At 40.4% G+C, this 72,089-nt stretch overlaps 3 protein-coding genes across 10 annotated transcripts in view; 2 read left to right on the top strand and 1 right to left on the bottom strand.

The window, feature by feature from the left end:
- The window catches only part of LOC122972712, an 8,234-nt gene extending 3,581 nt beyond the window's left edge, over positions 1–4,653 (top strand). For 2 of the 3 annotated variants that reach the window (XM_044340361.1, XM_044341747.1), the window contains 3 exons: positions 1–3,571; positions 3,660–3,894; positions 3,962–4,653. The exon at positions 1–3,571 is cut by the window's left edge. In XM_044340361.1, coding sequence (XP_044196296.1) covers positions 1–3,571; positions 3,660–3,894; positions 3,962–4,030 — 3,875 coding nt within the window. In that variant the 3' untranslated portion in view covers positions 4,031–4,653. Of the gene's footprint in view, positions 3,572–3,659 lie in introns of all 3 variants that reach the window. The other variant, XM_044340995.1, reaches the window with a different exon arrangement.
- A 20,209-nt stretch (positions 4,654–24,862) lies between these two features.
- On the bottom strand, positions 24,863–40,708 carry asb7 (ankyrin repeat and SOCS box containing 7). Of its 4 annotated transcripts, none has more exons than XM_044338500.1 (5): positions 40,229–40,708; positions 39,341–39,470; positions 37,700–37,952; positions 33,385–33,990; positions 24,863–28,352 (listed from the first exon to the last, which is right to left on the bottom strand). In XM_044338500.1, the coding sequence occupies exons 3-5, from the start codon at positions 37,908–37,910 to the stop codon at positions 28,213–28,215; spliced, it is 957 nt and encodes a 318-aa protein (XP_044194435.1). In that variant the 5' UTR covers positions 37,911–37,952; positions 39,341–39,470; positions 40,229–40,708; the 3' UTR covers positions 24,863–28,212. The 4 variants fall into 4 exon arrangements, with proteins under 4 accessions (XP_044194435.1, XP_044195147.1, XP_044193704.1 ...); XM_044339212.1 differs by having other exon boundaries at positions 39,341–39,391; XM_044337769.1 differs by having other exon boundaries at positions 37,700–37,911; positions 39,341–39,391; positions 40,229–40,707.
- A 5,099-nt stretch (positions 40,709–45,807) lies between these two features.
- Positions 45,808–69,449, top strand: lins1 (lines homolog 1). 3 transcript variants are annotated; one of them, XM_044334492.1, is made up of 7 exons: positions 45,808–46,219; positions 46,291–46,380; positions 50,913–51,045; positions 52,464–53,072; positions 64,963–65,043; positions 65,202–65,388; positions 68,586–69,449. In XM_044334492.1, exons 1-7 carry the CDS (start codon positions 45,881–45,883, stop codon positions 69,430–69,432), a joined length of 2,286 nt encoding a protein of 761 aa, XP_044190427.1. In that variant the 5' UTR covers positions 45,808–45,880; the 3' UTR covers positions 69,433–69,449. The 3 variants fall into 3 exon arrangements, with proteins under 3 accessions (XP_044190427.1, XP_044191918.1, XP_044191111.1); XM_044335983.1 differs by lacking the exon at positions 64,963–65,043 and having other exon boundaries at positions 45,809–46,219; positions 65,205–65,388; XM_044335176.1 differs by lacking the exon at positions 64,963–65,043 and having other exon boundaries at positions 45,810–46,219.
- Positions 69,450–72,089: the final 2,640 nt, after the last annotated feature.

Raw genomic sequence — 72,089 nt, 5'->3', positions numbered from 1 at the left:
TCACAGTATCTAGCATTCAAAAAATTGCTCAAATTTCACCAGCATGTGCAACACAGATGTCTGCCATGAGGCCTGTACTACAGTGTCACTGTACAGCAGCATTTAACCCCCCAGAGGTGTACAAACAATTAGCTGATGTGTTTTTGAATACACAAGAGGGGTTGGAGTGTGAACAATGTTTGTTTGTTGGTCCACAGGGATGTGCAATTCCAATTCGGTTATCTGACGCACAGCGCAAATTGGTTAATGATAAAGATTCATTTCCATACATCACTGTAGCTGTCTCTCCTGGCTGTGACCCACAACAGCTTGAAAGCATGGTGGCACAGTGCCAGGCATTGAGAGGAGCTGCGCAGACTCCTCAAACTCAAACAATAACACACTTGGGCCTTGAGCTGTACATGTTATCTTTAACTGAGCACATCCAGCTACCTCAGAGTAGGTTTGTTTTGCAACAACCACCCCTCCCCACACAGTATGGGCCTCCATCAGAGCTTTCAGAGGTTCCATCTATTTTATGGGCTAAACATAAAAACCATGTGGGTTTTGTGAATTCGGCTCCACCTCACGAAGTCACACTCAAACCTGGTGCTAAACTACCAATGGTCAGGCAATACAATTTGCCACACAAGTCAATTGCTGGTATTGAAGGTGTAATTCAGTCTTTACTGGATCAAGGTGTGTTGGTTCAAACAACAAGCCCATGTAACACACCCATTTTACCCATTCCAAAAGCAAACCGCCCAGATGAATGGCGTTTTGTACAAGATTTGCAAGCTATTAATAGCATTGTAGTGCCAACAGCTCCAATTGTGCCAGACACAAATTCGATTTTAGCTTCACTACCATCCAACTCAACACACTACACAGTCATTGATTTGAGTTCAGCTTTTTTCTCAATCCCGTTGCATCCAGATAGCCAGTATCTGTTTGCATTCACATTCAAAGGAAAACAGTACACCTGGCAGCGTTTGCCTCAGGGTTTTGTCGAGAGTCCTACAGTTTACGCAGCAGCAGTGAAACGGGACTTGGATGACCTCCACTTTCCAGGGGGCTCCACTCTCCTACAGTATGCAGATGACCTCCTGATAGCTTCACCATCACAGGAAGCTTGTCGAACGGACTCCATCTTGCTCCTACAGAGACTAGCTGAGTGTGGTCATAGAGCATCACTTGCCAAACTGCAATTTTGTCGGTCTGAGGTGACATACTTGGGTCATGTTTTGAAAAATGGACAGCGCCTGTTGTCACCGGAGAGGTTGAAACTGCTGGTTAACATGCCTCCTCCCACAACCAAGAAACAAATGCTCTCGTTCTTGGGGATGGCGAATTATTGCAGACATTGGATCTTTGAGTATGCTGCTATGGACTCTGTTTTGCGAAACGCCACACTGCAATCAGCTCCTCCCAAGGTGCAGTGGACTGAGGACATGAACAAAGCTTTTCAGGACCTGAAACATGCTCTCACCTTGGCTCCGGCATTGGGGCTGCCGGACTATCATCAGCCGTTCCATCTGCATGTACATGAACGAGATGGCTTTGCTACAGGCATTCTCGTGCAAAAACATGGGTCTCATTACCGTCCAGTTGCGTACTACTCCTCTCGACTAACCCCTGTGGTTCTTGGCATGCCAGGTTGCTTAAGAGCGGTGGCCGCCGTTGCCATCATGATTGAGAAATCTTCTCCAATTGTACTGGCTCATGACTGTGTTGTGCACGTTCCACATGCAGTACTTCACATCTTGAACACATCTGCTACCCAACACATGACAGCTGCACGTCGTTCAGGCTATGAAGCAATCATTCTTCATAGTCCACACATCACTTTAAAACGCTCACCTCCATTGAATCCAGCTACTCTCCTTCCATTGATTGACACAGATGATGAGCATGATTGCATCACAACTATTGACCTGTGTACATCCCCAAGGCCAGACTTGTTGCAGACACCAATACCCAATTCTGATTTGATTTTTTACACTGATGGTTCAGCTAGCAGACCATCTGATAGCACACATCTAGCTGGCTATGCAGTAGTTAACGATTGGGGGGTAGTAGAGGCAAAAGCACTGCCTCCAGGTACCTCTGCTCAGGCAGCAGAACTGTATGCTCTAACTAGAGCGTGTATTCTTGCTTCTGGTAAGGTGGCTACTATTTACACTGACTCAAGATATGCATTTGGCGCTGCTCATGATTTTGGCCAGTTATGGAAGATGAGAGGTTTTGTGTCATCTTCTGGAAAACCACTACAGCATCACACTTTGGTTAATGACCTGTTAGATGCTATTTTGCGCCCATCTCAGCTTGCAATCATCAAATGTGCTGCTCACACGAATGGAACTGATCCTGTTTCACGAGGAAATGCAATGGCTGACACTGCAGCCAAACAAGCGGCACTTTCCTCTCCCTCTTTGGTACTTCAATGTGCCTCCACACAACCTACCAATCCAATTCCAGTTCCTTCCGCTAATGATGTCGTGACAATGCAAAATCACGCTGATGACAGGGAGCGAAGTCTTTGGTTGCGTAAAGGTTGTAAAGTTGACGCGGAGTCTGGCTTGTGGCTCCACCCTGATGGTCGACCGGTTTGCCCTCGAGCTCTCCTTCATGTACTGGCACGTGTGACGCATGGTCCAGCGCATGTTGGAAGAGGGGTGATGAATGATGTTATTCGCTCACAGTGGTTTGCTCCAGGCATTACTCAAGTTTCACAAACACTTGTGGATAGTTGTATGATATGTCAACAGACCAGAAAAAAGAATAGCACAGTGAAACATGACCACTTAGAACCCCCATCAGGTCCTTTTGTAAATATGCAAATAGATTTTGTACATATGCCAAGCTCACAAGGCTTCAAATACTTGCTAGTCATAACCGACAGGTTCTCGAAGTGGGTAGAAGCTTTTGCAACGAAAAAAGAAGATGCAAGAACAGTTGTAAAGTGTCTGCTAAAAGAGGTAATCCCTAGGTACGGAGTGCCGCAGGGAATAGATAGCGACAGAGGTCCAGCTTTTGTGTCAAAAATCACTCAGGGACTGTCAGAAATCTTAGGATTTAAGTGGCAGTTACATGTTCCTTATCATCCACAGAGTTCAGGTCAAGTTGAGAGAATGAATGCAACTATCAAAGACAGATTGACCAAAACAGTCCTAGCCACAGGCCTGAAATGGCCTGATGCACTGCCGATTGTGCTGTACTCCATTCGGAGTGCACCAAGTGCAACTACAGGACTGAGTCCTCACGAGGTGCTGATGGGAAGACCAATGTCCACAGGGACAAGTCCCCCACTGACACCACACAAAGCTACTCTGCTTTGGACGGATGAGTTCATGACTGAGTATGTGAAAAGACTAACAGAGATTTTGAGAAAGTATCATTTACAGGTGGCTGACAGACTCCCCAAACCATCGGAAGAACCAATTCATTCCTTTCGAGAAGGTGACCTGGTATTAATCAAATCTCTGGAAAAAGTGTCTTTGTCTCCTAGGTGGAAAGGTCCATACCAGGTGCTGCTGACTACTAGGACGGCCCTGAAGGTCGAAGGCAGAGCAGAATGGATCCACGCCACAAGGTGCAGACTGGCCCCCCAACCACTGGCGGAGGAGAGCAGAGCCCTGGCAGGTAACCGGATGGTTACTCCTTTTTTCTCTCCTGTTTAGTAGGTTCGGGCAGGGGACAGGTCAAGTCGGTCCAAATGAGAGAGAGACAGGAGTCTCTCTGATTCCAGGCGAAGGAGAGCGGAAAGGCTTTCCTTCTCATGACACAGTCGGTGCCATGAACCCAATGCCCCATGGACAGGGGCGCCCTTTGCAGAATGATCCAGAAAATGCAGACCAAGAGCCAGATCTTGGACATACGGACAAATCAATGAGCCCATTGGGACTCTACAACACTATGGCGGTGGTCTACATATGATAAAACACTGTTTGAGACGAAGCAGAGTTCATCCACGTCGACGAAGAGGATCACTCCAGGAGGATGGATTCCACATCACCATGCATCGTATGTGCTAGTAACCTCTCCATGGTGATGGCCCTCTACTGTACGCAAAGTGCATGGGTTGAAGACTTCACTTTGTGATTGATTTGTTTTATTGTTATGATGTAATCAAATGTTTGTATGACTCCCCTTTAAGTTGCTAGGATTTCATCTAGTAAGAGGCAGGAAGTGTCTTGTCTTAGGTTGTTTGCGCATGTGACTGGTGACCTCTGTCAATGACCTCCTTTAACGCTTTGGTGTTCTAGGAGATCTTCTTTGAGGATTTGCCTCACTACTGCCCCTGGTGGTTGGAAGACAGAACTCATGGGTCACATGACAGTTGTTTTAAAGGGGTACATAAGAGGGGTTTTTTATCTAATTTACTGATTGTTTGCTTTTATTGTTATTGCATTATGTGTTTAAATGATTATGTGTTTTGATGATTTTACTTTTGATTTTGTTCAATGCAATTGTTGATTCTTGTGTTACTTTTGTGTGAGAATTGTTATCTGTTGTGCGGATGTTGTTTCTACTCTGTTTGTGCCCTTACAGTCCACCAGTCCAGTCATAAATTGGTAATTTGTATTGATCTTTTGATCAATAAGAGGGGATTGTTATGGATATTCCATAACTGACCAGGACAACAGAATGTCAAGCTGTACTCTTCTGTTCTCTCAAACAGAAGATAACACATGTTGTTTAATAAACCAGGAGCCTCACAGGCGAACCAAGGCCAGAATGCAGGTCATCATCAGACGCAACAAGACAAACCAAAGATACAGATTTAGGTCATAGGTTTATGATTCGGAACTGACGAACTAGTTTCTATGATTGGCTTAAAGGCTGGTTTTGGACTGTGAGGGTCAGACGAGTTTGGGGACACCGTACGAACAGGAGGTGTCCCTTGAGTCGCTCTCCCTTGCAAGGTTCTTCATTAAAGTTTTCCCAGAATCATCATACGAAGTTTGGTTTGGTCTTCTCTTCTTCAAACTGACAACTGCCAGTGCATCAGCTCCGAAAATCCACAACAGCATGCTCTTAAACCACTAGACAACTCAGACACACACTACATAAGACTAAAAGATGTCTCTAAAATCCATATAAATCTACATTTTAAGTAGTAATATTAATAAGCACTCAAGTTGTATTGAATGATGGTACATGATAAATGTCTAAAATAACTGTTCATAAAAGCAATATTTTGAGGTGCACTGCAAAGAGCAGGTATCAAACTCATAAGCTTCTCATTTAACAGGGACAGCAGACCATGAGAACAGTGTTCTAAACCACTGAGCCAGCAGACAATCCCTGAAATTGGAGAAAAAAGTTCCCATTTTGTTGATGAGAAATTTGTTTGCCTAAAACTAGAGCTTGTAGCCCAGAGATTTGTACATCATTTGTGAAAGCAGGATTAGTTTACCATGAGAATGTATGAGATGTGTACAAAGTGTTTGAGGGATGAGAGAATCTGTAAGTTTAAGAAACTGGAGTGAGAGGAGATACACAGCCTGCAGACTGTATTGCAGTCAGAGAGAGCATGACAGGGACTCCCTATCAATTAAGGTTCATATCTCAAAAACTATAATTTCCATATTAAATGTATTTACATTGTGTGAGAGAGGAGGCTTGTAGCAACATATTGATGTAAGATATGTGCTTGACAAGTTAAACCTGTGGGAGTAAGACCTGTTTAGATTTTTTCTTTTCTGGCTTAAAAATATCTGTGCTCTCCACTCAGCCTGATCACATCGCACACTGGTGAGATCTGTAAAAAGGTGTAAAAGCCCTCATTTTGGACACACATTGTTCCCAGTACAAAAAATATTGTTTTGGAGGAATGCTGGTCAATGGTCAACTCATGGGTGAAGAAACTGTCCAGGAGCCTTTGATGTCTTATGCTGAGAATATTTATTGAACACTTGGCTAAGTGGAGAACAGAAACAGTAAACATCAAGGTTGTCTGCACAAGATGCCTTCTCTCACTGTTCTGAAGATGAAGATCTGATTTTGGTCTTTAACCCCAACAGATCATCCCACAATATGAAAAATTAGTCTATTGGTTCATTAGTTTCTAAACAAGACACTGCACTTCACCTGTGTTAGTTTAGGTCATGTTGCATGGAGCTTCAGGTCACCATCAGCACATTCTGGTTTGAATGTCTGATTATGCCAATGGAATCTACACAGCCACCTATCTGTGTTGTCTAGGAAGGCCACCCCTGACCCTGGTAACCACGGCAATGCCGATTTACCCTTTATCAGAGAGGCTTCTGCTTCCCCAAACATCAGAGACAGTTACTCTGAGTCTCAAGGAGAGGAGAGAATGTCTCCTTCCACTTAAGAATTTTAGTGTGACCTCAAGGCCCATGTTTGACCAAGTATAACCCAATTCTTAGCATTTAAAGATGGAAAATTCCAATTATTAAATTTACAGACCGTCAGAGTGCATTTACAGAGTAGAAATGACACATGCATTTCAGAATCATTCTTAATTACACAGGAAATCAGGAGTGCATATATAAATCAACTTTTAAATAAAACAAATCAGCATACATCATTCAGTTAAGATCAATTCATACAATCAGTGAGATAGATTAAATCCCCTCTTATGTACCCTCCTCATCCCCACCACCACCACACTACATCCACATGACCCATGAGTTCTGCCCTCTGGCCAACAAGAGCATTTAAGACGCAAACTCTCAAGTAAATGAAGAACCCCAGTAACACCAAGGTGTTAAAGGAGCTCATGACAGAGGTTACAGATCACATGCACCTACTCAACTCCTTTAATGATGGGGAGGAAAAAGACCAAATTTATTCTGTCTCATATTAGATGAAACCCTAGCATGACATGAACCTACTTGATTACATCAGAACAATAAAACAAATGACTAAACATTCTAGATTAACAACTTCAATCAAAATCAAAACGTCAATCACAATAGTCATCATCATAATCCATACATTGTTGAGTCTTAAACCCATGTACTTTACACACAGTAGAGGGTCACCACCATGGAGAGGTTACTAGCACATACGATGCATGGTGGTGTGGAGTCCATCCTTTCGGAGTAATCATTTTAATTTTCACCAATTATCAATTACAAACATTTGACCATAATCAAGATACAATCATGTCTATGAAAACTATGAGTTGGCTGGATCTTAAGCAGATTACTAAAATTTCTAACTCTACTTGATTACTGGACTTTTTTCTTTTTTATTCAGAACAACAATTACACACACAAGCAAAGCTAGAATCATCAAAATAAAGCTAAACCTAAAAATAAAACAAAGAGGTAGCAGTACGTTGGGATGTTGTCTGCAGATAGAAAATTATATGTTTTTCCAACTTTATTCAGTACAAATAAACATACCTTTAGTCTATCTGGCTCTCTGGTTCATTTCTTAGAAGCTTTTTAGAAGTGTTTTTTACAGATTTGGAGTTTCCTCCTCATCATCCTCCTCCAAAGAAATGTCATCCAGTCCAAGATGCTGAGCCCACTCCTCAAAACCTGCAAAATCATAATACCTCATACCCACATTATTGGTAGCTGTGGTGTCCACAGTGTTAGTATGACTTTTATCTGACCCTATGTATGTTACTGATTTTGGGTGTTGGACATGTGACATAAACATTCCAGAGTCTGCATGTCACCTTAGGTAATATGGTATAGCCCTTCGGGGGGGCCTTATAGATACAAACAATGGGTCCATGGTCAAGATGGGAGCCGTTCCAGATGTGGTATGTTGTGACACTTAATATGTTGAGAGGTAGCTGTCAATCACTTGATGGATGGCTCCCAACTGAAGTAGTGCCCATGGAAAACATGTTATTCATGTGATAAGATACAGATGTGTAACCCTACATATGCTATGCACTGACAGTGGTATGTTGCCCAGACCATCTTTGTATATGGAATGGACCCGATGGCCATCGTCTAATAAACGTCTTCAAAATAAGAACTTCTCCAGCTCTTCCTTTGAACGATATCATCACACATCCTTCCTTTCACACAGTTACATGCACCTGGGGTGCTTGGATTACAGACCTTGTGGTCTTCTTCACTATCAGCTTGATTATCAAACGTACACATGAACAGAGGAGGATAAAGAGGAGAACAACAACCACAAGAGTGATCAAGACCTGGACCAGCTACAGTTTTGACTTTGTGCAACTCTTTGTGTTCAGCCAGAATAGCTCTACTTGAGGCATTAAGATAATTCTCTAGGACTTTAGATAGGTATGAAGCTGGCTATATGCCTGGCTATCTGACATAACCAACAGTTACTGAGATTATGATCATGTGCATAATCAAGCATCAGGCTAAGGGCTGAATTAGCTTTTTGCACTACTGGCTGCTGAACACTGCATCTTGCTTTATTTTGCATCTTTGGTTCAGATTCAGCTGCACCAATTGTGTTTATGGATGAAAAGTGACCACTCTGGAGAAAACTATCATCCTCATCAGTTTCATCATTCTCAATGGTCTTACAGCTTTTTAGCTCCCCCGGAACCTTTTGGTAATTAACACCCCACAGTTTACAATCGGGATAACTTTTCAGTTGCTGTTTGGTGGAACACCACAGTTCTAGAGGTCTGGTCAAAGATACAGCAGGTGTGAACGTTAACTTCATCAACCTGGGCACACTCTGCACCTCAACATCAAAATGTGTAGTGCTGCATGTGGAACAACAGTCAATAATGGGATATTTTTCCATCATAATTGCCACAGCAGCCACCACCCTTAGGCAACCTGGCATACCAAGGACCACAGCAGTTAGTTGAGAGGAGCAGTATGCAACTGGATGGTAATATGACCCATGTTTCTGCACCAGAATGCCTCTAGCAAAGTCACCTCTTTCATGTACATGTAGATGGAACAACTGATGATATTCTGGCAAACCCAATGCCGGAGCTGTGGTGAGAGCCTGTTTCAGGTTTTGAAAAGCTTTGTGCATTTCCTCAGTCCACTGCACCACGGGAGGAGCTGACTGCAGTGTGGCAGCTCACAAAACAGAGTCCATAGTTGCATACTCAAAGACCCAATGCCTGCAATAGTTAGCCATCCCCAGAAAAGAGCGCATGTGTTTCTTGGTTGTGGGGGGAGGCATGTTAGCTAGCAGTTTCACCCTCTCTGGTGACAAAAGGCGGCATCCATCCTTCAAAACAAGTATGTCACCTCAGGCTGATAGGATTGCAACTTAGCCAGTGTCGCTCTATGGCCACACTCAGCAGGTCTCTACAGCAAAAAGACAGTTGGGTGTGTTGCATGGGCTGGTAGTTTGAACTAGCACACCTTGATCCAATAGAGACTGAATGTGTCATGCCCTCCACTGCTGCTTCCTCCTAGTGGGTGTGTGTGTCTCTCTATGGGTGCTAATTGCAGGAGTGGAGACAAGTGTGTGGGAGTCAGGCGAACAGCTGCCATTCATCAGGAGGTCTGCTTAAATATGGGGTGCAACCTCCTACTCACCGCCAGATCGTAGACTCTGTTCCTACAATCAGTCACGCTTCCAGCCTACTTATTAATTTTCTGTCAGTATTTAGCAATTGCCTAACTTTTGTTTTCTCTGTGCCTGCAGAAGACCTCAGCCTGACCCACGCTGTCTCCAGTCCTCCTGCCTCGCCGGCTCAGCCTATCCCTCTACCTGGCTCCCCACTCCATCCCCTATACCCAGCCTCACGCCCAGCCCAAGCCTCCAGGTTCCCCAGCTACCGGTCCAGACCTTGGCCCCAGTCTCCCAGTTTTTCCACCTTGCAAATAAATCCTTTTCCAACCTCACTCGCTGCCTCCTGCCTCAGTGTCTTGCTCGTGGGTTCATTAGCCTAGCCATAACAGTATGACACTTTCAATTCCTGCAATGGCTTTCTGAGGCAAATTGTACTGTCTGATCATTGGTAGCTTAGCATCAGGCTTGAGTGTGACCTTATGAGGCAGAGCAGAGTTCTCCATGATTTTTATGTTTAGCCCATAAAATTGATGGAATCTCCAAAAGCTCTGATGAAGATCCTTACTGTGAGGTGCAAAACAAATGTGCTTTGTGGTAACTGAATGTGCTCACTTAAAGATAACATGTACAGTTCCTCACCTAAGTGTGTTATTGTTTGTGTTTGAGAAGTTGGTGCAGCTCCTCTCAATGCCTGGCACTGGGCAACCATACTTCCAAGTTATTGTGGCTCACAGCCAGGAGCAACTGCTACAGTGATGTGTGGAAATGAATCTTTAACATTCAACAATTTATACTGTGTGTTAGACAGCTGGATTGGTATTGCACATCCCTTTAGACAAACAAACATTTTCCACACTCAAACCCCTCTTGTGTATTCAAGACCATATTAGCCAATTGTTTGTACTGCTCTGGAGGGTTAAATGCCACCATACAATGACAATGCAGGAGAGGCCTCATAGTAGACATCAATATTGCACATGCTGGTGAAGTTTTAGCAATTTTTTGAATGTTGGATACCATATTGAAATCTGGCAATGTCCAACAATACAAACAGTCAACAATGGATTGCAAAAACTGAAATGCTTGAACAGTTTTCTCATCAGGGAGGGTTAAAAACAATCCATCTGGAGTGCAATGAATGGTAGCATGCAGCATTACAAAGTAAATCCCTTCCCATGAGATTGATTGGATTTTTATCAGATATCAGAAAAGAATGCTGTACATCTGAAGCTTCAACAGTTATTTTAGTTTTCTGTGATAGTGACTCTGCAATAGGAACACCGGAAACACCTACAGTGGTGACAAAATTAGGTGTTGGTGTACACACATGCTCAGCGGCCTTAACTGTGGAAATTGTGGCCCCACTGTCTACCAAAATCTAAACTCTACCACCATTAACCTAAACGGACATCATTGGATCTTCACCAGGAGTAGTAGAAAGTTGAATTACAGCTGCTTGAATGGGAAATGTTTGCTCTGATCCTGTTCCTCCATGGCCTCCCTATGCTTGATTGTAATATGTAGGTTGCACATCAGCAGCCTGTTGAGCTGGTGGTAGCAAAGCAGGAGAGAAACATGAGCCTTTGGGGGGGTCCCATGTTTGGCAACCCTGGTTTGGGTTATTGGACCTGTTCTGACAACGACCACTCCTACACTCCATAGCCCAATGCCCTGCTTTGCCACATTTGTTCCAATTTCCTCATCTTGGTCCTTTGCTGTTTCAATTATTATGCTTCTCACCTCCCTGTTATGTATGCTGCACCAATTGTTTAAAGCTGGAGGCATTTATTGAAAGTGAAAACCTCACTCCTGTGTAATGCCATTATTTTGTTTATTGTTGCCTTCCAGTCTTTGGTGCGCCAATCACTGACTGACAGTTTGTAGGCAGCTGCCACATGTGGCTTCAGATTGGGCAGAAAAGTTTTTACAGCAAGAGTTCATTTTTTTCTCATTTTATTCATAGCATTTTTATCCCACATTTGTGTAAATCTCTGAATAAATTCAGGCACGGACTCTTGATTCTTGGACGCAGTGAACTACTTTTGACAAGTCATTGCACTGTTGCACACACTTTATTATTGCTGTTTTTGCTTCACCATTTAACCACTCGATCAAAGTTTTGGTTGAAGGCCATTGACCACCCTCTGTTGCATCAGGGAAAACAAACTCATCTTTACACAAGACCCACTCAGTTTTGTATGTGAATGTGATTAGTTGTTGAACATCAGGTATTAGACAGCTGTTAATAGTGCCTGCTTGTTTTAACTATATCCAATACTCGTCTGGGCTAGTAATTGGATTGTTATATCCATGATTTCACAGGGAGTCCATGGTTTGCAGACAGGTGTGTTGCCAACCATTATTTTTGGAGCATTTATTGAAGATGACTATGACAATTCCGACACGGGCTTTCAACGTCTCTGTCTTATATTTTGTTTGTCTTGTCTCCCTTGATAGTGTCATTCTAATTGTTCCTCGCCTTCTAAAATTACTGTAACTGAGGGGAGCATGCAAGGTATTAGAATGTTTCTGTGTCTGCGTGGTCTTGGGCTTCACTGCGGGCCCCATTTCATCACTATGGCCTGTGTCAAGTTCCTCCTCCTCATATGTGGTTCCATGTCTCTAATTCTGACTCAGAAGCTTCACTGCTGTCTTCCGGTGCGCTTGGGTCTGCCTCCTGCTCTTCAACTATGGCAGCTAGCTGTGCCTCCTTTAATGCTTTTCTTTTCTGCGGTTCCTTCTGCTGTTTGAGTCACAACTTGACTTTCTTTTCTAGTTCAGCAGCTTTCCTAGCTCTTTCTTCATCGGCTCTGTCTTTCTTTCCTTGCTTAATTCTTTCCCCTCTCTCGTCTCTTCCTGTTTCTCTGTTGGGACGGGCAGTAGTGCATTTGGTTATTAGCAATAATTCATAATTATCGTAGATAATTATGAATTATGAAAATAAGATATTGTTAACCTTAATCAATAATTCGGGCACCAACTGTTGGATCTGTGAGGAACACAGTTGATTATTGGCAATAATCATCAATTATCAAGGATAATTAACTGATTATGACAATTAATAGAATTATTAATATGAATTAACAAATACGGGGCACCACCCGGAAACCGGGACCAATAACCAAACAAGGTAGTCTCATAAATGGGAATTCACCTAGAATGTTAATATCTGAGAGATATCAACATTCAAGGATGAACAAAGAAGGGTGAATTCGAGCTCTGACTCCTTCAATCAGCCACTTTTCACAATATTACACACAATAATGACAGAAGAACTTCTCTTTAAAGATATAACAGTGTTTATTAAACTTAGCAAAATTAACAAAGTTAACAATTGCTTCATTCAATAAACAACTATCCTAAAATCTAATCCTACCAAACAAACACAACAGCTGTGTACAGGGTTGGACACATGCAGGGGAATGCATGTGCATGCGTGTGTGTGTGTGTGTGCGTGTGTGAGCGTGCGTGTGACAAGATGGCGACGGGGCCTGATGGGATGACGTCGTCGGTCTGCGACGCGGACGTGACTATGGGAGGAAGTCATGTCGCGCGAGAACCGGATGGCAGAAATGTGGCGGTGTTTTGGTTAGACAGAAGCAAGACGGCACCGCCTGGTGGACGGCGTCTCGCACTCACCCACTTCTGTGAAAAACACACGTGTCTGATGGCGGATAAGGAAAGACAAAGCAAAGCTTTGTCCGACGTTATCTGACCATCAGATGTGCAAAAGATGTCGGTGTGTGTATGTGTGTGTGCGCGCGCGTGTATGTGTTAGTCGGAAGAGAGAGGGAAGAAGGGAAGAAAGCGATCGTGAGAGGAAGAGAAGCGGCTTTGTCCACAGACAGTGCGCGTACGGACGGCAGTCTGTAACGCACGTTGTCTGGTTTCTAATCGACAAAGCAAATTACTTTCTCACTCACGATGGCACAAACACAGCAGTAGTCCCGAGCGGGACAAACACAAAACAGTCTAGCGTGGTGAACACAACTAAACAGGCAGCAAACTTAAAATACTCCTAAGAGTAAACAGAGAAAAATGGACTCAGCGGTCCGTCAACAGCACAACAAAACAATAGCAATAAAGCTTAAAGCTAAACAACAGCAACTGATGCTGATAAGAACACACAATTAACACTGCCTCTGCCCAGACTTATGCCTCTTACTTGGGTCGCTTCAGAAAGCGAGCTGGGTTTGTGTGTAATCCGTTGTTATGTCCGGCTTTGTCCTGGGCTCGGATGCAGACGGTGGCCGTTCTCGCACGGTCGGCAAAAAACACGGCAGCTGGCTCTCGGCGGCGTGGCGGAGAGAACAGCAGAGTCGACTCGGTGAAGAAGCGTTTCTTCCGTCTCGAGGAAATTGAGGACGCTGGTTGCAGCAGCGGTCTCTCTTGGATCCGGGAATGTGTTCGTGTGAACACGGGTCTGTCCCTATCCAGCGCAGTCTGTGACCTCTGCCCTTCAACGGCTGTAGTTAGAAGGAGAAACTCTTCTTCTGTTTGTGTCTGCAGTGAACTAGCTTGCTCAGTCATATTAACAGCTGAATAGGGATTTGTACTTGACAGTTGTGAATAAGCTAAAAGCACTTTTTTCATTTTTTGTTGATCTGGGAGTGGCATCTTCTGCTAAAATGGTCAGCAGAGCGTGGGGAGAGGGAGTTTTAGCTTGGCACTTTGCCCAGCCATACATCATAGCTTTAGCACAGGCCTTTAAATAATCAGCATGCCGTTGTTTTATTTTCATCATTTCTACAGCTCTTGTTTGCAGCTTTGCTTACAGCATAGTACTCTGTCACAACACAACACAACCCGCAGTCTTTTTTATTCTTCACAGCCACATTCACTCTGTTCTGTAACTAATTGTTACCAACTTTATTTGATATTCTACAATATCTGTATTTTCTTTAACTGTACTGAGTTTTTGTCAGGTCCTTTAATTTCTTATTTAATTCAATTTCAAACCAATGTTATAGTTCAAGGAACACATGGTTTCTTTATGATTTCATCAAACGCAGACACAGTAAGGCACAGTAATAAAAAATTCTGTACTTACCATGTCTTTGGGCTGTTGAAACCCAGTTTGCTATGGAGAAACACTGATCAATGGCCAACTCATCAGTGAAGAAAGTAGGGGCCTTTGATGTTTTATGCTGAAAATATTTATTGACCAAGCAGAGAATAGAAACTTTATCAATCACAGTTGTCTGCACATGATGCTGTCTCTAATGCTCTGAGGATTCAGCTCTGACTTTTGTCTTTAAACCCCTACAGATCATGCCACAAATACCAGTGTAACCCAATCTTAGCCCCTAAAGTTGGCTAACACAGTTTTGGGTGATAATTTGTACTATATGCTTTATAAATAGTCAAATGAGAGTGGGTCAATTTTGACCTGGGAGGACAATAGGTGTTATTATATGCTGCCATTAAAAAAATTGAAATGGTTTTTAACAGTATTCTGACTAAATTTCTACATATACCAGTCTGTCATCAATTAACATATTTTCTGATCTTAGATATAATTAAATTAATTCATAATTTCTGCTCTTTTTTTTACTCAAAAATTAGGTATAATTTCATGTAGATGAGGTCTATTGGCCATAAATTCCACAAATAAATGTAAAACTCATGGTATTGAGTTGTAATGAAGTTGGCTAAAAAGATGTAACACAGAATTGGGTGATAATTTATACTACATGCTTTATAAACAGTCAAACTAGACCGGGTCAATTTTGACCCGTGAGGACAAAAGCTGCATGGTCGACGGAAAGACAACAGGAAGGTTAAGACCAGTTTCCCCCTGAAGCAGCTGGACATTGCAAATGAACATTTCCCAATGATCTGCAGAGAGAAACAGAAAAGTGATGGTGATGTACAGTGGTGTGGAGTTGCAGGGTTTAAATCTGCAATGTCACTTTTAAGGATGTTGACTGAGAACAATCTTCAGAGTACTTTTTCTGAAACATTGAAATTAACACAAATAGCAAACACAACCCCTGTGACCTGAGCAGAATCAGAGAGGTGTTTCAGTACACTTAAGAGGATCAAATAATTTCTCTGAAGTACTATGGGACAGGATAGGCTGAACACATTGGCTATGCTGTCTATTGAGCAGGACTTCATTCAAAAATCACCGGACTTCAATGACATGGTAATTAATCTGTCGACATTCCAGAAAGGTCGTCAATGTGAGCTTCTCTTCAAATAAGGTGGGCCCAAGCCTTTAGACCTCTTAAAAGACCATCACACACATTTCCTTTAGCCATCCTGTTGACATATTGCCTGTCTTCTATATTATTTTTGCTGTGGTTACCCAGTGTTTCCCACAGGATTTTGTGAGACTGTAGTGGGTTGACCTTGGACCCTCTAGTGGTGTCCACAGTCTTGCTCCCCCATAAGAAAATTTTGTACATTTTAAAGTTAAATGCATAAATCTGGTGCACTTTGAGAGCAAAAGTAGTAAAGTTAATCATAAACACATTGCTTTATGAATGGTGATGACATGGCAAATATAATCATCTATTATAACTATTTTCTGACATTGTTTTGTGTTCACTGCTTATTTCTGCTGACAACAGGATGACAAAAAATAGAGCTGCAATAATGAATCAATTAGTCGATTGACAGAAACTCAATCAGCAACTATTTTGATAAACAAATAATAATTTTTTAAGGACATATGCCAAAAATGTACTTGTTGTAGCTTCTCAAATATGAGGATTTTAGGCTTTTTTGTGTCATACATGATAGTAAATTGAATATAATTGGATTCAAACAAAAATTTGAATGTCAGGTTGAGTAGCAGGAATGGACCCAATTGCAGAGACCAGCATGCAGAGATTGCAGGGTAGACAAAAACCTTTAATCTTGAGGTGGTTAGGACAGGACAGGACAGGACAGGACAGGACAGGACAGGACAGGACAGGACAGGACAGGACAGGACAGGACAGGACAGGACAAGCTGAACAAAACAAATGATCCAACAAAGACTCAACTCAAAACCAGACCTTAAATACAGACTAAACTAATCAGGGAATGGGGAACAGGTGACGAGACACAAGGGCAGGCTGGGAGTGATTGGCTGAGGGAAACACAGGAAGCAGGGCAGGGCTGACGAGACTGATACAGGGCAGGTGTGGGGAAGACACAGAGCAGAGCAGGGCTAGCGAGGGTGATGCAGGGCAGATGAGCAGGAGCACATGAACACACAAGGGAAACACAGCAACAAAACCAAAACCCAGAAAACACAAAACTCTAAATACAACCCACACCAACCCGTCCAAGAACCACCATGAACCCAAACCCAAGTACACAACACGCCAGGCCAAACAACAAAAGGCAGTCCAAACCCACCACCCAAGTACAACAAGAAAACCCACATGACCAGAAGGACTAAACAGAAGTGCAAACCAGGAAACCCCAAAGAATACAAAAACACAGAGACCAAAAAACACATAGTCCAGGCAGGGTGTGACATTGAAGACATCACATTAATTATGACCAACCATAACTACTTTCTGATATTGTGTTATATTCATTACTTGTTTCTGCATGTTTCACAGGAGAACAAAACATCTGTTTATCCAGGTTTAATGTTTTGTGTCACTGGATGTTTTTTGTCAAAGAACTGTTTAATTGCATTTACAGAGACTTCCAGGGTATCAGTGAACATGCATTCAGCTCAGAGGCATGATGCCTGTCAGTCACTCCAGAAACCCGGGCAGTGACCAGTGTGAGTGGCCAAAGAACCAACCACACCAGGCGGCAGCAGAGGAGGCTGCACCACCATCTGGTTCGAAATGAGTCCAGCCAACTTCGTTGCACTCAGCACCAGTGCACAGAAACAGACATGAGCCTTTTCTTTCCAATACAGCTAGTTTTGTTCTTAGATAACATCAAGACAAGACTTTAATGTTCATAGTTGGACATGCTGTTGTCCTGCGTTGCAAACACATGCTTGAAAACATACAATATTGAACCATTTTGTAGTCTTTTTCCCAGATTGAATGAAATACAGTTATAACAACAGTGCTTGTTACTCTACCTTTCATCTATCATCCTTGCATATTTTGTTTTTGTTGAAAATGGCATGTGCTAATGTGTACAGAGAAAAATAGTCAAATGGTGTGTGTGCATGTGTGTGTATGTGTGTGTGTGTGTGAGAGAGAGAGAGAGAGAGAGAGAGAGAGAAAGAGAGAAAGACAAAGACAGATACAGAGGGATTTTTGGCATCAGGCTATTCTTGTGGGTAATTCTCTATAGTGTTGTATATAGTGTTGTTGGTGTAACTTGGTATCTTGGATGTGATGCTGCTGCAACATGAACTATTGATGGGTATAATGCATTTATTAGCCCACCCACCCAATATCACCACCAGCCATCACTGCTTCCATCATCATCTAGCCACTGGAAATGTGAAATGCAAAAATCTCAAAAGAAATATTAAACTCTTTAGAATGTGAGAATGTGCCAAGAGCTGGTTGTTTTATTTTTTGTTCACCTACACGAAAAATTATAGAATAAAACTGAGCATAAAAAAGTGGAAAAAGAAGACAGCATGTGCTGTGAAAAGAGAAAAAATACAGCAGTGGATGTGTGGGCAGGGATTTTCATAATTGCGTAGAGTGTGTGGGTAATGACTGTGTGACCTTTGTATTACTCTGTGTCATTTCTATCAGTGCAAGTCAGAAGCAATCTCAGATCTGTGTCCTCAGCCCACAAGCAGACTGTCTGTAACCTTTTTATTTTACCTGCAAATGATGGTCACACATGATAATTATGGAAGTTGTCAATATTTACCCCTATGCGAATGTGTCATTTCTGTTATTGTGAAGTAGTATACATGCAGCGAGCACTTTATTAGGAACACTGGTGCAGTCTAATTATATTGAAAAGTGTTCTTAATATTATGTCCACTCCATTAATGTACATGAGGTGAACAAAATATTAGGAACACTTTTCAATATAATGCATTCCAGTTAACAACCACCACCCACTACAACCTCAATAATAAACGTAGAGTAGAATTATCACCTTTCTGAAAATGTCAACAAAAACTGAAAACATAAAAGCTTTGTAAAAGTAGAATTTATTGTAGAGCTGTTGTATTGGATTGTAGTAGATTGTGCAGGTGCTCCAAAGAAAGTGCATGCTGAGTGTATATACATCATATTAAATGGTTGGCTCACCCAAACTGTCATCTAGTGTCCTACTTACATAAATTAATCCACAGAACACACTGTCAAGAGTTTTCATTGGGACTAGTCATTTGCTAGAAAATTACCACATTTCCACCTGATTCTAAAATATGATGTGTATCTGCATAAAGACATCTGACCACAGGTCTTTGCATCTATACCTGGTATTAAAAAAGTGTTCTTGTAATCTCCATTTTGTGCACTCTTTAGGGACCTCTAAGACGTGAAAGGCGTGGGTCACATGACAGATAGAGGCAACGTCCAGAGGTGGTCTGGCTGATCTGACCTTACTCTGATTACAGTATTACTGTACTGTATTAAAATATGTTTTCCTGATAAGATATCCAGATACAGATCACATATCAGTATTTTCAAAGAAAACTGTTGACAGTGAGGTCTGTCTAATATCCAGAGTAACATGCACATTATTTCTGGCAAAAGTTGTTCAGTTTTTCAAAAGCAGTTTGTTATTGCAGTTTGAGCAGTACAACCTAAATTCTATTCTCTTTCATTGTACTGGGGCGGAGGCAGAAATCTCAGATATGTCAAGACTCTGAGATATCACAGCCTTGGGTGTGTCATCAAGAGAACATCAGTAGATACTGTGCTCCGCAGGAACATATTTTCAGGCAGTTGCTTTCAGTCTACACCTGATATGTATTCAGGGCTCATACAATCTGTACAATTAGTACAATTCACATGTTTTTTTAAATATGTACTTTTATGTTTATACAAGATTATCCCTAAAAACATTATACAACATTATGCAAAAACAGTGCACTTCAAAAAATTATAAGATAAATACAAGGCTGCCATTTGAAAATATAACCCGGCAAACCAACAGGACAGGACATCTAGAGACAGAGTACATGGTTTAAATTGTTTTTGAGTTTGTCTAATAAAAAGATTAACACTGTCCATAAAAAGGCAGGCAGCAGTGAGTCAGGGACGGCTTTGGGATACCAGCATGAGGGAATTCCTGCACTGGCCTCTCAGCCACTCTGTTCTGCCTCAGTAGCCTGTGCATCTGGCAACAAGGTGAAGTGCCTTCACCACAAAATGAAGTCTTGATAAAAATTGTGCAGCTAATAGCTGGTTATAGTAACAGGGGGGTGAAGGCCATCAGAAAGAGACTCTTTGTTTTCTCAGAGTTTGACAGAAGGCAGTTGAATGTCACACCACTGACCCCTGATAGCTGCTTGTCTCCTGGACTGAGCAATAAGAAACAGAGTCCCTTGAGAAAGCCCGGTGGAAGCGTGCCAATGGCAGCTTCTGGAATGCCTTCTCATTTCCTGGAGGACGAATATGTTTCATTCATCTTGCAGCAATAACATACAGGCCTGAGTGCATCTGAAATGAAGCTATCTTAAATCATTTTCTTCACTGTAAATTTGCAAGACAAACAAATGGATCTAGTTTGAATATGTGCTTGTGAGTTCTGAAGTACCCAAGTATTCTCAAACAGAATCAGAACAAAGGATGTATTTTTAGCAAAGACATAAAGTACAAATTATTTCACGTTTATGATCTAACAGCAGTCAGTTAACAATATATTGCCACTTTGAAAACAATGAGCTTAGTCGCAAAAAAAACAGTGTCCAGTGTATCAAACACTTGTTTTTCAGTTAACTGCAAGCACTGTGATCCTTTTTTTGGGGGGAGTTGGGGGGGGAATGTCTGCTGATGCTGATAATTTCTAACGTCTGACTGCAGCTCTCTCTGATACCAAGGGCCTATTGGTTTGCCTAACAAGCATTCTTAAGTCTTCTTTTATTGGTTAACCTGCTCCACACAGATGCAGTTGTAAAATGGCGGAACTGTTAAGGTTACTGTGTTAGTTGTAGTCATCTTTGTCATAATGTGACGACACATCTGTGTGAATCACAATCTACAGCATTCCTGCCAACCCCATACACTACCTGGAACTGGATTTAGTATCACCTCCTGAACAGTAAATTTAGGTCCAGGAAAATGTCCCCAAAGTGGGCAGAGAAAAGTGGAAACAAAAGCAAAAGCTGTGACGATGGACAGACATCACAATTCTTTACGTTCTTCTTCTTGCAGTGGAAAATGGCTATAAGTTCTTCCACCAGTCACTTACTTGTCCGTCTGCGATTTATGAGGTTTTTTGTTGCTGAGAACAGCTGCCTCCTGCTGCTGGAAACGAGGCTGGTGAGAGTTTGTGGGCTAAATAACCAAAATAACGAGCTGGAAGAGGCTAAAAAGCTCTGTAAAGCAGAGAGGAACAGCAGAGTAGACAATTCTCTTTGGGCTTGTCACTATGAGTGACTCCTTTAATATTCTATATAGTCATTTAATCCATTGTTAGTGCAGCATTAAAATGTATTAAAATCTGGAAAACATGATGAAAAATGTACAAAATATTGTAGATATACAGTGCTGCTTGAAAGTTTGTGAACCCTTTAGAATTTGCTCTATTTCTGCATAAATATCACCTAAAACATGATCAGATTTTCATTCAAGTCCTAAAACTAGACAAAGACATCAGTTAAACAAATGAGACAAAAACCTTACCCTTATTCGTTTATTTATTGAGGAAAATGATCCAATGTTACATATTTGTGCCTGGCAAAAGTATGTGAACCTCTAGGATTAACAATTTATTTGAGGGGGAAATTAGAGTCACATGTTTCAATCAATGGGATGACAATCAAGTGTGAGTCTGGGAGGCCCTGCCTTATTTAAAGAAGAGAAATCTGGGTCTTCACTATCAAAGTCTGAGCTTCACAACACAGGTTTGTGGAAATGTGTCATGGCTTAAATAAAGGATTTTTTAAGGACCTTAGAAGAAGAGTTGTTGATGCTCACCAAGCTGTAAAGGGTTACAAAACCATTTCGAAAGAGCCTGGACTCCACTGGTCAACTGTCAGGCAGATTGTGTGCAAATTGAAGACGTCTAACACCATTACCCTCCCCAGGAGTGGTCGAACAACAAAAATCACACCAAGAGCAGGTGTGTAATACTCTGGGAGGCCAGAAGGGACCCCGGGGTAACATCTAGGAAACTGAAGGCCTCTCATGCAGTGGCTACAGTCAATGTTCATGAGTCCACCATCAGGAGAACAGTGAACATCAATGGTGTGCATGGCAGATTTGCAAGGAAAAAAGCCACTTCTCTCCAAAAAGAACATTGCTACTGCCTACAGATTGCTCAAGAACACATGGATAAGCCAGAAAGTGATTGGAAAAATGTTCTGTGAATTGATGAGACCAAAATCGAACTTTATGGCTTGAATGAGAAGCATTATGTTTGGCAATGAGCAAACATTGCATGCCAGCATTAGAACCTTAACCCATCTGTGAAACATGATGGTGGTAGTATCATGGTTTGGATCTGCTTTGCTGCCTCTGAACCAGGACAGCTTGCAATCATTGAAGGAGCTATGAGTTCTGAGTTGTACCAGCACATTCTTCAGGAAAATGTCAAGGTATCCTCTGTGAACTGAAGCTCAACAGAAAGTGGGCCATGCAGTAAGACAATGACCCTAAACACACAAGTCGTTCTTCCAAAGAATGGTGAGAGCAGAAGAAAGAATAATGTTTTGGAATGGCTGAGTCAAAGTCCTGATGGAAGGACCTGAAGCAGGCAGTCCATGCAAAGAAGCCCATCAACATCCCTGAGTTGAGACTGTTCTGTAAGGAGGAATGGGCTAAAATTCTTCCAAGCTGATGTACAGGTCTGATAAACAGTTACTGGAGACGTTTAGTTTGTATTGCTACAAAAGGGGGTTACCACCAGTTCACATACTTTTGCCGCCCACTAATATGTAAGATTGGATAATTTTCCTCAATAAATAAATGAAAAAGTTTTTTTTGTCTCATTTGTTTAATTGGGTTCATTTTGTCTAGTTTTAGGACTTGTGTAAATATCTGATCACATTTTAGGTCATATTTATGCAGAAACACAGAAAATTCTAAAGGGTTCACAAACTTTCAAGCAGCACTGCAGGTGCTCTGTATATTGGTTTTTAGAGCTGGTGAATTTTACCAACAAGTCTGTCGTCTAATACAATAGAAAGACATTGGCGGAGTGTATTATTCTGATGTGGCCTGAAGAAAGACCTCCCTTTCTCACATTGCATTAACAGGAAACTGACCTTACAAAAATATTAATCTAACAAAGTTGAATAAATGATTTTTGCATAAAATCAAACATCATGGTTGAAATATGCACATATTTGATACAGGTGGGACAGTATGGAGGTGCTGTATGAGGTAGGCATTTAAATATTTTTAGACAGCACACAGAGCTCTACAGACTCCTGACAAAGCTGCTATTGTCCCTACTGTCTGAAGGCTTGCTGGCCCACAGAGGGATGGCATTGTTTTATCATGTAATGCTACCAGTGATCTGTTCAATGATAGCACCCTATTTGGTAAAGTAAGACAGAAGTATATCACAGCCACTATTAGGTCACCTCCGCTCAGCACAGGGTTTGACTGAGTCCCGCTGAGAACAAATGGAGAGAAAGCAGAAACCACTTCTTTTAAGACAGCATTCCGGAGGGAAAAAGGAGGGGGAAATAAAGAAAGAGAAAATGCCTGTTGTAAAGTGATACAGCACTCAGAGAGATGCTTGACTAAGTGCCATTTTCAGATTTTTTTTTTTTTTTTGTTGCTTTTATTTTCTGTTTTTTAGGGGGCAACGGTGACCAATCAAATACACGACTGAAAAATCTTACAGCCACTCTGAGCCAAGCAGGCACACACATGTGCACAGCTATCCTCTGAAAGGCAACACCCTGGCACTGTGCCATTGTGAGGGGAATGACATGAACAGGCTCAGTGGTGATGATTATTAGTTGATACTGACTTTCCACACAGGAAGAAGAAAGTACTGTCAGGTGATCATGTTGTAATAAGCCAGAATCATCATTTAGACTGAGATGCATGTGATTGCTGTAGAAAAAACAAAAACAAAATAACCCCAAACAAACAAAAAAACAGAACTCAAACTACTAATTTGCAAATTAGTCCTATATAAAAACCCATATTTCCAGTAAGTACATAACTTAAAAAGTAGAACTACTGTCAAAATAGGGGCAGCCTCTGCCATTTCTTTCCTGTTTAAACTCTCACTGTGAATTCATCACAAACACGCAAAATGAAATGTTAACTTTAGTTTATTCACATTTTGTTTTTGTTTTTTTATTTGAAATTCTGCATATTCTGTACATTCAGTAGTTAATGGTGTGGAAGACTTACAGCCATTTGATAGCCACATAAGACATGTATGAAGTGTTCCCTGACTGTGACAACCAAAGTCTGCTGAGGAACTGATTGGACAAGGCAGTAAATGTATGACAGACTCATTCACACACAATACAAAACTGCTCCTGCAAAATGGCATCATATCAAATCCAGAATCAGGTACAGAATGATGGACAGTAAGGAACATGAAGCAGAAATTAAGTGTGGTGGAGAATATTCTGGTAGAATACTGCATTGCCAAAAAGTGAGTCAAAAGAGAGGGAGCAGCATCCAAACTTTTAATATTAAAAATGTACCATTATCAGATTTAGCAGTCATAGTCATCATTAAAATTTCTCCTAGACCAACATGAAAAAGCTAGGTCATGTGTTTAAAAACAAATCTCACATTCTGAAATTAGTGAAAGTAAAAGTTAAACTAACACTCCTGATTGTTATAGTAACATCTCAGTAGCTGTCTCTTTAACAGCCTACAGAAGTAGGGCTGAGGGCCACTGAGCTGAACCTGTGCACCAAACAAGACTCTCTAACCTTGCAAAGACCTATTAAATTGAGGTGATCCTTAGCAAAATCTAAGTTCATGAGGTCTCAAAGGGCTGACAGAGTAGGATATAATTTGTGTGTGTGTGTGTGTGTGTATATATATATATATATATATATATATATATATATATATATATATACACACATATATATATATAGCACCTTTCTAGTCTTCCAATCACTCAAAGTGCTTTTAAACTACAAATCACATTCACCCATTCACACACATTCATACACTGAATGGGTACAAGGGCTACCATGCAAGGTCCCAACACACACACACACAAACACATATATATAATTAATTAATTAATGATTAAATGGTTAAAACTGGTATAGGCCTGAATGCTTAACCCCTACAGTGAGGGGATCTGGTGGCTCTGTTATTCTTCAGGGGGCATTTTGCTTTCCCCTTAGAGGGAAAGGTCACTGCAAATCAATACAAAGTTGTTCTTGTTCAAAGTTGATCACCTCTATCCTATGATGAAACATTTCTATCCTGATGGGAGTGGTCTCTACCAGGATGACAATCCATCAATTCATAGGGCACGAGGGGTCACTGTTTGATAAGTATAAAAACGATGTGAATCATATGCTATGGCCTTTGCAGTCACCAGATCTCAACCCAATTGAACACCTATGGGAGATTTAGGACTGACACCAAAGGCGGGAATATCTTTTTGAAGAATGGTGTTTATCCCTCCAGAAGAGTCCCAGAGACTTGTAGAATCACCATTCTGATATTGTCCAGTCTGTGTCTGATTGAACAATATCAGTTCCGGTGACCTTTTGGTAAATCTCGATGTAAAGGGGGATTTGGGAACACAAAGGACATACTGGCAGTGTCCTTCACATTCAGGCTAAAATAGGACACGTCCTGTTAACCTGGAACGCTGTATTCCATCTTGAAAGTCAGATTTTGACAGATGTTGCCCCTGAAATGGGACACAGGGGTGTATCTTTATGGTTGTGGTCAGTTATTTAAAAAAAAAAAAAAAAAAGAAATTATCTGTAACTCGCCTGACCTCCACACTTACTCTCCATTTTTCTGTTAACCCACTCACTGTCTGCTTATAGTCTTGTTATGAGCAAATTCTTATGTGGCAGGGGGAAGGTATTTCTCAGTTTATCTGCATAGAGCATTTCAATACGTGCACTTTTCACAAAACGTCCCAATAAAAAGCTGCAGACAAACATGCAAATTCAAATATGAATATGACATTGACATGTTAAAGATGCAGTGTGTAGAATTTGGAGGCATCTAGTAGAATGGACATGGCAGAAACGGAATATAATATAAATAAGTATGTTTTAATTAATGTATAATCACCTGAAAATAAGAATTGCTGTGTTTTCGTGACCTTAGAATGAGCCCTTTTTATCTACATAGGGAGCAGGTCCTCTTCCATGGAGGCTGCCATGTTGCACCGCCGTGTTTCTGCAGTAGCCCAGAAAGGACCAAACACTGGCTCTGGAGAGGGCCTTGAGCGTTTTTCATGGCCACCATAGGTTCTCCTACATGCTTGGTATTCAGTTGGTTGCATCTGCAACTTCATCACTAGATGCCACTAAATCCTACACACTGGACCTTTACTGCAAGTGAACATTGTTAGAAAGGACTTGTGAATACAGCATTTAAGGAAAACCAACTTAAGGAGCCACCTAATTTCACTACACGTTTTACACAGCACAGCAACAAAGAAAAAAGTATTTCCTGTGTGGGCATTATTTAACCCCCAAATCCTAAATTTTATTTTGAATTGTCAAAATGAGAAATTCACAGTATAATCTCCACAACAAAGTTACCTGCAAGATATGATGATTTTAAGAAAGCACCCAGTTCTGCCATAAAATCAAAAAAACACTTGAATCCAAATGATTCTTGTACAACAGAGTATTTGAACTCAGACACACAAAAAAGAAACATTTGAGTCACACCAAACAGATCACAATACTTTCCGAACTTTAAATACATTAATACCAGAGATCATTGTTTAAATAAATTCTACAAAAATATTTGTTGTACATGTAACATATTTACATTGACTGTAGCTTCTAGCGATTGTGTGCCAGTGTTATCCAAAACAGACTTCATTATTCAGGATTCCATCAACAACTGCTTAAGTAAATGTGGTGCTTTCAGAGTGGAATTCTATCACAGTGCACTCACTCCAAACTCAAATGTACTACATATAATGTAGAAATGGATGAAGCAACTTGGTTTATAGTTGAGCACTACAGAATGATGTCAATCTTCAGTTGGTAGTATCAAATTATTTCTAATCATCCAAAATAATTTAACTGCATGTTATATTCTTGCTTGGGTCACAATAACATAAAAATGCATCTGTGCAAGTTCTTTTATAAGATAACAAAAAAAGTAACATTGCCCTGATAGAGTCAATCAATGTTGTGTATATTATTTTCAAGGATACATTCCCTGATTTTATTAGAGCACCCAGTAGCAGCCCTAAACCTAAAATTTTCTCTCAGCTGTGTCTTAATTAATTCAGTATAATTCAACAGTTGAGCTCCAAAACATCAGCAGTTAGCTGTGAGGACATTTCTGAATTGTCATTTCGCTTCCTATTCATTCACTATGACATTTCAGATTAAGCCTGATTTTAAATATGAACTGTTCACCTCTCACTAATTTCACAATTAAATTTTAGAGCTAAATTCACGGCAGATTTGCTGCTGTTTTTGACATTCAGTGTGAGGGTGTTCAGCGCCTGATTAATTGTCAGAACAATCAACTATCGGGCTATTAGATGATCAGATCATAGATGAGCTTGTTTTAATAGTATTGAAGTAGTATTTTACATAATGTGGCTATTGTAGTCTTGACGTAGACTGTGCTTTGATAGAAATAAATCAGACAAACCATATTGTCCACATCTCCAATCCGCCTGTAGCTACAGATTCTGTTTTTCTTCCCACTTTCTGTTCAAAGCAGAACTGCACAAAGTAACTCTGCCTCTCTCTTGCTATGTAGGGATATGACGTCCACATTGCCCATCTCGACTACAAATCTCTGATGAATAGTTTCTATAACTGTCAGACATAGCTGTCAATGGGCACAACATGCATGCTTTTTGTTTAAGAAGTCATAGAACATAAGAACCAACTGGAGAAGTGGGTGGTAACTCAGTGGCTTGGAACCAGGACATTTTGGGATTTGGATGAACTGTTGGATAATAACACAAAATCAGGGATTGTACCTTGTAGAGATTTTTCTAGCTTTCATTATCCATGTAGCTCGACACTCATTTTGAGTCAGAAAGAAAATTATCATGACTGCAGCACTTTCAGTTTAACTTCCTACAACTCAGTAAAAACCTCATTTCAAATCAACCTTTCAAATAATTATTTAATACAACTTCTCTGATGTTATACAGGATGGGAGGAAGGAAATTAGACTCATTGGCAAGTACGCACTTGATGACAATCTGACCCAGCATAACATAACACAACATATCATGCACATTTTTACAGTAACTTAAATGGTAATAATGCTAATTGTAGTCACATTCTTATCTGCAGTCAAATGAGGTTTTCTTTTTCACTCAAAAAACATAAGCTTTGTTCACATGAGGTGGATCCATTTCCATTCTTTAGCCACTGCTCTAATAGTAAAAAGACTGAAACCTCCACTTTTAATGTGTTGAACTGAACGAACAAACTGGACTAACTACCCTTCAGCATGTACAGAACCAACCTGTGGAGATCCTTCCAGGCCTAGCATAGTGATTGCATAGTCTTTATAAATGATAGCAGAGTTTTTAGTCGACCTCTCCTCTATGTTGCCTTCACACACTATCAAACTTATGTTTTAAGTAGTCTTTCATAACCTTTGCAATTGGTAGATCCTCCAAGAATTTCAAGCTTTGAAGGCCAATGCAGTGACGGATTTTTATGCGACACAAGTCTTGTAGACTCCTCGGTTGTCCTAAGAGAGGAAGAGAAACAGTTATTAACACCAGAGAGGGAGCTCATTATTACCTTATGATTAGATTATGACTACACTGATTCATGTTCAAAGACTGAAGCCCCTTTTCGACAAAAGGTTTTGATACTTTGAACATTGAACTTTACTTTCCTGCAAATTCAACCCATGATGAATTAGAAAATGATTGCAGCATTTCAAATGCAGTAATAACACATGAAGAAAAAACAACATATTTGTCCTGTTGTTCTTTATATTTACTGTTGATGACTCTGATGTTTGAGTTAATGAATGAATGGATGAAACAGAGAAATGGAGAGGAAACTAAGAGTGTCTGTCTCCACAGTAAATCATCAGCTAAGTGTTCAATGGTTTCATTTCTGCTTTAGAATGTAACTGACATGAAACGATCGGAAAATATCGCCACTCCCTCTCTTCATTCACTCCCTAGCTTGCTCGACCACCACTCTCTGTCTCTCTTTTTGAAATTGCGTCGGGAAGCCAACAGCCAAGTCTAATATTACTGTTAATGTTAATATAGGATGAGAAATGTCCTCCCCTGCAAGAGGGGACGTGGTTTGGTCTGAGAGGTGATCTGCACATTATCTCCCCTCTATCAGTGTGAATTTCCTCAACAAAAACTATGATGAATAAAAAGCATGAATTACCATTTTTCAAGACAAAATAGAATATTCTTTACTGCCCGAAAATATCTCTTTTTTAGAAGTTGATTTAGCTGCTTGACCTGTTGGACTTATTAGCAGCATCTTGTATTTCAGTACATTCTCTGCCAATAATGTTAGCTAACATAACCTGTCCTTGGAAGAAAAAAAGAACAACATTATCTATCATCCCATTGAGAATTAGAAAAGAAGCAGCAACAAAACATCAGGGATAAATCATGAGAACAGGCCACCATGCCAACATTTATAAAAAGGTAATATGTGTGTAATAACATGTGGCCACATGGAAACATGTCACGTTATCATAACTCTCAGTCAGCTATCGTTCATGTTTTTAGGCTGTCATAGGAATGACTGTAGGTATGTATGCCATATACACTGAGCCCAGAAAAACCTGTATGATGCAATACAACAGCCCTGCAATAAACATAAGCTTGTTAAGAATATTGAGTTTTTGTTGCAACTACAGCTTGTTTGTGTGTTGATTCAGTTCAATAAATCCACTTTTTACTGTGATGTAACAATGAAAGGTGTTCAGCTCATTTCTATTCTATGTAGGAGCAGCAAAACGTGTACAGGATTTTAAAAACTCTGTTCCTCTTTCAGCTATATAGTTTTCCAACACCCTTCCAAAGGCATTAATCAGTTCCCCAAAACTCACTGAGCACCCACTCTGTTATCAGCTGTATGCAAACAGTAAAAAGAAAAATCCCCTTGATTCCAGGAAGTGGTGTGTGTGGGTGTTATCAGTCTAATGTCGGTAAAGTAACTCCTTTGCTGTGGACATTTTCCTCCCTTCAACACAGAAAAGTCAGCTCAGATAGGTTGTAATGATAACACAACTCCAGGTCAGTTTACAGTCTCCATGGAATCATGAAGCTTAAAAGGCATACCATTCCATTCACTGTCATTGTGCTGGGGTGGCAGCAGAGGTCTCAAAACCTCTATAGACTACCTGCATGCCTCCATGGCAGTGCAGAATGCATTTTTATGATTTGATTTTTATGATTCTATACTTACCTGTTGAGATTAACAGCAAATTGTCTTTGTCAAATTTTGTTTGCATAAAATAAAGTGTATAGTTTGGTAAGTATGAGTTTATATTCTATGACCAAAAAAAACACGAAGCTCAAACACTAGTAGAGCTACAGTAGGCTTTTTCCATTGCAGGAACTTATGGAAAACACAGCGCAACATGTATGCATTGTCACAGGTTTTGCTAGCCTGACATCACCAGACCAATTCGCAAATGCAAAGTTGGGGCAGGTTCAATGATACACATTCAAGTCACAACAACTTCCTGTTTCATAGCGAAACACTGAAATTTGCCACAGCAACACCATTCCATGAAAACTCACAAGCATCACAACATCACTGTAATATTCTGTTTTCAGTAGGTGGCGCTATGACTATGATTCAATATTGACACATAGATGTGTTCAGGTGAGGACCCTCATCAAGCATGAGAAATTTGGTGCAGATTTGACAATAAACTTTCAAGTTACAACAACTTCCTGTTTCATGGTGTAACATCGAAATTCGACGCATTACCACGTCAAGGGAGTTCAGTATAAACTCAAGATTTTGATAAGTTTTCATTAAAAAGGCCTTTAGATGACACTGACCAAATTTGAAGTCAGTCAGGTTCAATCTCTAGGAGGAATTTGTTAAAATACAATGTCTGGAAATGGCAAAAAAATACGCAGATAGATTCATAGATATGTTCAAACCAGGACTCTTATCAAGCTTGAGAAATTTGGTGGAAGTTGGACAGTGTACATCAAAGTTACAACAACTTCCTTTTTCATTGCGACACAGGCCCAATTTGAAGTTGGTTCGGTTAAATCTCTAGGAAGAGTTTGTTGAAATACAACGTCTGGACGGCAAACCTGCACAAAAATTGCAAAATAAATTCAAAACGGCTGACTTCCTATTGGACCTATGGTATGGCTCCAAGAGGTTTTTTTTGTGCAACTGCACAGAATACATGGGCCTACAAAATTTTGTTCATCTACGTAAAATTTAAAGGTGGGGGCTTTTAATTTGAAATTTTCAGGGGGGCACCCTCAAGCTATTGCGCCACATCATGCCCAAGACCCATAAAATATTTTTTCCACCACTTCTGACCCATGTTCAGAGTTTTCGAAGTTTTTGAACACATTCAGCCCCTCAAAAATGCGTTTCTCTTGGAAGGAGAAGGAGAAGAATAAGTAGAAGAAGAAGAATAAGTAGAATAAGTAGAAGTAGAAGAAGTAGAAGAAGAAGAAGAAGAAGAAGAAGAAGAAGAAGAATTCCTTCAGATTCAATAGGGCCTATGAGTCAGAGCCTAAAATGATGAGGTCGGTCTCACTGTTACCTCTTTAACACATTAAGACCAGATGCAACATTTGCGTGTATATAATGTCCCACTCTGTAAGACACCCAGGTTGTACAGATTGATGTTCCTGCAGTGGAAAGGACAATAAACTATCATGCATGATCATCCTGATGATGCTTGAAACTGTACCCTTTGAATGAGGACAGTTGCACATGCAGCTGTATCTGACATGAGAAAAACCTACAGGGCAGCACTGATGTGTGTGCAGCAGTATGAGACAAGCCTTTCCTGGCAGATGGGTTAATCCAGGTGGTGGAGGTGTAATCAATAACCCAGCAGATATGTGATCTGACTGATGGTTTGAAGTCTCTGAAAGGGCTTGTTTGAATCAGTGCAGAGCCCTTTGATATCTTTGATATCAAAATTCAGGGGCCAGTGGAGGAATGCAGCCATTGTTCCTTCTAAATCATAATGCTTCAGGTAATGTGTTCTTCTTTTCCTCCAACCTGGGATTGTTCTGTCACTAAACACTGGTAATTATAACCTGGTGTTGGCAAGCAGCCCTCTTTCACTCTATACATTTCTCAGTGTTTTCACCCTCTGAGCTTACATTAAAAAGCTCTATCACTTTTTGTACTAAACTTGGAATCCTTTTCTACAACCCACCCTCTTTCACAGATTTCTTTTTGATGGTTAAGGGCATTTACTTTTCACTGTGCAACACTGCATTAGCCAACAGGCATGCAACACTGGCTAGCATCCATGCTTACAAATACAGTGTGAACTTCACAATCAAAGCTCACATTTGTTCACAGCAAATACACAGGGATACCCATTTCTCTATCACAATACATCTTGCATTTTGAATAAGGGTTGCGTCCCACACAATTTGAATCAGCAAATGAAAACGTGTCAGTACAAGTACTTCAATGAGCTGTGATTTTCTGTAATTTGCTCTTCTTTCTGTTATATCGATCACCAAAGGCGGATGACACTGGTGGTAGAGGAGGTTTTCGCAGAGGTTTTGACATGTCAGATGCCTAATGCTAGGGTGTCAAGTTTAGACTGGAGGTTAAATGGAGTAACCATCCAGACGAAGAATGAATAACAAGGGCATAAATTATGCTATGAACATGATTTTTTGAGGGAGAAATAAATCACATGAAGAAGGTGGTCTAACATGGAAAATAATTTCCAGCAATACAAATGCAGCGCTTTAGTCTCTAGTTGAACTCATACTGCAAATCATAATGTCCCGATAAGAAAATGTAATATTTTGCAGGAAAAAAATTATCATAACATCCCAGATTCAGTCAAATGTTGCACATCCAACTCAAGTAAAATAAGTGCAAAACAGCCAATAGTCAACTCGTGGATGACAAGATTTATATTTATCTTTCTTCTGGTTTTCTATACCAATCAGTTGAATTGTTTCTACTATGTCTACCATCAGACAATTCATTTAAAAACATGAAAATTGCATAAATGAAAAATTGGTATTGACCCACTAGCTTACAGCTTAATAATCACTATTTCAACCTAAATAATACTAGCAAATAAGTACAATATCAGTACTTTAAGTATAAATAAACACAGAAAGATGTGAATTAATTGATATATTAAAATATTAACTGCAGCAGTGTCACAATCATTCAACTTCAGATGCCATCGAATTGATCAGTATAAGAGCATCTGAGGGCATTTTTGTCCTCATTTGAGTTTCAAACTAGTTGGCCAATTAATCAAAAATGTATTTCACAAATGATGACTAATTTAAAGAAGAATAGCTAAAGTAATTTAACAAGAAAACCAACATTTGCTGGTTAGAACTCTTCAAATGTGCTGCTTCTCTGTGGTTCACATTTTTTAAATACAATACCTGGGAATTTCATAAACGCTAGTCAGATAAAATGCACCATTATAATTATTATCATATTCAATTTTTAAAATAAATTAAAATAATCAAGGGTGGGTGAGAACAGGAACCTACATGAAATGCTGTAGGACATGCTTGTGTAGTGTCTGTGAGACTTACTGGTGACCTCCTGCAGGAAGTCCAGACAGGGCCGGCTGATTCCAGACATACTAACAGATACAGCTACCGGTGTCTGGCCCTCATAATTTCTGGTGTTGGTATCAGCCCCGTACGTGTAGAGCATCTGGGCACACAACACATCATCCCTGAGGGCTGACAGGTGCAGAGGGGTCTGGCCATCTTCAAGACGTCCAAGATTAGTGTCTGCTCCCCTTTGCAAGAACATGCGGCAGTATGAGTGATTGCCTTTGATGACGGCATACCGCAGCAGGAACCCATTTTGAATGTCAATGTTGGCACTGTGGTCCAAGAGGATCCGTACACAGCTGGAGCGCTCACGGATGATGGCCAGTTGTAGTGGTGTAGTCCCTTTGTCACTAAGCGGGTCCACCTCAGCCCTGAACTCCAGGAGGAGGCGTACAAATGAGTCTCGACCATAGTGGGCAGCCACATGCAGTGGCGTCCAGCCATCGTTGCTTTTTGCATTGATAATGTCACTGCGAAATTCAGATTCCAGCATCAGTCGGGCAATGCGTGCTCTGCCATGCATAGCAGCATAGTGAAGTGCTGTGAAGCCACCAATAAAGTCCTTCACTGTGGGGTCAGCTGTGGAGAGGAGAGTGGAAAGAGTGGAAATGAGAGTAAAGTCAAAAACAGCAGGAGCTGTTCCATGAGGGTGTGATCTGTGATCAGCTCAAGTCAAGTCAATTTTTACTTATATAGCCCAATATCACAAATCAGCCTTAGGGGGCTTTACAATCTATACAGCATACAACATCCTCCATCTTTAGACACTGAATTTGAATAAGGATAACTCCCCCCTACAAAAAAAATGTATTTTTCTCTACAGTCCAACTACACCCTAATCTGCCTCAAAGAAACTCTTCACCACTTCACACTAGTTGTCCTAACATACAGTGCCCTCTAGGTGTAATTCCACACCATTACACTCACAGGATTCTGACAAATACAATTCAGTGGACTTCAGAAAAATCTAGACATTACAGCTAGTCAACAATGTCAAACCTTCAAAGCCTCTTTGACTGTTCAGTCAATTTCAAATGGGAACAGAATAGAGGCCCAAGATTTCATGAACTCTACTTCAGAAATCAGTAACAGATTTCTTGGTTTCACAGCTGATTTAAATTTCACCTCTAATCAGAGCTGTTGTAGAGACAGTGGTGAAAAATATATTTTGGAAGCTTGTGTGCCTGCATTACACACTGAGCATTTGAATGGTCAGCAGAGATTGAGGTCATACTGTAGGAGTATGAGAAGTTTCTTTGGACATGTTATTGTATTTTGTGTATTTCTGTAACAGCAACGTGGATTGATGGACTTGACCTCTGATTAAAACCTGCAAAATTTTTATATTAACAATGGACCAAATAACGTGTAATGTGAATTTAAAGCACTTGAAGCGATAAACCCACAAAGAACAGTTACCAATGCTGCAGTTCGCCTCAGCTCAACAGAGCTTATTAGCCTCTTTAAGCTCATTGTTTTGGTTTTATTGCCAGAACTTTAGTGTTTTGGTTCAGTCTCCCAGACAGCTATTTTCAGTGAAAAAGGCTCTTATAATCCCACTGTACACTACCTGCCCTGCACCAAACAGTAGACAGACACAGTTAGAGACTACCTGGTGAACATAGTGGAACATATAGTGGCTAAAGAGAGCTGGTGGAGACCAAACCAGAGCTTACACTCATCAGGTGGACAGACACATGACAAATAATCATAATGTTGCTTTGTGTCTGATGGATATATAAATAAGCAACTGTCAATATTGAGTTTACATCTTGTTGCACTGCCCCCAAATGGTTTACTTTACTGTGTATGTGCACACATTGAGATAAAGTTAAAGCTACAGTAAATCTAAAATTATAAAATTGACATGTACACAGTAAAATGTGGTGATTTGATGTAATGTGTGACTTCAAATGCTTTGAAAAAAAGATATTACAGTAGAGATGTCTTGATCAAGTGGTTTGGCCCTGATCCCGATCCTACTCCTTTATTGTTAGGTATCTGCTGATACCGAGTCCAGGCAGATACTTATATTTACATAGTAGCAGAAGATATGCAATGTTGATTAAATATATACCTTGCACATTTTTTCATGAACAACTTAATCCAAATAATGAAGGTCATGGTTCAAAACTATTTAAACTGATCAGCTTCAATTACTGATAAGATATGAGCGAAAGTTTAAACCTGCAGTGCGGAACTTTTGTCTCCCCCTTCTGGCAGTGAGAGTAATTATAAAAACACTTATGACACATGCTTTATGACATATGCCGACCAGCTGGTCTCATCCAGCCAGCGGCTCCTCACAGCTCCATATTGGGAATCTAAACGGTTACTTTCACCCCTGAAAAAAATATTAAATCTTAATAAAGTAAAAATTACAACAGCTTTTAGCCATGCATACTCAGTATACCTTGCGGTCAAACGAAGATACCTGAAGGCCAAGCACACATCGAGATGGGTTAGGATGCCAAATATGACATAAGTTACCCGGCAAATCTGAGGGGAAACTATCATTGCTGGTTGACATAAAATGCATTACTACTGGTGCGCCAGCATGGGAATGTCAAACCAGCCACCAGATTTCAAAACTCTGTATACTGTAAAATACAGAGAGATTTATCTGGCGGTGATAGGTTTAATCAGTATTGTGTGAACTTGTTTGGCAAGGGCTTGAATGTAACAGATGTTCATTTATATGTAAAAGTCCCGCACTCCAGCTTTAACTGGAGAATGCGACTCCTCAATTTAACATTATGTGATCCACTAGAGAGAAGCTGTCGTCTCACTCTGTTGGAGTTGCTGGAACCACAGAAACACTCAGTCATCTAGTGATTGTACAGCTGTATTACAGAGTGGAGGTTCCTGCCTCACTAATCATCTTTGAGTATGATATGATCTGCCACCGTCTACATGATGGTCAGTGCTGGCTTAAAACAATGTTTTGTACACTGCTAGCCAATGAGAAAGTGATTTAAGAGTCAGAGTTTGGCAAATTCATGTATTGAGCCAACCAGGGCATCAGAATTCAGAGTCACATCATTTTCACATACTCTAAATTTCACTTGTTTATGCAGTTAAATGCTGCACTGTGAGCTGTTGTAAAGGAGAGCAGCACTGCAATACTAGCAGGCTGAGGTGGACAAAACACAGTAGAGTATATATTGAAAGAATCAGCATTTGATTGACTGATCTTTAAAAATATGACCGATTGCCTTGGGACATCTCTACATTCTAGGTCAAGTTCTCTGTACCTGTAAGGCATTTTTAAGCATTTCAAGGGATATTAGTCTGACTGTTGTATGTAAATATAATGGGCCTATTACCTTGCCAGGTAAGCACCTTATGTATGTGTTTTTTAACCGGGGGCCTGTACTATGAAGCAAGTTCAACATACCCAGGATATCTTTTCATTAGCTCGTTTCACTGAGCCCAACACTGGCCGTCCAGATAACCCGTACTACGAAGCTGGCTATCAACTAACTCAGTCAACTCCGTTTTCCTATCCAGCTACAAGCGCATTCATGTGAAAGAGGCGGGGTTGTTAATTATGAGCAATATCATCAGAACCATGAATGAAGTACTTTATGTGATATGAGATGAACCAGTGATACCAAGTACCTGCAGGAAACTTCTGTTTTAGGGACAGCAAAAAGTCATAGTCAACGAAGTGAAATGTAAACGATAGCCTGTAATCATACAACAGAATAGAAACACTAGAAATAATGTCCACATATTAAAAGTAGGCTAATAAGGCTTAAAATACATATAGGAATTATTATATGTGAGTTAAGTAAATAGAAAGCCTGGAACAATAAAATGTTTATACAGACCTATAAAAATATATGTTGCTCTTTATTACTTGTCACTTTATTGTAACTCAGGACTTTTGTCCATGTTGGGATCCTGCAGGAATGATGACTCTTTATTACCAGTGATCTGACTGGTCAGTGGTTGGGGTGTTGACAGGTTGCTATCAGGTTAGCTGTTCAGCATAAGTTACTATGGCGATGTACCCCCGTAAGAAGTGAATCACCATAATCCCGAAAACCCAGAGTTAAACCTGAAGTTACCTCGCTAAGCCCAAATCCTGCTTCGTAGTACAGGCCTCTGACTGGTTTACATTTAACAAGTGAATAAGTCTGTCTCTTCCAGTAAAATAATGCCCTCTAGCATTAAGACAAGCTGTCAGGGCATAATGCCAACATCAAATGCTGGACTTTAAAATGTAGCCAACTTCAGCAGCAGGACAAAAAATAAATAAAGAAAAAAAGACAAAACCTCAGACCTCCATGCTCCAGAAATACTCGAACACATCTCTCTTTTCCTTTGGCAGCAGAGAAATGGAGCAGTGTCCAACCGTTGGCATCACGGATCTTAGGAGAGTATCCTTGTTCCAGCATTCTTCTGACAGTGCAGACATCCCCCGCTGCCACTGCAGCCTGGATCTGCAGCTCCTCATGAAGCTCAGGGTTCCTTCTGCAGTGATGGTTCAGCATCCTGTCACATTTCGAATGGGAATGTTCATCTGTACCTAACCTCTGTTAGGAAAAATTGGTGAATACATTCTCTATATCTTGGAGAACTGGTTGAGTATGTGCAGTGTGTCTCAAGTGAAGTTTCTGACGTGCCTGCCAAGAGCTTGTGACCTACACACACCAACTGCAATAAAAATTTTATGCTGTCCAAAATAATATGCAGATTTCAAATACATGTCAGTGCAATGTCATCTCAGACTGAATATTGTCCAATGCACACATGTTGGACAGTTGCTAAGGAGAATCAAGCCATGCAAATGAAGGCAGAGAACTCCTGTACATTTTTAGCACTAAGTTTATTGTTTTTCCCTCATAGATATTTGTCAGGTGTTAAACTTCAATATAAAACATATTTATACTCAATATGGAACAATATACACTTTGTTTTATCATTTAGTCTAGTCGCACTTTTGGCTATAACCAACAAAAATGTCATTCTATACTTTTCATACAAATGTATTGTAGAACATTTGCCTTTCAATTAAACTCAGACTAAGACGATGTCTACATAGGCAGGCGTTAGTAGAGAAGAAGCAGCAGCTTCAGTCCTCCACATGTCTATACAGGATGCAGTGAAGTCCAGTAGTGTGTGTGTAGATCACCTGCATTTTGGCAGCGATCAGAGCTCCATATACATCACTGCAGTAACGTGTATAAAACAGAAGAAAATGGACATTAGAGTCTAAAATATGCTTCAAGTGAAATGCAAGATTTTGCATGGCCTGTGATTAAAATAAGAACACATCTGTTACATCAGATGTGTGTGAGATGGATGATTGAAAAATGCTACTGCAGCACCTCCTGTGAAGACAAGCTGTAAAGTGTAAATTATACTTTTCATTTCGCATAGCTGTGTGAATCTTTGTGAGTTAAATTTTGTCATCTGTTCATGTCCACAAAAGGTCAGAGTGTCAAGTGCAGACCATCAACAGAGGCAGTTCATGTATACTCACAGACAAACATTTTTCATAATTTACTGACATTACATTCACCAAACAACTAATCAATTCATTGAGAAAATAACTGACAAATAAATCAATAATGAAAACAATCATTAGTTGCAGCCTTACTTTAAACAGAAGCTAAGAAAGTCTTTTGGTACGTGTTCGGCCATTTAAAACATAGGTGTACTTCAAAATGCGTGCGTCAGACCCTTTCAGTGCGTTTGGGCCTTTAATCACAGGTTCCAAGGATACAGCAATGGTGTTTTGAAGACCACATGATTTTGTTCCAGATAACACAGGTTTAAACCTGACTTAAACTGCAGCTAAGCTAATGACAGAGCAACAGCTTTGAAAAATGAGAAGCATTACTTATTTTGTCGTTTTTTATAAGAATACTTGTTGACCACTGCCAAGTAAAAGCACAATATGATAAAAACCAAAGTTTACCTTTTGACAAGCTGAAGAGATGGGCTTCTCTTAGTCATATCGGAGCTGCACCTGTGAATACAGCTGCACTGTCAGGAAGGCTGAGAGAGGTCTAAGAATGTGCTCTGCTTGGGCTCAAAAATAACTTTTCCTGCAACACACACAGAACATTGTCATTTCAGCAAGTCGGCAACGAAGATGGGAAGCTGTGCATCAGAATTATTAAATGTCAATCTTTACTTAGTTTACGCAGTTAACAGCACAAAATGTTATGGAATTGTTATAGATGCAGTATTACTACTTATAACGGTAAATGACTCGCCTTTGACAATGTCAACGGCGAGGATTGCTGGGATGTATAACTAGCTATTATGAATAGCTCAAGTTGACCAAACGCCTTGGTGTGAAGACCTGATGACTCCTTGGTTTTCCAAGAAGGCAGAGAGCCTCACAACACCTCCCGTCATCACACTAACGACTCGAAACACCAATGTTTACGGTTAGCTTAGACGTGCTGATGAAAAACAATGGACAATAGAATGGCTTTGTTTGCTAACAAATCCAACAATGCAAACCACTCACAAGTAAATAATAACGAGAACTACAAAAAGCCGATGGAGCTAGACGGGCAGATTAAGATAATTATTTTCACACGTCGCAGAAAATGTAATGAATGCGAGATTTTTTCATTGATTCAAGGCTATATTTATCCCAGACTATTAGCTAACGCTGGTTAGCCAGCAAGCTAACCAACCAACTGGCTCCAGCTCGCTAGCTTGTGTTGACTTTCTGTACTTGCCGAGATGAGTGCAGATAAACCCCAATACACTGCCTGCATCGATATTAACGTTCATTCTACACGCTTCGTGGGAAACACAGCACATTTGATAGTATAAAACAAAGACTTACTTGACAGACGCTGAGCCGACGTTTAACTTAGCCAATCAGCATCCAGACGGGAAGAATCATATTGCTGTCCCTTTCAACTCAAACTCGACACTAAAAAGCAACGCTGTCTATTAAGACGTCCCTAAATGTCTGTTTCAACAGCGTCGAACATCTTTTCGCTGTTAAACAATCAGCTTTAACAACAAAGTGTCTGTGTGATCATCAGTGACCCCAACAGCAAAAACAATACGACTTCCGTCTTTCATCCTTCAGAATCAAAGCGCCATTTCCACTGATCTAAACCCACTACAAAAACCGTTTATATATGAAAGATTACTTTAGGCTCACAGTATATTTTAGTATAGGCGTAAAAAAAAAGGTTTCTCCCAGTTAATCAGCAGTAAAACTGAAGCTCTCCTTCCACACCAGATTCAGTCATCTGACCTTTGACGGCCAGGACATCCCCCTTTCTTCCTCAGTCACTAATCTAGATGTTGGGTTTGACACTCAGCTAACTTTTGATGACCATGTAAGACATCTATGCAAAACTTCTTTCTACAATCCCAAAAACATCTCTAAACTCCACCCCTCTCTAATCCTGTCAGATGCGTAGAAACTTGTCCATGCCTTTATCTCCTCCAGACTGGACTACTGCAATGCGCTCTTCACAGGGATCCTTGGCAGGAGCATCCAGAAGCTCCAGTACATTCAGAACAATGCTGCCAGGATCCTGATGAGAATGCAAAAACACAAACATATAAAACCAATGCTGTTTTCACTGCAATGGCTCCCTGTCTCCTTCAGGATTGACTACAAAATTCTGCTACTCACGTATAAATCCATCTACGGACATGAACTGATCACACCACAAACCTCCACCCACACCCTTAGATCTGCCAGCAGCTTGCTCCTCCAGGCCCCCAGCACCGAGCTCCGCACCACAGGGCCCCCAGTACTAAGCTCTGCACCACGGGGCCCCCAGTGCTAAACTTGTGGAACAGCCTTCCTGACCATCTGAGGGCAGCACAGATCCTAGAGGTTTCTCAACATGTGAAAGTTTATGTGTTTCTACAGTATATCACAAAAGTGACATTCCTTTCCTTTATATCAGGACACTGTTTGGAGATTGGCTGCTGGGATAGACTTCCCGTTCAGCCTATGTCTAACATTCTTATTCCTGATTTTGTCATTAAGATTAATTTTTAGTTTTTAATGTTTAATTATTGGGAAAGAGGATGATGTTACACAAGTTCTGATTTTAGTGTATTGCTGACATTTGACATTTATCATTGACATCTGGTCTTGTCAGGGCAAGTTTAACACAAGCAGCAGATACAGCCTTACAGCCTGTATTTGTATCTGTATTTGTTGAGGCAGCAAAATTATTTGTATTTGTATTCTAATAAAAGTAGAAAGGCTTAAGAATCCTGTTTTTGCTTTTATTACGCTTTTAATTTTAAATTGAAATGTTACAATAAGTGTTCATGAATATATAAATAATAAATAAATCTTATGAAGGAGATCCCCACACCAGGTGTCGAACTGGAGTCCCCCAGATCATAGATGACTGTGCTGACTACTGAGCTAAAACTTTACTCATTGCCTCATTGCAGACAGACCTCCACCAATTTATACACCCATAACATAGACAACACATCGTGTAACGTGTAGGGAAGAACTTAAAAGGCGATTCTTGCTTTGCATTTTTCATGTATTGCCTATTTTTTATAACCTAACTTTGTGGAAAGAAGGGGAACAACAGGTTATGGAGTGTGGAGTGTGTCAGCAGCTCAGCTTTATATCTGGAGAACACCCCAACTCCAGGACTGATGTCCGTATTAGGAAATGTGTGTCATGTAGCAGGTGGATGTGACTCCCCTTGTTGAGACCTGCTAATAGATGTAACAGTGGAGCAGAGGACAGAGACTGAGACAGCAATGTAACCAACCTGCGCGCTGCTATTTGACATGTTTTTTTTCTTCCTGAAAACAAATAATTTTTAAAATATTTGTATGAAACAAATATTCATAAAAAAAACCCCACTATTTGTGCTTTGCCGAATAATATATTTGTATTCTGGCACACCCCTAGTACAAACACCACTGGATGGCAATCTACAATCAGTGACATCGTCAACAAGTCATACAGTACACCTGAGTTCATCACAAATAATTATTGAAGATTAGGAAAAAAATGCTTGAAAAAATACATTAATTTCAACACAAACATCATAAATATAAAACAAGAGACATGACATGGGAACTATACCTCTGAGAGCAGCTCTAAAGTGTTTGAATGTTTCAATAACCCAACTTAAAGAACTGAATAAATATCGATACATAATACAAACAGATTACTTCATCCAAAGGAAAAACAGGACAAGTCTAATGGATTTATATGCATAACAAGTATGTAGAGCTATCTAGTACATACCATGTGTAAACTTTTAATATGATGTAAGTACTGTTTAAACATTGTTGTGACGATCAGTCCAAATGAACATTATAGTTCTGAAATGGATAAATCAGTACTAAGTTTCCAAAAAGGGTTTGAGAACAGATTCTGTGATTAGACTGTGACAGGGTTTTTAATCAGAATATCCACTGTGATGTCCATCTGAGTAGCAGATTTTAAAAATTATCACCTTTTCTGGGAAAGACAAACCTATTTATTGCCCATGTAGGGTGAAGATGAAGTAGAATGATTATTTTCTAATAAACTGAATGTTAAAGGGAAATTCATATGTATACATCTGATATTGATCTGCTATACATGTTTTCAATCCACTACTGGTTTTGCTCATATGTTACTGTTTTTGTGTTGAAACCCCTCAAGTGCCTGAATGAACACTGAAACAGGTTTTTCTTGCTGTAATCATTCCTGTCCCTTCCTGTGAAGTTTCAGAATGAGTCAAATCAAGTAGTCTTTTTAATGCCAAAGTCCCTCTTTTTGTTACTGTTCTTCTACCACAGATTAATGGGGAAACACTGTCCAAAGAAGGACAAAGAGGAAATTTGATGCTAAAAAAAACTGTGGCAGATATCCACTTGATATGACTAACTTCAGATCAACTTTTAAATGCATTTTGCATAAAATGTTTTGTTTGTTTATAAAAAATGTTTGCCCCATCACTTACATTGAAAGCACATTTGAAGGGGATCTTTTAATAGCTAGTATGAACAGGAGGAATGATGACAGAGAGGAAAACCTCTTTCACTTCATATTGACACCTGACTGCTGTTTTAAGACAGGCTTGAAAAATTGTGAACCTGTCCTTTAATAGGGACAGATCAGTAGTGGGACATTTGAATGAGGAACGTCAGTAAGTTCAGCTGCATTTATTGCATGCACCACAGAGGTGGTTTCCATCTATTAAGGGTTGTTTCAAATGTATGCACAGGAGATTTAAGTAAATCTGACTTGACAATACAGTCTCTCAGGTTCCTGCCTCTCTTGAAACCTCTGAGGGTAAGGTGGAAACATTGTTGATAGCAAGGGCGTAGGTTTGGTTTTTAACTTTGGTATATAGACATTTTTTGTGCCCCAAAATAATTGTATATGTGTACTGTGCTTTTGCAGACTTGCCTGAAACTAAACTTGTATCATGATTTACTCTCTGATTTTTTTAATGGCTAATATAGCTTATAAATAATGTTCATGTCATAATGACACATATGTAATAATAACTCTGCTCTTGATCCACTCATGGAAAAGGGGAGAGGTGGCATTAAATAAATATTTCTCAGACTGATTTCAAAGATTAATGTTTGGATTGATTAGAGAACATTCTTTTTAACTAAGCTCAATTGTTACTGACACTTTGGTTCTTTAAAAAGGACTAGATGTCTTAATTTGCTTTTGGGAGAAATTTTCACCAACAGTAATAAAATTGTTTAATTAGATAGCATGTCTGAGCAACAAACCACAAACACCACTTCTGAAATTCAATATAATATCAAATGATCTTAGTTTTGTCATTTTCAATTCTGGGACATTTGGAACATTTAAATTATAAATACCAACCGCTTCAGATTCTCCACCTCACCAACTCCACTGCTGCTGCTGCTGCTGGGCTGCTGTTAGTCAACAATGCATACAGCCTGAAGTTGAGGGTTGCCAGATCATCAGGTCAAAAATCCCCCATATCCTGCTTTTTTACTCTTTATCATAATAGTGCACTTTTTTTGCAGAAAACACACAAGCCTTAACATTAGGTGGAGTGGCGAAATTGGTTGAGATCTGTAAACATGTTGGTAGGGACAATCCAGCAACACTTTGATATTGGTAGGGACATGTCCATCCTCAAATCTTTGCACATGGCTGATAGAATTGCATCATTGGAGCACAGTGTGCAGTCATCCTCTCCTCAAAACATATCACTGCCATGATCAGCACCTAATGGCATTTACCAGACAACTCATTGCTGATTCATTGATTTAGTTGTGCCCTTAGATTAATCTCTGCCAGAATTTGAGTTCAAATTTCAAAATTGGAATTAAGTCAGTTAAATTGATGGGCTTACTATATTATAGTCTTGTTCCAATGGAACATGCCTACTGGATTTTGGGTTTAGCTCTCCACTGAGAATTCCATTGTTGAAGCGCAACCTCCTTCTCCAATTCATTATATTATAGTCTTATTGCTGCATCTCAGAGGACATCTACATTATCCACAACTGCGGCCTACACTTGGGAACTTTTGTCCTTTGATTAGCATCAAATACGCTTTAGATTTCATTTTAGGGAATATATCTGCAAAGCAATTCTTAAATGTCTTATTAATTATAATTTGTAACACAGTCACCCACTGTTACAATAATTGAAATGTTGAATGACCAAAAATGCAATCATTTAGTCATTTACTTGTCTTTAAAACACTGTTTGTATAGTGAATGTCATTTATTTAGCACTCTAGTTGGATGTCTCGCTTATCTGGGGGCTAAAAGGTGAACCCTCTGTCTATCTTATCTGGCAGCTCCAAAAGTGAAAGAGAAAACATAAAACTGTGAATGGTATTTATCCAACACATCTTTTATTTCATGCTCCCATACTAAAAGCACTATCTGAATCATGTAGAAACAACCTCATGCACCACAGTCTCTTTTCTTTCATGAATTTTCAAAGTTGTCCAAAACTTTAAAAAGTCCCTCAGAAATGTAAAAGAAACAAAGAAAAATCATCAACCTGTTTGGTATGATTTGATTTCACTGTATTATTATCTTATATTTGTTTTATTTATACTATGTTGTCTTTCTGAGTATATGTTTAAAATGTTAAGATGTTGTTCCCTGTACTGGCTGGACTGTTTGAAACTTGCTTAGAAAAAAAATTAAGACTTCCGGTCAAAGCTAATTCCTATTGAAGAATGCACATATCAAAGTAAAAGCTTCACTGACAATGACAAAGTTTTATGACGACAATGACAATGTTACTGTGATGATTCAAGAGTATGTATCTATATGTAATATGTAACATCAACAGTATGATAAGCCTTTAGTTCCGGATGCCGATAAGTTGGCCTCCAGAGTGGACTTATTTTGAAGGCCTAAGAAGTACACATCCCGTCGAATCCTTGTTACTTCTCGGTTACTTGACGTAGCTTCTTGACCTATTTGTTGTAGTGCTGCTTCCGCGTGCATCACGTGGCTGAGGATGACGCGGAAACAATAGCATTATGGAGCAGCCCGGGAGCAGCAGACGCTCTGTGAGAGACATGACAGCGCGCTTTGACTGTCTCACAGATGCATACAGATGTTTTCTTAGCGGATCATGTCCCAGTGAACGTGCTGCAGATCTGGCGTGTGTGATATTTGCAGAGATGTGTGGACGGGTGGCCGGAGAGGACAGAGGGTATTACCATGACAAGAGTGTGGAGCTGACCTGCATCAGTTTGACTTTGGTGGAGAAGATTACCTCTAGCCTGACAGCTGAGAGCCTGACTCCAGAGGTTACGTCATACTGCGTGGAGATCCTGAGGGTGTTGTTTCAAGACATGGATCTCATGTCACAGCTAGTGAGTGCCTGAGTACAAACACAAACAAATGTTTTCTATAGTGACATCTAAAAATCTCACTATCCTCACAGGTTCATCAGTTCCAGGCTGAGGACCAGACCATCTCTCATCTGGCAGCAAAGAGTGTATCAACACATGTTTTATATGATCTCCACAAATCTGTGAGTACCCATGGCTGTAGTCTGGATTTTGATTGATTGTATTGGGACAGTTTACAGTTTTTTAACATAAAAGATGCACTGCACCGGAGTCAGCTCAAAGCTAATTTACATCTGCAGTCCCCCACAATCAAAACATACAACAGCACAACAACAAATAGTACAAAGGAAAAAACACAAAGAACATACCATACAAAATACAAAGCTACACACAAGAGCACATCCCATACACCCACAATGTCAATTAGAAATGAATAATGTAAACTTGTCAAATTAAAAGCAAGACTACCTGTGCTAATGAGAAGACCATAGATGAAGTTTAGACTCAGTGGTCACACAGCTGAATGGTCTTTAGTAGATTTAATTTGGCCTTGAAAGTATTGATTGAACTACAGTTCTTATCATCAGGTAGGGTATTCCACTGAGTTGTGGCTTTCACAGAAAAAGCTGACTGACCAGATGCAGTGTGACAAAATGGTATGGTACAATCTTGTATAGAGGATAATCTGGAGGATCTGATAGAATTTACTGAGCGAGTGTGCACAAAGTCACATAGTGAAGGAGGGGCCAGACCATTTAAAATTTTATAAATTAGGCACAAATTTGATAATAATCTAAAATTCTCAAAGCTCAGTAAATTGTATTTCTCCAGTACCCTACAGAGATGGAAACGCATTGGCTTTTTGTTGTTAGAGTTTTTAGAGTTTGTTTGTATAAGGACTCAAGAGGTTGTATGGCTGCATCTCCAGCCTGACTCCAACATGTGATGCAATAAGACATATGGGAAAGAATCATAGCATGCATAAATATCTTAGCTGCGTCAAAAGAGAGACAGTTTCTAATATGTCTAAAATGTGCTAACTTGTACTTTGATGCACGATATTGGATTTTTTGCCAATATCCGATATGCCGATATTTCCAACTCATTGTGGCCAATTGCCGATACCGATATATGCACATATTTTTTTCCAGCTGGCTGAGGAGACTCTCATGCATGCAAGCATAGATTGTACTAAGTATGATCAAGAAAGACAATATATGAAGGAAGAACTTAGGAAGACTGGAGTTCAGGAGCTCAGCGTTAAAACTTTAATGAACTTGCCAAGTGGATGGAGCAGTAGAGTTTTCTTTGAGTTTATTAGACAGACAGGATTAAATGTGTAGGATTTAATCTCTGGTTCACACTCCGGAGCAGAAGGTGGCGTTAATGCACCTAATACACTGGTTGCCAACTGCCGTTATAAATCAAAAAGATTTTTTTTTTCCCCAAACAGAGTGATACATCCTTCCCATCTGTGCAGCCGATCATAGCAGCTCCTCGACAGACTGTTTCTCACTGATATGGTGGTTCCCCTGCAGGCTCTACTTCACTCAAGCTGCCTGTCAGACCCGCTGCTTCTTCCCACTTAAACCTGAATAACAAACCGGGGCTCGGTGCTCCGGTTGGATCCACATAGAGAGCCAGGGCTAATGTTAGCTGAGAGGCTAGTGGAACGTTAGCTGTAGCACGACTGGACAGAAGCATAGCCAGCTAGCCTCCCAGCTAACGTAAGCCTCGGCTCTCTATGCGGATCCAACCGGAGCACCGAGCCCCAGTTTGTTATTCACGTTAAATGGGAAGAGGCAGCGGGTCTGACGGGCAGCTTGAGTGAAGTGGAGCCTGCTGCTGGGGCTGCTTCATTGAAATGTCGTAGAGGGCGCTATGGAGCCAGTTTGCATCATTGACTAAATATTATCATGTAAACGCTCGGGCCCTAATAATAATAATGATAATAATAATGATAATAATAATAATGATGATAATAATAATAATAATAATAATAATAATAATTAAAGCTGCAAGCAGCGATGATTGGGCCCTCGCGTCCTTGCATATGTCGGGGCGCGGCGCTGGTGAAGGGGTGCGGGCATGTAAATGTCCCCAGACATGGGCTGTTTTCAGACAGTGCAAGGGGAGATAAACGTCATTTCCTCATTCACCTATTCTGCCTGCTGCTGGATCTGCTGCATTGAAATGTCGTAGGGGGCGCTATGGAGCCAATTTGCATCACTGACTGAATATTATCATGTAGACGTGTTCAGGCCTGGACTGTTCTCAAATGTCAAGTTTCAGGCAGATCCGACCATGTTCACTAGAGTTACAGCAACTTCCTCTGTCATGGCGAAACATCAAAACTCAACGCCACACCACGGCCACACGCTTCAATGATAACTAAATCTTTTGATAACTTTTGATCACACACTAGTGTAGATGACACACACTGATTTTGAAGTCGTTACGATGAATTCTGTAGGAGGAGTTCGTTAAAATACAAGGTATGCGAAATGGCCAAAAAAATGCGAAAAATGACCACTTTTATCAAGATGGCCGACTTCCTGTAGGACTTACAATATGGCTCCAAGAGGCTTTTATTGTGCGTCTTGACATGATACATATGCCTTGTGAATTTCATTTTTCTACGTTAATCTGGAAGGCGGGGCTACAATTTTGAATTTTTCAAGGGGGCGCTGTTGAGCCATATTGCCATGCCTATGCAAATGACCTATCCAGGATTTTAACTGGTGTCACTCCAGACATGTGTGTCAAGTTTCATGACTGTATACCCATCCCTTGTCCCTAAAATACAGCATCGTATTTCATAGCGAAGGATGTGTCGCCATGGCAACGGCGTTTGGTCATGGGTCATGAACTGCTAATTGGAGCATCACCAAGGTCTTACATCTTAGCTGAGTCAATTTCAGGTGCATCAGCCAAATTTCCTACAATACAACAAAGAACGACGCATGATACTTCCTGTTGCCAGTAGGTGGTGCTATGACTGTCACTAAATATGGGCCTGACAATGTGTTCAGACCGGGACTCTTAACAAGCATATGAAATTTGGAAAAGGTCAGACCATGTGGAGTCAAGTTATAAGGCTTTGAAATTTCATGGCGAGACATCGAAATTCGCCGCGTCGTCATGGCAACACCTTTCGACGAAAAGTCACCAACTTCATAATATACCATCTCCAAGGTCTTTAGGCTATTCTGAGTAAATTTGAGGTGGATCCCATCACCGTGCGACCCACAGAGCGTCAAAGTGTAAAACATGTAACTTCCTGTTGCCAGTAGGTGGCGCTATGACTTAGATCCAACATTGACACAGGAATGTGTTCAGAAGGGGACTCTTTCCAAGCACAAAAGGTTTGGGTCTCTTAGGATCCTGCATGCCGGAGTTATGGCCGTTTGAATTTTCACGGCGAAGGATCGAAATTCTCCGCCCGACCACACCCCTTCGGCAATGTCGAAAACTCACCGTTTTGATAACTTTTCAAACGGCAAAATTGGCCTGAAAATCGCAACTTTGAACCAAAATGGCCAACTTCCTGTTGGATTTAGGGTATGGCTCCAAGAGAGTTTTTGGTGCGTCTGGTCATGATATATATGCACACCACTCGCTTTTCTTAATTTTCTAGGTGGCGCTGTCGAGCCATTTTTCCCCGCATTTTTTATGAGACCCATAAAATCTGCGATTTTCACTAGAACTGACGTGCACGCCAATTTTGGTGAGTTTTGGTACACGTTTGTAGAAGTTCGCGCTGGTCAGCGCTTGGGCCCTAATAATAAGAAAGAAACAAACACATGAAAAACAACAGGGTCTTCGCCCTTTGGGCTCAGGCCCTAATAATTCCTTCGGATACAACAGGGCTTTGCGCTGGTCAGTGCTCGGGCCCTAATAATAATAATTCCTTTGGATACAAGAGGGCTTCGCGCTGGTCAGCGCTCGGGCCCTAATTAAAGCTGCAAGCAATGATGATCGGGCCCTCGCGTCCTTGCGTATGTCGGGGCACAGCACTGGTGAAGGTCTTCTGTCACGGGCATGTAGATGTCCCCAGACCTGGGCTGTTTTCAGACATTGCAAGGGGAGATTAATGTCACTTCCTCAATCACCTATTCTGCCCGCTGCTGGGCCTGCTCCATTGAAATGTCGTGGGGGGCACTATGGAGCCAATTTGCATCACTGACTGAATATTATCATGTAGACGTGTTCAAGCCTGGACTGTTTTCAAATGTCAAGTTTCAGGCAGATCCGACCATGTACACTAAAGTTATAGCAATTTCTTCTAACATAGCGAAACATCAAAACCTACTCAAATTAAAGTTGAGACATTGCACTTTAATGTATTATCTGCTAAAGCACAGAGCCGAAGGAACAAAAGCGTGCAACCATCCAAATTCTTAGGTTGTGTACATACCATAACATCACTCATAGCCCATTTATTGTTTTTACATGAAGTAAACAACACAATTTCAGTAAGAGCAGCTTAAAACTGTCCTACTGATGTGGACATGCACTAGGTCAAAAGATGAAATGATTCAGATGTAGGGCTGGGAGGGTTTACCGCAGTATATAAAAATCTGGAATTGAGTTGATCCGCATTGATAAGCAGTGATTATTTGTCCAATACCAGCGTCATATACTGTAGTAGCACACTGACATACTGCACTATATTCTAACATTGTACAATATACTGTATACTTTCATTTTTTAGGGTACAGTCAGTCCTGTGTGGCAGCAGAAATGTGTGCAGCTATTTCACAGGTCATCCCCCTGCACTGAACTGGATGCCTGTCTGTGGTCACTGATTGAAGTCTTAAAAAGACTTCTTAAGGGAGCTCATCAAGGTAAAACCTTTTCGTTTTGCACATTTACACTATGAGAAGAATCTGTCCTTTCATTTACCTTACATCTGTGTGACAGTCATACTCTGCCCACATCAAGCTTGTTGGTCTTAGCTGAGCATCACGTTTATCATCTAACAGCAGCTCAGATATTCTCTGCTTTTGTTTCCGGGATCGATGACCATCATGCTGTGCAACACAGTCCTGCATTGCTATCTACCAGAACTATGACATAACCATCACTGAGCAGCTCCAAACATTTGTTACAGGAAGAATGTTGAAAATACAAACTATAGCCAGGCCAATACAGATAGTGATATTGAAATTTTAAAAATAACGATGATGGTAGATCATCATTATTTTTAGATGACCGATATTTATTTTTTTATATTAACACCTAGCAAAAATACAGTAAGTTTGGACAAAGATCTTTTAAATTAGTTTTTAAGGAAATTGTGACTAAGATATGTGGTGGGGGGGCATTTAGCAACTTTTCAGTGCTCTATGGTGGACAAACAATGATTTCAAACTAATATTTGGCATTTCTGCACTGCAGCTTCTTGTTATTTATTGGCATATGTTTCAGCACCAGTGCTGCCACTAGAAGCCTGAAGATATAGAAGAGGCTGAAATTTCCTACCATCCAGTGATTCATATTTTCAATATTCTTCATGCACCAAATTTTTGGAGCTGCTCAGTCTATGAAATGTCTAAGTGTTAGGATGCAGCAATGCAGGATGTTTTTACTATTAATCAGTTAATTGTTAAATCTTCAAAATTTCTTTTTTTGTGAGACCAACTGTCCAAAACTCAAAGACATTCCATTTTCAACAGGCCTTTTTATCCACAGCAGACAGTCAAAATGACTTGTCATAGTAGGAAAAGCACAGATGTGAGACATGCGCAATACCACAACCCTGAAACCAAAGCAAACAAATGAAGTCAGCCATCATTACTTTTATTATTTACACCTGTGCTTTTCCTACTGTGACATGTCAGAATGTCCTCTATGAAAATAAAGAAAATCATCACATTACAGAAGCTGCTACCAGAGGCATTTTGCTTCATTAATGGAAATCCTGCACACTGTCGATGACTTGTACTCACTTTATTAACAGCATTTTGGTCCTCAGACCTTCATCAGGCAACTTTCCTCATGAATCTGGCAGGGATCGACAATGTGCAGGATTTTTTGGTCCTTTCATACTCAGAGTTTATTATATTATATCCCACATCCAGTACCTACCAATAGGATTTATTGGAGTGCAAGAACTTTGTAGTTATTCATTAATGAAAGATTAATCAATTACTAAAATTATGTGTAAGCTAGAGAGGGCAACCCATACACCAGGTTGCTTGCAGTATGACTCTTGTCTTGTTGTGTATAATCTCTCATAAAAAATGCATGTTCTTTCTTCCAGAGAGATCAGAGATTCTTGAGAAACTTCTGTCAGCCTTTGACTCCAGCCTGAGTGCTCTATGCTCTAAGTTTCTTCCTGTAGAGAGAAAGGCGGTAACACAGCGTTCAGTGGATCTGACCAGCAGCACTCACCGGGGAACAACGTTCTACCTTCTCTTGGAGCTACTGGAGGTGCTGACTGCATCCAGTTTTATATGTGGAACTGGAGTCTGTCTGAAGAGTCAGAGACTAACATATATTCACTCCTCAGCACTCCTGACAACAGTCAGCAGCTCCTCAGAACATTTTGTCAAAAAGCGAGTACTGCTGCTTCTGAAGAGAGCTGTGCTTCAGAAGGCTGGAGAGGATTGGGCTTTAGGAGAAATGCTGTCCACTGGGCTGAAACATGAGTACTTCAGCTCTGATATGAGTATACTGGCTCAGAGTGTGTTACAAGCAGTGGCTGCTGATTGGTTACTGAGTGTTCAAGCGGAGTCTGTTTCTTTCTTTGGGGGGACCAGTCTTTGCCAAGGAGGTGAAGGTCAGAAACCAGACTGTGTGATGCTGAGAGCTGTCAGCTTGCTTCTTCTCAAGTCCCTTGAGCTTCACATCCAAACAGCTGCTGGAACAGGTGAGAATCCATCACACAATGACAACACAGGGACACACAGACAGTGTATCCAAAGGTCTGTGTCAAGATTCTTATGTAATGCTATTTTTTTCATTACAAATAATAATATCAGCTTAAGGTTGTGCAAAACCTGATTAGCCATGTTATCCCAGCATGATTTGACAATGTTCCAAAGAGCTTCTTGTGGTGTCACAGAATGCTTGGCTTTCTCAGGCCCTGTTGACACCTGGCATTAACATGCATCTTCACATGCATCCTGAGTGACCACTTCTTATCGGATCTCACTTCCCTGCTCTACATGCAAATAAACACTTACATCATTACTGTTTGCAAAGACCAAATACATTCGTTATTAACCAGCAGAAGGATCGGGGGTCTGTGTACCTTCTGTCCAAAGCTGTGTTCAACTTGTTTGATAACAGGATAAACAAATATACAATGCATTGTGCCCCTTCACGAAAATCAAATTCCCGTCCTATTGATTTGCTCTAGCACTGCATCAGAATATAGACACATATACAGAGTTATATGCAGCCATCCCCCCTCAGCTGCCTCCATTAAGGGACGCTGTGCGATTTACGCACAAGACATAGCAGCGTAACTTCATAGATTATTTAAATCTCTGACACGCTGACAGGATCGGCCAGGATTTAATGTTAATTAACGTTCTGTGTGTTTCTACACATTGAAAAGGTCAGCTGTTACTCACAGTCTGGTTCATACAGTGAAACTGTTTAGAGTAAAGCTGCTGTCCTCCTGATAAATCCTGAGCTCATTATGTCCTGCAGCGCCGCAAAACTAAAAACTGTAGACATCAACTTGACAGGACAGAGGAAACTATCTAGCAACGTTCAACTTCTGAAATATTTTTTTTTTAGACAGACCAGTGAAAAACAAGTTATTTGCTGGATTTGGTTTAATTTCTAATCCCATTGTCAATTTGAAGAGGAAAACCAGTTAGGAGAACGGGAAAAACAGGAGGTGGATTATGTTTTTTTCACATGAAAAACAAAATAATGCATTTGTTTATTCTGTTATCAAACTGGTTGTTGCCCAGTCTGCCGGAAAATAGAGGATGTCAGTTGAATAGGTGGTCCTTCAATGTGACCCAGGACGCATTGCGTTTACACTGCTAAAAGAATGTGGCCACATGCGGCCCAGACTGCCTCCGAATGTGGTCTGAGTGATCAGATCTCTATACGTACTTAGAGCTGTCCACTTGTGATCGGATCACCCGAGACAGATGTTAATACCAGGTGTAAACAGGGCCTCAGTCTCTTTCTTAGTGCCCCCATAAATGTTCAGTGGGGTTGAGGTCAGTGTGACTGTGGAGGAAAGTGCATGACAATCAGGACTTCTTTGTCTTCTTTAGTCTTCAATAGTTTTTGCAAAGCTTTTAGGTACGTTTGGGGGTCATTATCTTGCTGCAATATGAATCCCTCCCCACAAAGCTGCAAACCAGAGGGTACAGCATGTCTCTAAAGAATGGAGTGGTACTTCTTCTGGGTCAGGGTGGAGTCAATTCAGTGCAGGTGTCCCACTCCAGAGTAGGTAAAACACCCTCAGACTTGAATATTCCCACCACCATGTTTCACTGTGGGTTTGATACACTGCAGTATCATTCTGTCTCCTGTTCATCTCTTTACATACACCCTTCTGTTACTGCCATAAATCTCAAACCTGGATTCATCAGTAAACAGGACTTTCTTCTAGTTATCCACTGTGGAATGCTGGTATTTCTTAGCCCACCCCAAGCATTTGGCCTTGTTTCCTCTCCCAAGAAGTGGTTTAGAAGCTGCTACTTGCTACTTGAAGCTGCTGCTTGCTACTTTTAGTGACTGGAGGCTTGCGTTGTTTATTTAGCAAATTCTGTATGTGTGATGAAGTTGCTTTTCTATCTGTCAGGGAATTAAGCAACTTTTTGATCCTCTGATGGTGTGGTCACATTTGGTCTGCCTGATCCTGCTTTGGATACAACTGTTCAAGTTTCCACAAAGCGTTTTAGAATTCCATGCACTGCCCCCTTAGAAACCTTTAGTCTAGCCATGATTTGACGCTGACAAAGCCCCTCTTTGCTTAGAATAACAATTTGACCTACGACACTTTAACTTAGTTCTGATGCCATGTTTCCCACTATCACAATTCTACTTAGTAAGCACTGATTTATTGGAAGAAGGCACAGGTGAACACTGGCTGCAAGTTGAGTTACTTGAACTACTCTGATGAGTAGATCAAATCCACCTGAGTGTCATCTGAAGGCATGCCTCAATGGAAGGGATACAACTAAAGGAAATCTGACCTTTTGTAGAAAGGAGTTAAGTTGGTCATTGCCACAACTTTGCTTATATTTGATTGCTGCCTAGAAAGAGTGCAGTATCTTAAATATTTCTTCTTCATTTTAAATTGTCATAACTTCATATGTTTTTAAATGTTTCTTAATCCTCAAAAGTAAAGATTTTTTTTTTTTAATTTAAAAAGTTTTCTCTCATCTTTATAAAATAACTCTTAGTTGGACTACTACAGTGCTGCTCCAAACCAAGAAAGAATTAGGTTATGAACTCAAACTCTGTTATTTGGGTTAGGTTGTCTAGTAGTATAGTGGGTAAGAAAACTGACTCTTTCAAATTTATTTGCATTGCCCTTTACTGTAAATTTGATTTTTTTCAAGCTTCAACTGAAACATAATCTCTCTAAGCCATCTTGTATGGGATGGTGGCACCAATCTCCTCCAATTGAGGAGGATACAACATCGAGCTAACAGAGTAGCAAGGTAACCACATTACCCATTTCGGTCGGCCACACCTTGTTCTCAGGCCCCAATCCAATAAATGTTGCTATGGGATTCAAAGACATGACCAAAACATGTGCAACCAGTCAAGAATTGAAGCCCACTGTTCCTCTGCAGAAGACAGGTCTAGATCTTGATCCCAAATTGTCCCTCGGTTGTTCTGAGATTGCAGGTTGATAGCTTTGATAACATCATAACTCCAGGAGATGACACCCTTGAGACTACCATTAAATCCTAAAAGAGTATCTAAAGGGGTACTAGTGGGTTGCTCTGGGAAAGCATTGTTGCCTTTTTGTACAAAGTGCCTAATCTGTAGGTACTGAAAAAATGAGAGCGCAGCACTGCATACTTTTCTGACAATTGCTCAAATGATGCAAATCCCGTTTACATATAAATCCTTAACAGCTTTAATGCTGTTCCCATGCCAGGCCTGAAAGGCCAGGTCAGACATAGAGGGAGAGAAGAGATGATTTGCAAGAACAGGAGCCTGAAGTGAAGTGTTCTGCAATCTGAAATGTTTGCGAAACTGTACCTAGATCTTTAATGTGTGGGCAACTTAGAGGTAAAGGGGTAGAGATCAAGGAGGGGAGTTTCAATTTAAAAGATTCCAATTTTACCCAAACTGGAGCCTCGGCACCACCACTGACCCATATTATAATGTTTTTGATATTGTTAGCCCAATAGTAGTGAAGAAAGTGAGGCATGGCCTTACCTCCCACCTTTTTTGGCCGTAAAAATGATTTACAAATATGGGGGGTCTTCCCGTCCCATTTGAGGCCAATGAGGATTTGGTCCAGTGATTAAAATGTTTTTTAGGAATCAAAATCAGAACACTTTGGAACAAATAAAGAAATCTAGGAAGAATATTCATCTTAATCAGGTTGATCCAGCCAGTTAATGATATATTTGTAAGGATTATTATTATTCATCCAAAACAAATACATTTTTAAGGCCCTAAACGTGCATGAAAAGTTGTTAAACTTTGCACATACATCAGAAGTGGTGAAAATTTTGATATTTTATAGGTCCTGAACATGGGCGTGGGAAAATGGCTCAACAGCGCCCCCTAAACTGTATCCCCTGTGGCATGTTTCACCAACATGCACAGAAATCGGTACACACATGTATCATGCCCAGACGCATAAAAAAGTCAGTTGGAGCAAAACCGTAAACCCAACAGGAAGTCGGCCATTTTGAATTAAATTACCATTTTTGGCTTTGTATTTTAACAAACTGCTCCTACAGATTTCATCAGATTGACTTCAAAATTTTTGTGTTTCATCTAGACTAGTTTGTGATCAAAAGTTATTAAAATCATGAGTTTTCATAAAACTGCCATAAAACTGGAAGTCCTTATAACTCCATTGTACATTGTCCAATCTGCCCCAAATTTATCATGCTTCATGAGGGTCCCATCCTGAATACATCTATCTGTCAATATTGAGACATACTCATAGCGCCACCTACTGGCGACAGGAAGTTACATGTTCTGTACTTTTATGAGCTGTACCAAGCAGGATGAACAAATCCATCTGAAATTAGGTCAGACAAGCCTTAAGTTTCTGATGATTTCATATTGTGAAAATGGTGAGTTTTCACTGGACACCTTTGCCGTGATGGCGCGGCAAATTTCAGTGTTTCGCCATTAACAAACAAATTGTTATAACTTGACTCTGCATGATCAGATCGTTTTCAAATTTCCCATGCTTGATAAGGGTCCCAGTCTGAAGACAAGGACAGGTTCATATTGAGTCTTAGTCATAGCACCACCTACTGGCAACAGGAAGTCTTAAATGCCACTCTTTTGCTAACTACTCCTTGCAGGTTAGTCAGAAACACATACAATTTGGTCAGCCAAGGTGTAAGACCTCGATGATGATAACTACTGAAGCTTTTGAGTTTTTGTCAAAAGCCGTTGCCATGGCAACACACAAAGTATGAAGCTGTTTTTATGGTGCTAGACATGCTTGAAAACTCACAAAATGTGGCACACACATGACAGGTCTTAAAGTCTGTAATAGTGGATAGGTGGCGGGCATGGATGTGGCAGAATGGCTCAACAGCACCCCCTACAATATTTCAGTGAAGCAGCCCCTGCGCCAGGTTAAACCTACACGTATGAAAATCATGTGCGAGGACGCACAAAAAAGTCTCTTGGACCCATAGCTTAAACCCCACAGGAAGTTGGCCATTTCAAATGTAGTGGTCAATTTTGGCGATTTTGCATGCCTTGTATTTTAGCGAACTTCTCCTACAGACTTCATCATAACGACTTCAAAATCAGTGTGTGTCATCTAGACTAGATTGTGGTCAAAAATTATCAAAATCTTGAGTTTTCGCGAAACGCTCTCGCCATGGCCACACGGTAAACTTTGACGTTTCGCCATTAAGCAGGAAGTTGCTGTAGCTTGAATGTACATTGTCCAACCTGCACCAAATTTCTCATGCTTGATAAGAATCCTGTCCTGAAAACATCTACATGTCAATATTGAGTCATAGTCATAGCACCACTTACTGGCAAGAGGAAGTCAGCCTTATATGACAAACATCATCTGATTCACATGAAATTTTCAAGGTTTGGTCTACGGTTGACATACAGCAACATGATGTTTACTTAATAGGTGTTGATATTTAAATCCATCATGCAATGTTTGATAAGAGGCTGGTCCTTAACATATATTCCTGCCTACAAAAAAAGCCCTACGACTTTGCAGTGCCCAGACGTGCGGAAGGGTGTGAGGGCCCACTTTAATTAGGGCCCTAGCACCTAGCAGTGTGAAGGTCCTATTGTAATTCAAGTAATTAGGGCCTGAGCCCCAAAGGGGCCTATTGTATTTTGTGTGTTTGTTTCTTTCTTCTTCTTCTTCTACTTATTCTTTCTTTATTATTACGTGACTTCAGCCCTTAATTTGACCCCCTAAACATGCTCAAAAACTCACCAAATTTGGCATGCACATCAGGTCTGGTGAAAAATTTGATAAAATGTAAAAATTATCCCCCAAAGTGCCAAAATGTGCTCTATAGCGCCACCTATGTATCTAATATGGCTGCCACGGCCCAGAGGAATGTTGTAGAGAGATTGAACCAAAACTAAATTATTCGTCTCATCAAGACCTACAAATCATACGCTGACACCCCTGACCTAAATCCAACAGGAAGTCCGCAGTTCACCCATGAAAGTATGACTTTGTGCCAATTTTGGACCTTGAATAAATGCTATCTCCTCCTAGGGCATTAATGGTATCGGCTTCAAACTTTAATACATGACTTATCACACTGTGCTGAACAAAAATGATTAAAAACTTTGTAATAACTTGAACGGTTTAAATCTAGTAAGCCCTGAAAGTTGAAGTGCGACATTACACCTTACAATGTAAACCAATGGGGAGGCAATCTCTGGGCAAGGACTTTGTGCCAAACTGGGGTGTCTGACGTCTAAACTATAAGTCCAACCACTTTCAAACCTGTATCAATGGATTCATGACAAAAATTCCCACAAAAAAATGTGATTTTTAATGTAAGATTTGGCCAAAGTTATGGGATTTATGAGGATATTTCACAAGAAGAGTACTCTGAAATCCTTCTCTCCAGCTGAGAGGGAGAGAGAGAGAGAATGGGGGTGGGGGGGTGGGTAAAGTAAGACCTGTCAGCCCAGGTCTGAAAACATCTACATGCCTGTGACAGAAGCCCTTGGACTGCACCACACTCCAGTTACTTAGTGTTTCTACACATCTGACAGCAGTGTTCAATCCTCACACTCCAGTTACTTAATGTTTCTACACATCTGACAGCGGTGTTCAATCCTTACTTTTTTTTTCAAGGAGTACATGTGCTCCTAAATGAAAAAAATTAGGAGCACGCATATAACTTTAGGAGCACACTGAAAAATGTTCAAGTAACAGTTTCTTACAGAAAACAATTCATTACATATTTACAATTTATCACATACATATTTAAACTCTGTGTGTGTGTGTGTGTGTGTGTGTGTGTGTGTGTGTGTGTGTAAATCACAATTTATGTTGTTTTTAGGGGTGCTCGATTATGGCAAAAATCATAACCATGATTATCTTGTTCAATATTGGATCACACTTATTTAACACAATTACTTTTTGACTTTCATTTTTGTCAATTGCCGATGTTGATATATGCACATATTTTTTCCCACTTGGCTGAGGAGACTATTACACATGCAATCATATATTGTACTAATGATCAAGAAAGACTATAGCCTATATGAGGTAAGAACTTTAATGCTGAGCTACTGAACTGAACTGAACTGAGGAGAGCTTTGGAAAGATGTCCTCACTACTCCAGTCTTCCTAAGTTCTTCCTTCATATATTGTCTTTCCTGATCATAGTATAATCTATGCTTGAATGCATAATAAAAGCCTCCTCAGCCAGCTGGTAAAAATATGTGCATATATTGGCATCGGCAATCGGCCACAATGAGTTGGAAATATCAGCATATTGGATATCGGCAAAAATCCAATGTCGTGCATCCATAGTTAAAAGTCTTTACATTCCTAAAAATAGACTTGATGAAAATTAGGAAATTAATTTGTTTTACACACAAACTCATTAAGGGTTTTCAATTTACTAATTGAAATTCAAGTGAATGGTCACAAAACTTGCATGATTTTTATGACACAGGTGTGAGCAAGGCAGTCATGTCTCACCCTGCAGAAAATTCTCATCCTCACATTGTTGAGATTTGATGTTTCACCATGACAGAGGAAGTTGCTATAACTTCTTTGTAAATGCTCCAGTCTGCACCAAACCTTACATGTTTGATAAGACTCCCGGCCTGAACACGTGTACATGACAATATTCCATCAGTGATGCAAACTGGCTGAATAGCACCCCCTACGAAATTTCAGTAAAGCAGCCCCAACAGCGGGCAAAATAGTGGACAAAGGAAGTGATGTTTATCACCATCTTGCACTGTCTGAAAACAGCCTGGGTCTGAAGACATCTACATGCCCATCACAGAAGCCCTTGGATTGCACCATGGCCCGACGTGCACAAGGGCGTGAAGGCCCATTCAACGCTGCTTGCAGCTTTAATTGTAAATGCTCCAGTCTGCACCAAACTTTACATGTTTGATTAGACTCCCAGCCTGAACACGTGTACATGACAGTATTCCATCAGTGACGCAAACTGGCTGAATAGCACCCCCAACGAAATTTCAGTAAAGCAACCCCAGCAGCAGGCAAAATAGTGGACAAAGGAAGTGATGTTTATCTCCTTCTTGCACTGTCTGAAAAACAGCCCGGGTATGAAGACATCTACATGCCCATCACAGAAACCCTTCGATTGCACCGTGGCCTGACAGCTTACAGCTTTAATTTTGTCTTGTGTTGCAAATCTAGCACACCCCTTTCCTTTACAACGGTGCACTTTTGCTCCTCACTAAACGCCTCTGACAGCTGTTGAGTGTCTCTGTCCACAGAACCAGCCATCTGTTCGCAACAGCTGCTGACCAGGAGCCGGCTAATCTGCCTTCACCAGGCTGACTGACAGCTGAAGTTTACTGAACCAAAATAGTTTGCATGTCGGCTCCACAGAGAGAGAAATCAACAGTGTTTGTACTTATTGATTAATTTGTTTTATTTCCTTGTCCACTGTAGCGAGTGATTCTGCCTGTAGTTAAGCTAACCGGTGCTTCCTCCACAGTCTCCACTTTACTCAGCTGCCCGACAGACCTGCTGCTTCTTCCCACTTTAACCTGAATAACAAACCAGGACTCGGTAATCCAGCTGGATCCAAACATAGAGTCAGGGCTAGCTGGAGGCTAGCAGAACGTTAGCTGCAGCATGACCGGAGGGAAGCACAGCCAGTTAGCCTCCGCTAGCCTCCCAGATAACGTTAGCCCCGGCTCTCCGTTTGGATACAACCGGAGCACCGAGCCCTGGTTTGTTATTCGGGTTAAAGTGGGAAGAAGCAGCGGGTCTGTCGGGCAGCTGAGTGAAGTGGAGCCTACGGAGGAAATACCGGGACCGTCAGGATGTAATAGTCCGTGGAGGTGCTGTGGTGTTCGGCTGCACAGATAGGAAACCTCTCGGCTGACAGGATGTACCACTCTGTCTCAAAAAAAAAAAAAAATACTTCTTCTTCTTTTTGGTTTATGATAGTGATTGGCAACCAGCGTATTAGGTGCATTACCACCACCCTCTGCCTCAGACTGTGGACCAAAGATTAAATCCTTCACATTAGTCCTGTCTATCTAATAAACTCAGAGAAAACTACTGCTTCACCCACTTGGCAGGTTCATTAAAGTTTTAATACTGAGCTCCTGAACTCCAGTCATCCTAAGTTCCTCCCTCAGATATTGTCTTTCTTGATCATTAGTACAGTCTATGATTGCATGTGTAATAATCTCTTCAGCCACGTGGAAAAAAAATATGTGCATATATCGGCATTGGCAATTGGCAAAAATGAGAGTCAAAAACCAATTGTGTTAAATAATTGTGATCTCAATGTTGACCAAAATAATCGTGATTATTATTTTTGCCATAATCGAGCAGCCCTAACATCAGGGAAGTGTAATTCAAAGGACAGAGGGCTGTGATCAGAAACTACTATGCTATGATAGGTGGGAGGACTCGAAGAAGGTATAAATTTTACATCTAAAATGAAGTAGTCAATGCTAGAGAAAGTGTGGTGAACAGGTGAGAAGAAAGAAAAGGCCTGACCTGTAGGGAAATGTAAATGCTGTGGTTCTATCATTCCATATTATCCAATGAAATTAATAACAGCTGTGGCCATTTTAGTTAGGGGTCCAGGTTAGGATGAAGACCTATTGAGTTTGGGGCAGAGAACACAGTTGAAGTCACCCCCAATAACCAGGTGATGATTATTAATATCGGGGATAAGAGAAAAAAAGGAATTAATAAAAGCACAATCATCCGAGTTGGGAGCATATACACTTGAAAGGATAATCCGCTTATTGCAAAGCTATCCTGTGACAATAATAAATCTGCCAGGAATTATTTTGTGTCACTTTCAAAAGAAATACTTTTGTGTGTAAAAATAGCTGTACCCCTAGAATCAAACTTGGGATTACTTTCCCTACCCAGCTCCTCTGAATTCTTAAAACATCTGCCCTGCGAAAGTGTGTCTCTTGAAGGAAAGCAATTCCTACCCCCAGTGCCAGCACTTTGTTCCTCTTCACAGGGTGATATAAATATTTCACATTCCATGAAATAAAATGGACCTTTCTACTGCTGTTCCTAACCATACTAATGGTTGTACATTGCATTGTAAAATACAGGGCAGGATGCCAAGGTGTAGAATGCTATGCAGTACAAAGAGAGTGTGAAAGTGTATGATATGTTAAAGTGGATGTGTGTAATTGACAGGGATAAAATGACAAAAAGGAAACCTGAAAAAAAGAGATACAAACAATACAAAAAGAAACAAAAAATAACAGAGAGATCAAGATGATGCTCACCCACCCCAACAAAGAATATCCAGCTTGGTTTGTAGTTTAGTGTTCTCTGCCTGCAGAGCTGTGTGAGACATTTCAAGCTCTGTGACTCTCCCGCCCATGTCCGTCAGAGAGGTTCTGATGTCCACATTTTTTTTGACATGCGCAGAGACAGTAGCTCGAAGGGTTGATACAGGGGAGCGTAACTCTGCTAGTATTTTATCCCACTGTCGCCACGTCCACTTTGATACTCCTTCAATACCAGTGTCAGCTCCAAGCTAGCAGTGCCCGTTTTTAGCCTGCTAGTACACAGTTCAGATAGTGAGGCCTGGTTGGGCTTGTTGGTGTTTTTAACCCTGCTGCTTTTGGTGGACATGATTACAGGACAGAGAATGACAGTGACAGTAATAGTACTTTTAGTTATATATTAACTAAAGAAAAAAGTGTTTTAGAGGAATAAATTGTGCAAAAGATGAGGAGAGCTTTGGAAAGATGTCCTCACTGTGCCATGACCCTGGAGGTCTTCCTGTACTGTATAATATTTAATGCTGCATTGAGTGTAAATGGTTTGATGCTTGAAAGGAATGAGTTGAAAGTGACAAGATGCTTTGATTAAAGCTGCATTAATTTATGTTCTAGGAACAAGCTGTGAACACAACATTGACATATTATCACCTTTTTAAAGTTATTACATTGAACAGTTGCCTATTTTCACATCCAGCATTCACAGAGCAACATTATCATTAATATGTGTTCAATCTCCATAAGCTCTGTTTTGGTCTCCACCAACTCCTGAGAAAAGTATTTGTCTTCTTAGCTGCTAAATGTTCACCAGCTAGTTCCTAACTGTGTCTATCTGCTGTTTGGTGCTGAGCAGGTAGTGTACAGTGGATTTATCAGAGCTTTTTCACTGAGAACAGCTGCTGCTGCTGCTGGAAACCACTTGGATGAGAGACATGAGACTGCAACAAAACATTAAAGTTGCAGGCCGTAAAACCAAAACAATAGGCTGAAAGATGCTAAAAAGCTCTTAAGAACTGAGGGGAACTGCAGAGTTGATGTTAATCCTCTGTGGATTTGTCACTATAACTGACCTCTTACACATTACACACACTAAAAATATTGAGTAGTGCAGTTTAAAGTTTTCTCTATATTTTGTTAATACTCAGCATGAGTGAGAGCAACACTGAGCATGACATATTAAAAACAATGGTTAGGATGTAGCAGAGACATCCTGACTTTGGCTGATATAAAGCAGCCATACAAGTTTGTCTTTTCAGTCCTCCGAAAAATCTCCAGTATCCCAATCATACTTCTGACTTGGATGTTGGTGTGAACAGTACTTACGAGTCAGAAACTTGTAATCATGTTAGCTCAAGTGAAATGAATGCAGCATGAGACCTTCCTTTCCTAGTAAATGTCCACATGGAGGCTAGTAAATTTAATTTTAAATGCAAAATCTGTGGACTACTGCTTTTTAATAAGATACATACAGTATATGATGAATGTTTATCACGACTTATACTGTGGTGGTTTGTGGCAGTAGTGTAGAGTTCAGGCCTCAGAGGGTCAGCTGAAAATAGTTTGAATCTGAGAACTCATGAAAAACCTTTCTGTAGCTTCTTTTACTTTAGTTGAGTATTTATGCCTGCATTTCTGTCCTGTTTTGATGATAGCACGAGGTATGCATTTTCAAAGGGACTCTGGACAGACAGTGCTCCAACGCCACATTACAGCACCAGTATCTTTATGGGCCAGTAAGTAGGAAGAGGAATTGAATTCAGTAGTACATTGGAAGCAGCTGTGGTCCAGATTTTCTGGACACCCTCTTTTGCAACATTTCTAAAGCAGGGGGCATTCTTCTCACATGTACATGGAAAGCATACACTAATATACCTTTTCTATCCTGTTCCAGCAGGACTGCAAAGTGTCACAGAGGGTTATGGGTATCTACAGACTCTGTTGGCCTTCCTGAGAAGGTGCAGCGTCCAGATGACAGAGGTCATTCACTGCTGCTGCTGGGTCAGTCTGCTGTTTGGAGAACAGGACGATGACATGATGGAAGCAGCCAAAGCTTTCCTCTCCATATTCCTCCATCACAGGTACAACAGATACACAGTGCAAATAGTGTACTTTCTTTCTTTTTTTTTGAATTTACAGGACATACAAACAGAGTTAATTGGAAAAAGTGGTTTACTGATGTGGGTGTCAGAGTGTAAGGCTGTGGCCATTTCCCGAAGCTGTGCGTACCAACGCAGACCCATTATACCAAACTCAAAAAGAATTAGTATGAAATATTTGTTTTTTGAATGTGTTGTCAACACAGAATCAAAATGACACTGTTTCAGCAAAGCTCCATTTACATAATCAGCAGTATGAGCTATGCTCACTACGAGGTGAGGCAAATTGCAGCAGAAGTGTAAGTCAGCAACATATGGCAGGTAGGAGGAAAGCACCAGAAAATAAAAAAATAAAAACTCCCTCTGAGAAGAAGACAGGTGAGATCCAATGATCAGCAAGGGCTTGGGAGCCTGAAACCTTATCTCGCAAATATAACAGAGAATGAGCTTTTTATCTGTCACAAGTCACTTTGAGATTACATCATGGAGTGCTGTCATCTCATTGGTTGTCCATTGAAAGGTCACCAACAAACAAAGTAAAAGCTGAAACACAATTAACTACACAAAAGTATTACAACCTAGAGCACAAGGCAGATTTGAGATGAGTTAGGCCTGAACAGTCAATCAGTGGAGAATTGCAATGCAACACAAAACATCTGCTAACAAGTGGAGGACGAGGATTCTTTAAGTAACAATTAAGTAGACTAATGTTGAGCCCTGATAGTCTGGTTATCAGATAGATCAATGAATGAATGAAATGTCTTAATTGTCTAATCTTTTCATTACCTCTCACCATATAAGCATTTAGTATGTCTGTACCTGTGAGGATAATGTGAATAATTGATGAATGTTTTGAATGTTTTTGTGATATGAATGAGGTTGAGTTGGATAGAGTCTTGCGTTACATTTCTATGTAACATCATGCCCCCTTTCAGACATGCACCCCTTTATGTTAATCTGATGGCAATTTAACATGTCTGTCTCATGTCTGAATAAGTACACTGGTCACTTATATGTAAGTCACAATGGCAATCTTATGAGGTCTGAAAGGCTGCAGCAGCACAAGGAAGTCATGCAGATATATGTGTCTCGTTCCATCTTCTAACATTACTTTTTTTTATATATAAATCATCATATCTTCTACACAAAATCAGTTGAATAAACGAGGAAACTAGGGCTGTAGTCAACCAAAGAAAATCTTGGTCGACTGAGATCGTACATAATCTTAAATTAATCGATTAGTCGTGGGGGGGTGGGAGGGGGACGGTGGATGTAACGGGACAGAGTGCACAGTGAACTCAGCAGCCACACATTTCTTTGTTCTTTATTTCTCTGTTTAGTGCCCTCAGGTTAGGCTAACCCATTGCTTTAACTTTGGAGCTAACCTCCTTCACTTTTCCAGCACTTGGGGAAACGATAGACATGACTTTTTAGCATTTATTAACTGACACACTGTAGCCTGTACTGTACATTTACTGCCAGACTGACAACTTACTACTAACCTTTTCCTCTGCTCCATTTGCATCCATCGTCACTTCTCTGCCGCTCACTCTTTCCCACTCAATACGCAAATACACTACGCAATGTCGTATTCCTTAACGGAGGTACTCTATTAATAATTTCCCAGGCAACACAGAGGTTGATTCACGTACCGGAACAGCGCTGCACAGAGACTCCCAAACACTATTGATTTTCGAATGAATGGATATTTGGTGATATTTTTGGCATTAAAAAATATTTTCTTGGCCTGGTGGGAGTTCTTGGGAGTTCTTATTGTGATAAATATAGGAGAAACACTGATTCAGTAAACATTCACTACGTTCAGTAAACGTTCAGTACAGTTAGACCCAGCAGCAGTCTCCATTATGTTGGGCGAGTTCAAAGTTGTGAAAACAATGGGGGTGTTTTGAATACACCCCCATTTTCACAGGTAATTTGTTGGTCTGTCCCTCCCGCCGCGGGAAATAATGGATTAATCCTGGAAAGCTATTGATGTTTTCTCCTTCTGAAAGTAATATGGAGATTATTCGACAAATGAGAATTCATTTGGACGAGAGCATATCAACCAACTAATCGACTAGTCAACCAGCAGACTACAGCTCTAGAGGAAACATTGTGAAAGAGCCTGTAGGTTATGCAAGCTTTCTAGCTAGGTTTCCATCCAAATGTAACGCAAATTTTAACCGAATTTCCAGACACTCAGCAAAAGAAAATTCTAATTAATGTGCATTTCCATCCACTGCTGTTATGTGAATATTAGTAGTTGGTTCATCAAGATAAACAGCTGGTGGAGCTAATTCTCCAGTCAGGGGCCATTAAACCATTGCAGTAGAATAGAATACAATGAGATGATGTGATTAAAATAGCAGCAATCAAAGCTCAAACAAACAAGTGAATAACGATTTAGGAAACATGATGGAAATATGGCATTTCTGTTTGTTTCTTGTGTTACTTTGAGGAGCACACAAATTGAAAATGCAAATAAAAACATTTGGACGGAAACACACCTTCTGTCTCTCACACCAGGTACCAAATATCGCATGTGCATTGTCTCTTTCCATAAATGTCCTGTAATGTGTGAATAAAGCCACAAGGAACATTAACATGTCTGGATGTAATATGTCTGAATGACAGAAAGCATCACTTTAACAGCTTGATGAACCTAGCAATGCTACCTACTCCATGTCTCATAAGGACTTCTTGTCATGGCCAGGTAAAAAACATTTGTTTTAGGTCAAGAGGATGCTGTAAGCACTGAGCCTTCTAGCTATATCAACTTTTCAACAAGAAATGGAAGTAGGCCTCACCTGAACCCTGGCTAGCTCGACTAGATTTCCACCATTTGCTCCCCGCAGTGTCACTCACTTGGCTCTGTGGTGAGCTTCAAAGAGTGTCACTTTCCACCTGGATTGTCTCACATTTCTATAAACTAAAAGTTTATAGAAGGCATTTAATAAAAGGTCAGCAGAAAAGGATCTGGCAAACATTACTAACATCATGTTTGAGGCAAATTTTTACTCAGACCAAACACTATGACAGGTGAGTTCACTGATTACCACAACTAAACCAGTGAAGATGAGAAGAGGAACTAGTCAATGACATCATCTGCTGCAGTCTGAGTGCATAAGTGTAGTGTTAGCAGACTGAGCTGACTATGAACTTCTTGCCTCTCCTTGCAGAGTTTGTTCTGGATTGGATGACTTTGCTGTGCTGGAAGCAGCCTGTGCCTCTGGCTGCAACCCTCACTGCCACTTCCTGCTTCTGCTCCAGAGCATCTCCTTTGACCATAGCATCCTCCTCGACTTCCTCATTTCCACGGAAACCTGCTTTCTGGAATACTTTGTGCGGTACCTTAAGTACCTCAGGACTGACTGGCAGGGCTTCACTGTCACATGTCAAAGAGTGTCACTGACTGCTTCTTGTGGTGCTGCTGTGTCTGGGCTGACATTTGAATGGAAGACAGGAACCAGGTCTTGCCAAAATCAAGTGGAATCCGGCTTTTGTTTCCAGCCCACAACTCTTATACCACCAGTGGAAGGGTTCAATTCAGCCCCAGGGCCTCGCCTTGTAGAGTATGACAGTTCTGATGAGTCTGATCCTGATAACATGGAGGTTTCAGAAGATTCACAGGAAACCTGGAAGAGACACATGGGACCAGAGGTGTCTCTATGTGAGCAAAGTGGATTTAGTGACTGGGAAGTCAAACAGGATACATGTAGTCCACCGATATCTATCAGTCAGACAGAGCATGTGTCATCTGACTCAACAGAATTACGGAGTGACCCTATCTCATCAATGGAAAGAAGACCTGGAGGGTCACCACTGCCAGTGGGACAAAGTAAACATTCAGGACAGGTGTCCTGTGAAACATTAGCCAGAGCAATGTTCTGTCTGTCAGAGCTCAGAGAGGTGGTGACCAGGCTGCAGACAAAGAAACTCTTCCCATACAACCCATCCTCTCTCCTAAAGCTCTTAGCACAACTAGAGAAATATTCCCAACACTCACATCAAGTCACAAGTCAATAAATGATACATACACAGTATATTATGTGTGTTTTATTCTCACTTGTGAGTTGGTGTCGTAGCTACATCAAAACTGGTCATAGGGCAGGTGGTTCGGGTTTGTGTATATGTGTTGAGCTCAAATGATACTTTCAGTGGCCATGCAGCTGCAAATCTCCATGTGATGTAAATTTTATTATCTGCTTTTATCTGCAAACATGCAGACCTCCACATGCATGCCAAAATTTATGACTGCATGGACTGTACACTTGGTTCGCACATTCACAAGCACTCGAAGCAGTATAAACTGCATGCACGGCTGATATCCACAGCCATGTCTGCACTGGGGATTGTATTGATACACATGGGGAAAATGGTCAAAAGAAAGCAATCACACAACTAGAAATGCATTTCCTGCGGAAAATGTGTGTGAATGCTGAAAACTGGAATAAATCGCAAAGCATTGCTGAAAATACTAAACACTCGTTCAGCATCCCCATCTGTACAAACAGAATTCGATTACCATGGAATGTTACATTTAAGAGATTTGGTGGTTGATAAGTAGTATGGTGGAGTTTTATTTATGACCACAAGGTGGGGCTATTGGTGTCATGATTCAATATGTTGTGCAGATTCTCATGGAAAACCTGTGTACCAAGTTTCATTTCATTAAAGACAACAGAATTGCTGAAATATCAAGTTATAAGGTGAATTTAGCACCCCCTTTAGGCAAAATGTTGAAATGTTACACACTTCTGACAGGTAACCTTGTGTACAAAATTCCCAAATTTGGTCGCAATCTGATTCAGTATTGAGGAGTTATTGACCATTAAGTGTGTTAGGCCACGCCTTCAAAATTTTGCTAACCTATAACAGACCAACCGTAAGTGATATCTGAAAACAAATGAATAATTTTTATTCAGGGTTCTCCAAATATGGTATATACCAAATGTCGTGAAGATTGGATGAAATATGTGCCAACAGAAGCAAAATATATGTTTCTTTAAAAAAACAAAATGGCAGAAAAAAATGAAGGCACAAATGGGCATGGCCTATATCAGTCTAATCAGCATCATCCAAGGAACATCCTGTCCAAATATTTTTTGATAGGACTTACCGGTCATGAGTTATTAGGCAAAACGCAAAACACTTAATAACTGACAAGCATTTTGAGATGGGACATCTGTACATCAAATATGAACATTCTAGCACTTTTACTTTTTGAGATATTAGCTTTCCAACATTCCTCCCATAGACTTTCCATTATATATTTTAATATTTAAAAAAATATATAAAATCACTGGATTATGATAGAAACCTGAAAAGTAATAGCATAGATGTCCTTTAAGAGCTGAACATTTTGATATTTGAATGGTTTCTGTTGCTCAAAGTATAGAGGAGTTGAAAGCTTTCAAAAAACGTATGGAAGAATAATAATAACTAGAAAATGCAATTTCTATAGAAATTGCGTGTGATTGCTGAAAGCGAATTTAGATTGCATAACTGGAAGCTGAACACTATTGAAAAATCTAGCAAGATTAAAATCAGCAATGGGTGGAATTGAACCTACACCCTCATGTTTGTAAGACAGACATGCTATGCACTGAGCTAACATGTCACACAGTAATGTCAGGCCAGATTCTGGTATTTAGCCTATCACTTGCATGAAATTGACAAAAAAAGCAGTTCAGCTCATTAAGCAGACTGACATCACCTGGACTCCTTCATCTTTCAACTCTCTCTGCCCTAAGTAAGGCTCGAATTCACAACCTTTGGATCTGAAAGGAGTTGAGAAGAACACCTACATGGCTCCTTTGTTGCAGACAGTCTGCATTTACAGGGCTACATTATGTTGAAACGCAACAGACACCTTTCCTACACAAATTTCCCACAAATGGCCAACAGCGGTGGTGGTGGAGTTGCTGTTTATGTGAAAAATCACATTCAAGTATGTGAAATTCAGTACATACATAATGTACCTGACCTTGAATTCATGGTTTTGAAGGTTGAAGCCCCAGTGAGTGCACTGATTGCAGCTGTATACAGACCTCCAGATTACAGTGTGAGATCATTCCTGTCAAACATGGGAAGCCCTTTGGAGGCGCTGGAGATCATAGATCATCACCCCATCATTTTCTGTGGCAATTTCAATGAGGATCTTTTGTCTCACACAAGTAAGCCAATTCTGCAGCTGTTTCAATCTAGGGGATATGCACAACTCATCACTGCTGCAACAACAGAGAACACATTGCTGGACCTCATTTTCATCTCTCAACCACAGCATTGTCTCCATTCTGGTGTCATGAAAACATATCACAGTTATCACAATCCTGTCTACTGTCTAATATCTTCAAACTTTTAAAGATGAACAGTCAGACTTAAAGATAATTCAAGATCAATGTACTAGTGAATCAGGTTTTTTGCATCGTATTAGATATTTGTGTAAAAACTAGTTACACTATCGTTGGAGCTTGACTAATTATGAAAAATAAAAGTGTGTACAACATATAATAATTATGGTAAAGTGGTGTGATTCAAGAGATCGAATAATTTAAATTAACAATGATAAAATGAAATAGAGTATCATAATGATAGAGTTTACCAAATTATGAAAGTAAACAATAATTGGAGAAGCCAAAAAGTAAAACTACAAATACAAATTTCAGAGTATAGGGTTATCC

The sequence above is a fragment of the Thunnus albacares genome, chromosome 1 (genome assembly GCF_914725855.1).
Source record: "Thunnus albacares chromosome 1, fThuAlb1.1, whole genome shotgun sequence".
Lineage (NCBI taxonomy): Eukaryota > Metazoa > Chordata > Actinopteri > Scombriformes > Scombridae > Thunnus > Thunnus albacares.
The sequence above is the reverse complement of the archived record's forward strand: the minus strand, read 5'-3'. Positions and strand labels throughout refer to the sequence as shown.

Bases quoted from the DNA above. Each gene is read 5' to 3' on its own strand.
- lins1 (XM_044334492.1), top strand. From the start codon at position 45,881: ATGGAGCAGCCCGGGAGCAGCAGACGCTCTGTGAGAGACATGACAGCG. The intron at 46,381-50,912 runs GTGAGTACCCAT...TTCATTTTTTAG, and splicing joins TATATGATCTCCACAAATCT to GGTACAGTCAGTCCTGTGTG. The intron at 51,046-52,463 runs GTAAAACCTTTT...TCTTTCTTCCAG, and splicing joins TCTTAAGGGAGCTCATCAAG to AGAGATCAGAGATTCTTGAG.
- asb7 (XM_044337769.1), bottom strand. From the start codon at position 39,378: ATGACTAAGAGAAGCCCATCTCTTCAGCTTGTCAAAAG. The intron at 37,912-39,340 runs GTAAACTTTGGT...GAAATGTGACAG, and splicing joins TCTCTTCAGCTTGTCAAAAG to GATGCTGAACCATCACTGCA. The intron at 28,353-33,384 runs GTAAGTCTCACA...TTCCTCTCTTAG, and splicing joins CTTCCTGCAGGAGGTCACCA to GACAACCGAGGAGTCTACAA.